Consider the following 69,589-nt stretch of genomic DNA (forward strand, 5'->3'; position numbering starts at 1 on the left):
ATGAAGGGCTCTCTGTAATGGAGCAGACACAACGAGATGATGAGCTGTGAGTGTGAACTGGGACACCCCAAGGCAGGGCCACTGCTCCTGCTCCAGCAGAAAGGTGTTCTCAGGCCAGCTGACACATCCCAGCAGAACCTTCCCAAGGTGATGGGGTCTCACATGGCTCCTGCCCGCTTCCCAGAGCCCAAATTAGCAGGCACTGCTGATGGATGATGGCAGCAGTGAGCTTTTACCCAGCAGCAGAACCCACAAAAAGGAGCTGAGGTTTGGTCTTCCCATGTTTCCAGCCTCTGGGAAGAGTCCACCTGCAGCTCCCTCCCTCTCCTCTCCATTTGCAGGTTGCTGCTTCAAAGACCCAGTGGCCAATGGACCCTGCAGCAACGATGCTGAGTCTGCTTGTGGTTCTGGTGGGAACATGGACCTTGGGGAGTAAGTGTGATTTTGGGGAGGGGAACCCAAGGGGAGATCCTGGCTAGTTGATGCCCCTCAGGGGAGTTTCCTCTGACCCACAGGACACCATATCAGAGCACCCTGTTCTTTGGAAGTGCTCACAGCAGGGTGAATGGAACCAGGTGGTGTTTATGGTCCCTTTCAAAAGAAATTCTATCATTCTATGATGCAGTTTGTAAGGAGATAAGAAAAAATTGGAACAAAGTGCAGGCAGATACTGCCCTACAGCAGCTGAGTACACAGCTTGTTAGCTGGAGCTGGAAGTCTTTGCTAGTATTAGCAAAACAAAAATTAAAAGTAATAAAAATGAACATGAAGGATATAAGTCTGATGCTGATACAAAAGCACCAAGTGTTTCCTTGATTCACGTGGACATTGTAGGAGGCAGAAGTAAGGAGAGGTTTCTGATCCAGTGGGAGAGAAGGAGAAAAGGAATGTCTTTTGGGATTAGACTGGTGGTGGCCACAAATTGATCTGGGCACATCAGGATCACAAGCATGAGTTTTTAATTTTGGCTCTTGTCCCTCAAAAGGTGTGCAAAACTTGTCTGAAAACCTGAATAATTGGGAAGTTTCAGAAAGAACATGAGAAAAAAATCACAATATAAATGTAATTCTTTAGTGGTGATGCTTGTTTCATGTTTTTTTTCTTGCTGCTCATCAAGTGGGTCTCGTCTCTTCCAGGAGCCCAGCAGAGCATCTCCTGGGAGGTGCAGCGCTATGATGGCTGGTACAACAACCTGCTGCACCACAGCCAGGGCTCCGTGGGTGAGTGCCAGGCATGGGAATGCTGGGATGGGGCAAGGTGAGCTGCCCCTCGGGCATCTGGCTTGCCTTGTGGCTTTGAGACAGGAACCTTTCTGAGCTGAGCCTGAGCCAGGCAGGTCAGCAGACAGTGCCAGCTCCCATCCATGGGCACAGACGCACCTGAGAGCCCTGCTAGAGCAGCAGGGAGGGGCCAGACTGCCCATGTCTGGGCATTGCCACGTTCTGCTGCTGCCCTGGCACAATCTGCAGGTCACACTGGTGTTGGATCAGTCCCAGAGCAAAGCTGGGCCTTTGTGAGATATCTCAGAATAGACTCAGCACTTTTCAGCAGGTATTTCTGTGATGGTCAGGGATCCCAGAGCTGCAAAAAACCATCTTTAGCCAAAATCAACGTGCAGTTCAACAAGGATTCAAAACAAGGCAGAAGAGTTCATGGTGCAGGCATGCTGAACCTTTTGATTTTCTGCCCTGCAGAGAGGTGATACCATGTACTGGTCAGTACTGGGAGAGGCATTTGGGATTTCCCTGTGCCATTGTTTCCTCGTGCCAACAGCCAGTCCATGGGCTCAGCTCTAGATGTCCCTGAGCCAGGGACCAGGACAGATCAGGCAGGATCTTATTTAAAACACTGAAGATTCTGAATCCTCATTTCTGGCAGGTTGGTCACTGCTCTGGTGACAAACTGCCACAGCTTCGAGTCCAAAGGGCTTTCCCACATGACACGTGTGTCACCAGCCTTTAGTAACATCAAAGCCTGACAGGAAAAACCAGCCCTGACAGAGCAGGTCTTCCTCTTCTAGAGCAGACAGATCAGACCTTAACTTTTGGAAACCAACATGGAAACTAAGCCACAAACTAAAGCAGGAGTTCAGGATTTCCCCCAGTTCTGGGGAGCTCCAGTGAATGGAGCCCACCACACTGGTGACAAGCCTTTTAAAACCAGTGAGAAATGACCTCCTGCCTCTGGGCTTTTCAGTTTTGGGACCAGCAGCATGTGCAAAATCAGGGTGTTTCTCTCTCATCTTCACACTTGTCTTGCTACCTCTCTGGCTGCTCCCTCTCCCATTCCCTATGGTGCTGGAAAACACCACACTTGTGTAGGATTACACAGTTGACACATGACAGCTCAACATTGCTCCAGTTACCCTCTGGAGCACCATCCCAGACCTCCAGGAGGCAGCAGGGATGCACACAGGCAAGAGAAGGACAACTGGAAGAGAGGAGGATCCCTCCTGGCTTTAAGAGTACTGATTCCCGTGTTGCAGGAAGTTTTGGGCGATGCCACCAAAGCTTGCATGTTCTTGGCCACTCTGAGAACCCGTGCCCTCCTCTCGCTTTCTTCTGGGACCTGAACACACATCCACATATCCTGCTGTGGCTGTGCCTCCCACCGGCTAGCACAGAACCCACGTGAAGCAAAATTCCATGTTTTTTGGTGCTGCAGGAGCCAGGCTGCTGCGTCTCCTGCCTGCCAACTACGCGGACGGCGTGTACCAGGCGCTGCAGGAGCCCCGCGTGCCCAGCGCTCGCCAGCTGAGCAACGCGGTGGCACGGGGACCCTCGGGGCTGCCCTCCCGCAGGAACACAACCGTGCTGGCTGTCTTCTTTGGTAAGACCTGGGGCCCTACACCAACTGCAAAAATGGAGCTTTGGGTAGAAAAAATGTTGGTTTCTCAAGCACCCAAGGCTGTGCATCGGAGCGCTGCTCACCCAGCCCTCGTGTGGATGTCAGACCCACAAACCTGGGGTATGAGGTTACCACAGCACTGTCTGGCTAGGAGAGCTCGTGTGGGTTTTTGGTGACCTTTGCCAGTTGACCCAGGTGCTGATATTTGTCAGTTGGGAACTTCCTCATTTCTTTTAGCAGTGGAGTTGCCCCACGGCGAAAACACCGGACAGATGCGATAAGAGCCGTGCTGGGCTAAACTGCTGCAAGTTGGAGCAGTTTTTTCAGTCTCCCAGGAGCTCAGTGAGGTCTTAGGTCTTCAGGCCTGGAGATGTCTGTCTCTGGGAAATCATGGAATCCCAGAATGTTTGGGTTGGAAGGGATCTCAATGGTCATCTTGCTCCGGCAGGTCAGGTTTCTTCCAGCCCTGTTCAACCTGGCCTGGGTCACCCTTGCTGCACGTGGTGGTCCCCTCAGCCTGTGCTGCCCTCCCTGGTGTCCTGCTCCAGGTGCTGGAGGCACTCCTGGCAGCTGCTGACCACGCTTTGGTGTCTGTCAGGTTTCCACGTGCTCTTGGACATCCTGGAGACAGAGAAACCCGGCTGCCCTGCTGAGTTCCTCAACATCCACATCCCCCCTGGAGACGCCGTGTTTGACCCTGCTGGCACTGGAGATGTGGTCCTGCCCTTCCAGCGCGCCCGCTGGGCAGCAGAGACAGGACAGAGCCCCAACAACCCCCGGGAACAGGTAGGTGTGGTTTCCTCTGCTCTTCGCCTTTCCTCCAAATTCTTCTTCACCCACCATCAAGGTCAGTAGCACCCAAGATAATTGGCAAAAATAAAATGAGAGCGCGCTACTATGTCCTTAAAAAGACACATCTCTCAAGCGTTTGGATCAACTATATGAACCCAAAGTCAATTTGCAGGTTTCACATTGAGCAATGCTAGTGATTGCCCAGGGTCAAAGCATTTCCTGCATGAAGAAAAGGTAATTAAGTCAGTTAATTACTGCATGTTCTTTTAGGCACCAAGTCCTGTGTTTAATAATGTATCACAAAGCTGAGCTGGCATTGACACAAAGTTGGGGCGCTTCCCTGATTTTCAGTCATTTTGGAAAATAAATCCAGCTTTTCCCCCAGTTTCTCTGGATTTTGCTGTTCTGCTTGTGTTCCCCAGATTTCTTTCATGCTTGAGATTGTCCCAGCCAAAATCACCAAAGTGGAATATCCCCCTGAACCTTTCATGTGACAAACCCTGAAGAGACCAGTTTAGCAAGTGATGCTTTTGTCAACATTTAAAAGCCTAAGAAATTGGAAACTCCAGCATGTTATCAGAATAAAAAGCATGTTTCCATGCAAACATTTGGCAGGGGAGATACTCAACATGCTGCCAGGACAGTGGGACTTCCTGCTGTGAGATCAGAGGGGACAGCTCTGGTGTTCCCAGTTTCCCCAGAGATGGGTTTAGTCCCCTTCCAGCCTACACAGGACTCACAGATGTCTGCTTCTGGGCATAGTCAAGATAACTGGGGAAAAAACAATCTCAAATGTACTTTTGAAAAGCTTGTACCTGGTCTTTTCCTCTACTTGGCACTAACTCCTGAAGTTTGCACAGAGATTATCTGTGTATTTATTTGCTTCCTGAGAGCCCTTGTTAAATAAAATAGGGTTAAAACAGACTGTTTTGCAAGAGCAAAAGAGGCAGACTGAGGCTTTCCAGACCTCTTTTCTACACCTTTCTATCAAAACCCTGGCCCCTGCTAATGTCTCTTCCCTGTGCCTGCCCTAGACCAACGAGGTGACAGGCTGGCTGGATGGCAGCTCCATCTACGGCCCCTCTCACTCCTGGAGCGATGCCCTGAGGAGCTTCCTGGGGGGACAGCTGGCATCAGGGCCCAACAGGAGCCTCCCGAGGCAGACAGACGGGAGGGTTCCCATGTGGAAGGCGCTGGATCCGTCCACGGGACAGGGCGGTCCCCGAGGGATCTATGGTAAGGGTGGCATTCCAATAGTTTTTCATCCCTGATTGGGAGCAGGGGGTCCCTGGAGCTGAGCCCAGAGTGGAGCCCAGGAAGGGGGAAAGGGCAGAAGACGCAGGGAGGCAGGATGTATGGATCAGGAGGGCTGTGGGAGAGCAGGCAGTTTCCCAAAGGGGTGGAAGATTTGAGCCCCAGCAAAGACACAGCAGAAACTCCAGGGGCCACATGCCCAGGTGGCAATGTCAGAAACCAGCTCTGATCCCAGCTGCACTCTGCTGCTCATACAAACCCACTCAGCTTGCTTGGAATTCCTCACCTGCCCAGCAGGTCCGTGCTGGGGGCTCGGTGCTGCTTCTCACTTGCCCAGGTTGCTGGTCTGCCTGGGGAGGAAGGAAGGGTGACAAGGGGACACTGGGCTGATCCACAGGGCTGGGTGCGCTCCTCCAGCCATGGGCAAAGCTAAACCCAGTGGTGACATCCCCCACTGACGGTCATGGTGGCTCTTGCAGACCTGGGGAGTGCCTGGGGGAATGAGAACCCCTTCCTGCAGGCTGAGAGCATCGCCTGGTTTCGCTACCACAACCATCTGGCCACAGCCCTGGCCCAGAAGCATCCTGCCTGGTCCGATGAGGATCTCTTCCAGCACGCTCGCAAGAGGGTCATCGCCACTTTCCAGGTGAGGGGCGGGACCCCCCCAGCTCTGCTGGGACCCCCAAGATCTTGCATGGTTCTGGCCCTGACCCAGCTTCCCTGTTCCCTAGAGCATTGTTCTGTATGAGTGGCTGCCGACCCTGCTGGGCACACGGGTCCCGGAGTACCAAGGTGAGGGGGAGGCAGGCAATGGAGTGTAGGAAGCAGGGGAGGGGGACTAGGGGAGCTGGTGGGTGGGGAGGGAGAGGGAGCTTGGCACCTTTTCCCTCCAGCCTGGCCACTGCCCCACAGGTTACCAGCAGCACCTGGACCCCAGCCTCTCTCCTGAATTTGTGGCAGCTGCGGGGCAGTTCCTGGCCACCATGGTGCCTCCAGGAGTTTACAAGAGGTAGGAGCAGCCTGGCAGGACTATGGGACTGCAGTGCCTGTGTGAGGGGAGGGATGCCCAAGCTGGGTTGGTGACTGGGAATGGTCTTTGTTGGGATGGTCTCTGTCCCTACCCCATGTCCTGCCCTCGGCTGAGACAGCCAAGCCCTGGCAGCTCCGGGCAGCCATGGCTCAGGGCTGTGGGCTCAATCCTTCTCTGTTGTTCCAGAGACAGCAGGTGCCGGTTCCAGAATGTGTCTGTCTCCGGTGCCTCGTTCCCAGCAGTGCGGCTCTGCAACAACTACTGGAGCAGAGAGGTACCGGGGCTCCTGAGGATGTGGCAGGCTGGCCAGGGGGCTTCATCCCTTGCTCTGTGTTATGGGGCACTCCACAGGGGTCTGTAAGGGAAATTAGGTGCAGAGCATGACAGCCAGACAAGGGGTGAGAGATCGTCCCCATCCAGCATCCCCAGCCTTCAGCTGTGTCAGGCTCAGACCTTGAGGCTGATCTGATGTGGAGAAAATGAGCGTGGAAGAGGTCCCCAATTCCCCTACACCATGAGCCTGCACCCCTGGGGGCACCAGTTCAGGGTTGTGGGGCTACTTTCTGTCCTCCCTTGTGCAAGAGGAATCACTTGCTCTTCCCATGCCTGTCAGAGCCCCGGGCTGCAGCAGGCAGAAGAGGTGGACAACCTCCTACTGGGGATGAGCTCACAGATAGCAGAGCGGGAGGACAACGTTGTGGTGGAAGATCTCCAAGGTCTGTACTGCAGCTGTGCCTTGGTGGGGGACCCCCGCTCCTGAGGCTGTGCTGGGGGCAAGGTGGGGAGGCAGGTCCCACTGCCTCCTTCATCAGCACCCAGCCACACACTTCAGCCTCTCTAGTGGAGGTACAGAGAGCCACAGGACACATGGAGCATGTCCACCCACAGATTATTGGTATGGGCCCCTGAAGTACTCCCGCACTGACCGCGTGGCCAGCTGGATTCAGCGAGGGCGAGACTTTGGCCTGCCGACCTATAACCAAGTCCGGCAGCATTTTGGGCTGAAACCGCTCCAAAACTGGTCAAACCTTGCCCCACACCTCGAGCCACAGGTAACAGGGAACTGGTCTGGGCAAGGAATGTATGCGGGCCAAAGGCTGATGGGACCTTCCAGGCAGGAACTGAATTCTGCAGGAAGAGGGAGATCAGTGCATGTCCTGCCCTGGCTGATTTTCATGCCTGCAGGGGTGTAACTGTGCAATTTCATGGCATGAATAAACCATCCTGCCCCAGTGCTACACTCCCGTGCCACCAGGCACTCTGCTCCTCCTAGAGCTGAGATGCCCTGGCAGTGATGCTCAGTTGCTCAAGTTCAAGCCATGAGCTCGAGGCTGTGTGAGGCTCAGCATCCTCCCAGCCCACAGATGTGTGTAGTGCCTGGGAAATGCACATTCCTTACACCTCCTAAGGCTTGCCAACACTTTGTGATGCCCTGGCAGAATTCCCTGTGCTCACAGATGTGTGGTGGGGGTTTCTCACCAGGTCCTGCAGAAGGTCGCTGCCCTGTATGGCAACAACGTGGCTGGGCTGGAGCTGCTCCCTGGAGGCATGCTGGAGGCTGAGGGCTCCCTCTTCTCTACCATCATCCTGGAACAGTTTCTGCGCCTCCGTGATGGAGACAGGTTTTGGTTTGAAAACACCAAGAATGGGTAATGGATTTGTCCCTGTCTGTGAGCTGCACTGCAAACCCCAGTAACACACGAAAACTGGAGCTGGAGGAAAAAGCACCCTCCAGCTTCCTCAGTTCCCTCCTGCTGCTGGTCAGTGGCACCTGGGGCAACCACTTGTCTCCATGTCGTTTTCCTCAGGCTGTTCACAGAGGAGGAAATCAGGGAGATCCGTAACACCACCTTTCACAGCGTCCTGACTTCCGTCACCTATGCCAAATCCACAGACCTCCAGCCCCACGTGTTCATTTGGAGAGAGGGTGAGTGCACCCTGCAATGGGAGGGCACAGGGAGGGAATGGCTCCTGCAAGGCAACAAGGAAAACAGAGCCATCCCAGTGACACAGCTGGTGAGTAAATGGCACAGGGAACACATCAGGTTTGGAGTTTCTTAGCCTCACACCTGCTATGACCCTAAACCAACAAAATGGGCACAAAATACAAGGGTTGCTTGTGAGCGAGACATTGATGCATGATGCAGATGTTGAAAGAAGACTATAGTGCAGGCAGGCATGATCCCAAGGGGAAAATGCATATTACTTTTGGCAAAATGCCTTTTCCTCTTGGAATCTTGCCACATCTTCCCATTTACTGTAAGCATTACATTTGGGCAATGTTCCAGACGTTGCAAGGTGCTTTTGTTCCCTTGGTGTGCCTTCCTTGTAATCACACCAGGAGGACTTCCTGGATCTGCAGCATCCAGATGAGTGTAGGCTCTGAGCCCTGGATTGCTGTGGCCCAGGGTGCCTCTTGGTCAGCCCATCTCAGCAGGAGAGGTGATGGTGCTGAACCTCCAGAGCACTTGAGTCTAGTTCTGTGCTTGGTTTGCTGTGGCAGGCAAAAGTTGAACCCAAACCCAAAGGCTGTCCCCAGGATCTGGAGTTTAAATCAAGCACCCCAATTCTGCACTTCTGGGTCACTCAGCCATGACCCCCATCAACATTTTAATGCAGAGGCTCCTGGGGGTGATGCAGGTGAGCTGGGTACAAGGTCAATGACACTCACAGCCTGTTTCCCCCTTGCAGGGGACCCATGCCCCCAGCCCCAGCAGCTGACAGCTCAACACCTGGCCAGCTGCACGCCCATGGTGGTGCTGGACTACTTTGCAGGCAGCGGCGCAGGCTTCGGGATCATCATCGTCGTCCTCTGCTGTCTGCCCCTGGGTTTGTCATTCTGTTTCCTCTTCCTGTCACCCTCCTCCTCTTCCACCTGTCCACCAGAGAAAGGGGCTGAGTGCCCAGGGACAAAGCACTTCCCAGCTGGAGCTGCTGAGTCCTGGTCTCTGCTGAGGTGCTTGAGCTGGCAGGGTCCTTGGCACCAGGAGGGAGCCGAAAGGGGAAAGGAGCTTGTGATCTCTCATGCCCCCTTCTCCCTTGTGTCCCCAGTGACTCTGTTTGTTGCCTGGGTTGTTGCTGTTTTCCGCAAGAGAGACTTCAAGAAGCTGCAGAGGAAGCAGGGCACCAGCGTGCGCAGGGAGGTGTCCGGCGAGGCCATACACGGTGAGGTGACACTGCCAGCCCTGCGGTGGCACCTGCTGCTGCTGCTGCAGCCAGGGCACACGCTGAGGCACGGCTGGGCCTGGCGCTTATACCCAGATGGGATGTAGGGAGGAACTGTTTGCCCAGAAGCACAGTCAAGCAGTGGAACAGGGAGCCCAGAGAGCTTGGTAGCTCATCCTATTCAAGAGATGACCAGACACAGTGTTGAGCAGACTGACCTGTGGCTGGTCAAGGTTGGGCAAGACACCCTTCCAACCTGAGTCCCTTCCAACCTGAGTCCCTTCCAACCTGAGTCATCCTGTGCCCCTCCAATTCCAATCCTCCCAGACCACACCTTGCCTGAGGGAAACCTGTGTAGAGCAATTGTACCAGCAGCTCCAGGACAGGGACAGTAGCTCCTCACTCTGCACACTGGAAAAATGCTGCCTCCCTGCTCCATGGTGGTACTCCTCCTGTGTTCATGTGCTTGAGCTCTGCAGTGAGGAGATCATCATTATTCCTTTAAGAAGAGACCTTCCTGGTCATGAAATCACTCCCAAACTGCCTCTCAGTGAAGGAGGTTCTGACATGAGTAGGAACCTTTCCAGACCAGCTGAGTCTTGTGTTCTCTCCCACCAGCCATGGAGTGGCATGGGCCCAAGACAGACAACTGTCCTGTCTACATTCAGTTCCAAGCTGACAAAGTGCTCAAAGTGCTGGATAGCAGAGGGTCTGTGCTCCGGAGCATCAACCTGAAAGCCCAGCAAAGAGTGGAGGTGATCCTCTCCAACAACAGAGGGAACAAAGCTCTGCTCCTGAAGAGCCCCAAGGAGTACGACCTGGTAAGTACCATGGTGCCTGGGTTATGGCACCTTCCCCTGCACCCTCCACAGTCCTCTGCACCACTCATCTGGGGGCACTGGGAGCATTGTAAGGCCTTGAAGGGAGCTTGTGGCCTCCTGAGAACCACCAGATCCAATAAATACCATGGAGCTGAGCCTCTGGTGATCACAGCCAGTCTGTGGGTCCTTTGCAGGTGCTGCTCTTCAATGAGGAGGCCGAGAGGAGCACCTTTGTTGGGAAGCTAGGAGACTACTTGAAGGAGAGCAGATTTGACCTGCATCTGTCTGAGATGAAGGAGCAGAGCCTAATGAAGCGGGCAGTCACCCAGGAGCAGAGAAAACAAATTCTAGAGACTTTCTTCAGGCACCTGTTTGCTCAGGTGTGTAGAGGTGTAGCAAGCCCTGATGTGTGTGGGAAGGTATTTCTGTATTGATTAAACAATGGACACTGGGGCTGGTGCTTTCTGGAAGAGCTGGTAAGCCACACACAAGGAAGCTGCCGATACTTCCAGGAAATACATTTTCCTTTGTAGAAGACAAAGGGAGATCTCCTGCAGTGATACAAGTGTCTATAGTGGCAAAGAGACTATTGGGTGATGTAACAGGTCTCCAGAGCGGTCAGTCACGTGGAGTGTGAGAAGTCACATTGTGTAGGGGAGAGACACAGGACTTTCTCCATGATATCTGCCAAGAGTTTTGTGCCAGGCAGCCACCAGTCTTTGTGCAATAGGTCAGAAAGGAAACACCAGCCTTCTGGTGTTTCACAGCTCTGCCATCACTCACAGCATTTCTTTTGGTGGGACACAACCTGCAGGTGCTGGAAATCAACAGATCTGATGCCGGGGAGCTCAGCTTTGAATCTTCACAGAAGGCAAAGGAGTCTCTCACCTGTGAGCTGAGCAGGGCTGAGTTTGCTGAAGCCCTGGGGCTCCAAGAGCACTCCATGTTCGTGGAGTCCATGTTCTCCCTGGCTGACAAGGATGGCAATGGCTACATCTCCTTTCGGGAGTTCCTGGACATCTTGGTGGTCTTCATGAAAGGTGGGAGCTGGAGCTGGTTAATGCCTCTGTCTGCTCCCTCGGACCTGTTTCTAGGCTCTGTCAGAGTAGAGGACATGATTCACACAGCAGGTCAACCTGTAGACACTGCTACAGGTTAAAATTTCCTTCACTCAGGACAGCTTCAGCTTGGGTTATGGGGCATGACAACGTAATTGTGTTTTCTGGAAGATGGTTCATGAGGGGAGCTGTCTTCCACCACCACAGACATGTCAGCCCTTTCTCCTGAAGGGACTGTGCATCCTGTACCTGGGAGGTCGTAGCAGCTGTGTCTCACATCTGATTCTCCCTAAATGACCACTGAACAGTGGATTCACAGGAGGAGGCGTTGAATGCCAGATTCAATCAAAACAACCCCCAGAAAAATCATTGCTCTGCAAAAGCACACTTTGACTTTGAAAAATAATGCACAAGAAAGAATGTGTGTCTACCCAATATTTCACCTTGTATTTGAGAAAGTCAAGTGGAAGGGTGAGGCTTCACTGCTGCAGGGTCCAGACACTCAAAACCAACACATGAAATAATCTTTGTTGATGAAAATAGGATCTTCTTCTTACTTTGCCTCTTCCTCTCCCCACCAGGGTCCCCAGAGGAGAAGTCCAAGGTGATGTTCAGGATGTATGACATTGATGAGAATGGATTCCTCTCCAAGGAGGAGTTTCTGAGGATGCTCAGGTACTCTCCCTCCTCTCTCCTAATGTTTTCACAATGTTTGTAGACATGTCTTCACAAGCAAGTCCCAGTTTCTGTGCTTCTGTGCACCATGGATTCCACACTTGCAACCAAGAGCCCATTTCTCCCGTGAAAGTGGTCTGGGACTCTGCTCTGTGTTATTTGAGGGACTCAGCTGGGGTTCCCATCTCGCCTCCAGGTCCTTCATTGAGATCTCCAACAACTGCCTGTCCAGAGAACAGGCAGAGCAGGTGACCGAGTCCATGTTCCGGGCCTCGGGGTTTCAGGACAGGAATGAGCTGACATGGGAGAATTTCCATTACATGCTGCGGGACCACGACAGCGAGCTTCGGCTCACCCAGCTCTGCGTCAGAGGTCAGTGGCACGAGCCCTGGGACAGCCCAGGTCCTGCAAGGCTGGAGGCAAAGGGCACCACCCAGTATGGAACTCTCAAATCCTGGCCTCTTGGGTTCTTTGCTGTCGGGATGACTTTGAGAGTCCCTTTTTCCCAGCTTGATGTTCGAAGAAAGAGCCGGGATTCTTCGGCTCTGGTTCACAAGGTTGTTTATTATCTATTATCTAAAATATTTTCTCTCAGACCTGCAGAGGTCTGCTCTGCAGGTCTGTCAAGGGCACTCTCCCCGCCCCTGGGCTGGTGTTGTCTTTTTATACTAAAAACTACGTGTACTTTATTTACAGTTATTTTCCAATACCTATCACCTATGTTAGACTGTCTACTTCTACTCTAAACCAATCTAAAATCGCCACCATCACCACCAAAAAAAATAGAAGTTAAAAAAAAAAACAAAACAAAGAACACCCAAATTTCTCCATCTTAAGACTCCAAACCCCCGTTCTAAAAATCCCAAAATTCTACTTTTCACCCTGTGACAACTACTATTATGCTACTTAAACTTTTATGACTTGTAATTCTTCATACAAAGTTAGTAATTTACTCCATAAATCAAAATCAAAGTCACAATACCTTTGGCTGCGTGCCAAAGTTTCAGAACCCCCTGCCAGAAACTCGTGCCATCCAAGACAATCAAAAAGATGTCCTGAGCTCCAGCTCTGGCCCATCAGTCTCCCCACCTCAGCTGCAGTAATGGGGCATCAGCTGTTGCTCCATGTGTGACATGTTTGGGTCACTTCAGAGTTTTTCCCTGCCCACAGGAGAGTCCTAAACTTTGTCTTGCATTTCCTGAACGGCTGTTTGTCCTTTTGTCTCCTCAAAGGTATCCCTGAGGTCTCCAAGCAAAATCTGCACAACTGTGTCTCCTTCATAAAAAAGAGCGAGCCAAAAGGGTAAGCTCCCTTCCTTAGTGTCACTCTTGCTATTCCTTCTCTTGCTGCCCTGGCTCACATCTATCCTCCACCCCAAGTTTTCCAACAAATGCTCCCACCAGGTGCTGGAGCTCCCAGTGCTGGGGAAGGGGTGGGAGGTGCATGCTGCAGTGGGGCTGCTGTCCTCCTCCCCAGGCACAGCCAGAAGGGAGGAATTGCCTCCTGCAGAGCCCTGTTGCATCCTCTGTGTGGAGGGGTGTCCTGCATTGCTCTTCAGATGGAGGGGTTATCTTGGAGTGAATCCAGACCATGTGCAATTGGAATTAATTCTGGTTCACAAGGTTGTTTATTATCTATTATCTAAAATATTTTCTCTCAGACCTGCAGAGGTCTGCTCTGCAGGTCTGTCAAGGGCACTCTCCCCGCCCCTGGGCTGGTGTTGTCTTTTTATACTAAAAACTACGTGTACTTTATTTACAGTTATTTTCCAATACCTATCACCTATGTTAGACTGTCTACTTCTACTCTAAACCAATCTAAAATCGCCACCATCACCACCAAAAAAAATAGAAGTTAAAAAAAAAAACAAAACAAAGAACACCCAAATTTCTCCATCTTAAGACTCCAAACCCCCGTTCTAAAAATCCCAAAATTCTACTTTTCACCCTGTGACAACTGCTATTATGCTACTTAAACTTTTATGACTTGTAATTCTTCATACAAAGTTAGTAATTTACTCCATAAATCAAAATCAAAGTCACAATACCTTTGGCTGCGTGCCAAAGTTTCAGAACCCCCTGCCAGAAACTCGTGCCATCCAAGACAATCAAAAAGATGTCCTGAGCTCCAGCTCTGGCCCATCAGTCTCCCCACCTCAGCTGCAGTAATGGGGCATCAGCTGTTGCTCCATGTGTGACATGTTTGGATCACTTCAGAGTTTTTCCCTGCCCACAGGAGAGTCCTAAACTTTGTCTTGCATTTCCTGAACGGCTGTTTGTCCTTTTGTCTCCTCAAAGGTATCCCTGAGGTCTCCAAGCAAAATCTGCACAACTGTGTCTCCTTCATAAAAAAGAGCGAGCCAAAAGGGTAAGCTCCCTTCCTTAGTGTCACTCTTGCTATTCCTTCTCTTGCTGCCCTGGCTCACATCTATCCTCCACCCCAAGTTTTCCAACAAATGCTCCCACCAGGTGCTGGAGCTCCCAGTGCTGGGGAAGGGGTGGGAGGTGCATGCTGCAGTGGGGCTGCTATCCTCCTCCCCAGGCACAGCCAGAAGGGAGGAATTGCCTCCTGCAGAGCCCTGTTGCATCCTCTGTGTGGAGGGGTGTCCTGCATTGCTCTTCAGATGGAGGGGTTATCTTGGAGTGAATCCAGACCATGTGCAATTGGAATTAATGCAAGGCAGGCTTGCAGAAAAGAGCTGGACATGTTCCCAGCTGAGCCTGAGATGGGAAGTGGAGAAAAGGGGAAAATTTCAGCAAGCACTTCCAGTAAAGAGAACTGTGGGTTAGACATAGCTCTATTTTCACAGAACCATCTCAGAGGAGAAGAAAGACCCAAATCTGGACACTGTGAGTCACTACATGGAGCGAAAAGGCCAAGAACTGAGGAAGAGACCAGGAAGAAAGTGAGTCCCCTCACCACCTGTGCCTCTGGGGCTCAGGCTTATCCTGTTTGCTGTTTCTCACACCTCCATGTCAGACTGGGTAGCCTTCCAGGCAAATGTCACTGCTCCAAGGAGGCACTTGTTGGCCAAGGAGCTACAGAAAGAATTCCATCTTGGCAGGACAGTGCCATGGCTGGGTCTGGGTCATGTGCCTCTACAAAAAAAAAACCAAAAACACCAAACAGATGAAGTGGCCAACTCCAGAGGTTGGCATAGTGGCTTTTAGAGAAGGGTCTTGTCTGACAGTTCCTGCCTGTGCTCCTCTGTGGTTCATCTAGACTGCCTACAAGAGCTGCAGGAGACAATTTGGTCCTTCCTGCTGTGGCAGCAGCAAGTATTTGTTCAAGGAAGCAGTTCAGCTGCTGCTACTGATGGCCAGAATATCTTGGTTTGCCTTAATTGCACCAATTAAGGAAGTTCCCCTTTTGCAGATAGTTTTTATGGTTGAATATTACTATGAAATTTACAGTTCTCATCTACAGTTTCATTTGTGAGTCACTGCCTCCACGTTTGCCACCAGCTTTTGAAGGCATTGTGGAGCAGGCTGACCTGAGATCACCCTCAGATGGTGTGTCCCGTAGGTCACCCCTGTCACTGATGTGCAAGAGTGCTTTAAAAGGAAACCCAAACCTGGGCGCTGAGCCATTCCTTGCCAGGAAAACCTCACAGTGACACCAGCACTCCTGTATTTGCCAGGGTGAACCAGTACCAGCTGCGCCTGTACACGGAAGCACAACGGAAGAAGTACGAGAGAAACAGAGTCCAGCAGAAGATCCAGGAGTTCAAACGTTTCGTTGAGAATTACCGGCGCCACATCGTCTGTGTCATCCTCTTCTCCGCTGTCACCGCCGGCGTCTTTGCCGAGAGAGCCTACTGTGAGTGCCCACCCTGCCCTGCTGCGGGCCGTGGTGGCTGCCTGGGGCACGATGGCGACTTGCCCGGCAAAACTTTGGGCAACAGTGTCAGTCCTCCCCTGGAGTGAGTCCCCAGTGGTTGGAATGGATCTCTGGAAGGATCTGGTGTAATGCCCTGCTCAGAGAAAACCCTTTTCCAAAGATGAATGAGGCTGCTGAAGGCCTTGTCTAGAGAAGGTGTGAAGAGTTCCAAGGCCGGTGATTCCACCGCCTTGCTTGGCCTGCGGTGGTTTTTGACCATCCTCCCTATGGAGAATTTCAAGAATTCAAACCTGAGTTTTCTACAGTGAAACTCATGCTCTTGCCTCACCTCCTTCCACTTTGCATCCCTGAGAAAGACCTCCTCTGTGCACCCATGAGATGGCTGCAGACAGCCAGCTTCCCTGACCCATCTCCTCCAGCCTGAACAAGCCCATTTCCCTCAGCCTTTCCCTTACACAGACATAGCTCTGTGATGTCCTCCAGCTCCCACCCATCCTGTTGGTCTCCACTGGACTCGTTCCATTTTATGGACTCCTCTTATATTGGATTAGCCATCTGAGGCCACAGTCCAAGGTGCAGATTTCCAGGTGGACATTCTCCTCCCTGGATCTCCAAGGACACCCTGTCATCCAGCAGTTCTGGGTCATTGTGCCCCTTTCCCCATGCAAACCCATCCCTGGTGTCCCGTTTTTGGTGGAGCCACACAGGTGGCTGTCTCCTTGCTGCAGGAAGGGTGACGGCCCTCAGCACTCACCCCCTCTGCTCTCCCTCCCCAGACTACGCCTTTGCATCCCCCAGCACTGGAATTGCACAGACCACCTTCGTGGGGATCATCATCTCCCGGGGATCAGCTGCCTCCATCTCCTTCATGTACTCCTACATCCTGCTTACCATGTGCCGCAACCTCATCACCGTCCTGCGGGAGACCTTCCTCAATCACTACATCCCCTTCGATGCCGCCGTCGACTTCCACCGCTGGATTGCCATGGCAGCCCTGATTTTCTCAGGTAGGCAGGCTGCTGGGGGATTGCCAGCCACCAGCAGAGGACCAGCCCATCACACCACGGCAGGACCAGGCAGAAGCTTAAGGACCTTGCAGAGACATAGATGCCCTCCACTACAGAAAGTCCTGGGTCCCTGGGGATATCAGCAGAGTCTGACACATCTCCATCGACATCAAGTGATTCTTCTTTCTCCGTGTTTTTGTCTCTTACAGTGCTCCACACTGCAGGTCACGTAGTGAATGTCTACATCTTCTCAGTCACACCTCTCAGTGTGCTGTCCTGCCTCTTCTCCAGTGTCTTTACAAATGATGGGTAGGTGGAATTTGAAGCAGAATCTAGACAAGTGTGTCCTGGGCATGGACAGAAATGAAAATGGAAACCATTAGTTCATTCTGGTCACTGCATGGTGCAATCTCTTGTCCTTCTCCAGGTCACAGCTCCCACAGAAGTATTACTGGTGGTTCTTCCAGACTATTCCAGGTGAGAACACCTAGCAGACAGACCTGCACACCTGTGTCCAGGATGGGCATCCCTCTGCCCAGTCCAGTCAGATCCCCTGTGGGGCTGCCCTGTTCTCCCCCACAGGGCCTCTCAACTCTTCCTCTCACAGGCATGACAGGAGTGCTGCTGCTCGTGGTCCTTGCTGTGATGTACGTGTTTGCCACACGCCACTTCCGGCGCGTCAGCTTTCAGGGCTTTTGGATCACTCACCACCTCTACATGCTGCTCTACATCCTGGTAAAGGATTTGGGCTGGAAGGGAGGGATGGTGCTGGTGCACTGCAAGCCTCTAGGTGAAGCCAGTGCAGCTGATGAGATGGAATGGCTTGGGGTAGTCCCAAAGGGAATGGTAGCCCCAGTCCTGGCTCCCCATTGCTGATGAGCTGCCCCCAAATCATCCCTGGGGTGATGACTCGCCTTGCTAAAGGGTTCTGCTCCCTGCCCAGGTCATCATCCATGGCAGCTACGCACTGATCCAGCAGCCCCGTTTCTACATCTACCTCATCATCCCAGCTCTCATCTACAGCGCGGACAAGCTGTACAGCCTGAGCAGGAAGAAGGTGGAGATCAGTGTGGTGAAAGCCGAGCTCCTGCCCTCAGGTACCACAACATCCCTGGCCACACAGCACCAGCCCAGCCCAGGCTCCCCGCAAGAGCATCAGGGGCTGCAGCGATGCAGGAACATCAACTCCTCAACATCTCCAGCTTAACGGAGCCCCCTCCCATCTCCCCCCAGGTGTGACCCACCTGCAGTTCCAGCGGCCACAGGACTTTGACTACAAGTCTGGGCAGTGGGTGCGCATCGCCTGCGTGGGCCTGGGCACCACGGAGTACCACCCCTTCACGCTGACCTCGGCCCCGCACGACGACACGCTGAGCCTGCACATCCGCGCCGTGGGGCCCTGGACCACCCGTCTGCGGGAGCTCTACTCTCCCAAGAACCTGGCCCTCCTCGGCACACTGCCCAAGGTGAGCCCTGCACAGGATGTCACACATGGGCACATCTGAGCCTAAGAGCACCTTGGCAAAGGGTTGTGCCAAGTCTGAGGCACTTCTCCAGCCCTGGGGGCTTCCAAGACCTGGGCAAGCAGAGACTTGTGCTAACAGCTAACTCCCTTCCAGCTCTACCTGGACGGGCCCTTTGGGGAGGGCCACCAGGAGTGGAACAAGTTTGAGGTGTCGGTGTTGGTGGGAGGAGGCATCGGGGTGACTCCCTTCGCATCCATTCTCAAGGACCTGGTGTTCAAGTCATCCATAAACTCCAAGCTGCTGTGTAAGAAGGTAAGAGTGTCTGAAAGACAAGCCCCCCTGAGAGGTTGGACTCAATGAACTCAGAGGTCTATTCCCACCTAATTGATTCTGTGATTCCGAAATGCCTCTCCTGCTGCTGGTGGTGTCTTTGGGGGTAAAATCCTCTGTGGAGTCCATAGACATTCATAAGGATGCTGGCCCCACTCTGGGCCTCATTCCGATGTGCCACAGATCTACTTCATCTGGGTGACGCGCACGCAGCGGCAGTTTGAGTGGCTGACAGACATCATCCGGGAGGTGGAAGAATCCGACAAGAACGGCTTGGTCTCTGTGCACATCTACATCACACAGCTGGCTGAGAAGTTCGATCTGCGCACCACAATGCTGGTGAGCCTGGACATCCGAGGGGGAGGATGCCAGCCATGCCATGCCAGGCTCTGCAGGGCCATGCTGGGCTGTGCTGGGCCATCTGACGTGCACCAATGTCTCTTTCAGTACATCTGTGAGCGGCACTTCCAGAAGGTGCTGAACAAGAGCCTGTTCACGGGGCTGCGCTCCATCACCCACTTTGGGCGCCCTCCCTTCGTACCCTTTTTCAGCTCGCTGCAGGAGGTGCACCCTGAGGTCAGTGTCTGGCTGGGGACAGCAGGAGTGCACCCACTGGCCATTGTGGAGGACTGGTCCCAGCCTGTGCCCAAGGGCCCGGAGACCTCAGTGGCACCTGCACCAAGAACAGAGCAGAAGGAGAATGAATCCTGTTTTCCCTCTGGAGTCAGGCTGAGCTGCAGGAGTCAGCAATGCCCCACACCAGCCAAACACCCCCTGCTATTGCAGGACCCCAGCTGCAACCACTGACCTGAGCGGGGGGGCTCCCATCCTTCCTCCATGGCCCTGGCAGCTCCATGGGAATGTGACAACCTCCCCAAAAGCCTCTGGAGGCTGAGACAGACTGCTCGGCCAGCATCCATGCCTAAAGCTGTCAGAGAGCAAGGGGGGCTGCACTGTGGGGAGAACTGTGCTGCAGTCTAACCCCTTTGGCTCCCTCCTTCCCCAGGTGCAAAAGATTGGAGTGTTCAGCTGTGGTCCGCCCGGGATGACAAAGAGCGTGGAGCAGGCTTGCCGGCAGATGAACAAGAAGGACCAGACCTACTTTGCACATCACTATGAGAATTTCTGACCCTACCCCACACTGTTCCAACTGTGGGTGCAGCTGCATTTTCTCACTCCAGCACCTAGCAGCAACACTTCCAGCAGCCAGGCTCCCAGGCTCCCACCCAGCTCCCTCCCCAGGTGAAAGCCATCCACAGCCGAGTGCAGGGATACTGAGACCTACACAGCAGAGACCTGTGTGCTAGTAAAGCCTTGCCATCCCAGCACTGCCCTACACGGCCCCAGTGTGAGCCCCTGAGCCCTGCTACCATCCACACATCCCTGCAGCCCCATGCCCAGGGCCATGCTGGTGTGCCCCAATCCAGAAAACCCACTTGGCGTGGTGTTGGAGTTAAACCCAGCTCTGGTTCCTTCATCACACAGGGCAGAGCTTCTGCTCTGCTGGGGGACTCAGGGAGTGTCTCTGACCAGCTTTGGGGAGCAGCTTGGTGCCTGCACAACCTGAATTCACAGCACTTTGTTCCAAGACCTATGTGGTGAACAGATGGGGTGAGGAGCCAGCAAGCTCCCTGCTATCCCTCTTCTTGAAACAACTCTTCTCACATACTCTTCAGTGCCTGCTTGTTAAATCTCTGAGCCTTCCCTGGGTTTGCATAAGGCCTTAGTTGTGTTTTCATTAGCTTCTTCCAGCTTCTTCCATCCTTTGATCAGGAATCAGCTGTACTTGTTTAAGTAATGCCTGACTTTGCATCACTGCTACTTTTGCAGGCTGTGGTTGAGCTCAAATAAAGCTGACTGAAGCCTTAAAACACTTTCTTGCCTCCTGTAATTGGGTCTTGGTCACCTGGGGACTTGCAATACTTGTGGCATAGTGCTGGCCTTTCTCCTGGCACAGAGCATTAACTCCAGCCCACTGGAAAATGGGCTAAGTTGGAGAGAGTTTCCCCTGCAGTGATGACATACATGGAGTCGGCGGTGGGGGATTTCAGGCACAGCCCCACTGCTTATCTCCACCAGCCCTATCACCCCCAGCAAGAGCTGCTGAAGGAGCAGATCAGACAAGGAGCCCAGCCAGCTGAGCTGTGGGAATAATTCCAGCCCTCGGGATGCTAAAGAGCCCCCTAGGACTACAGAGAGCAAATTTACATTTCCCAGCAAGAGTAATCTTGCAATGGCCACTGGTCTTCCAGCCATGCCAGTGGGGATCCCCAGAGGACAGGAGTCAGGATGGCCAGTGAATCCCCAGCCATGCCAACGGGGTTCTTCCCAGCATAGGAATGTGGTGAGCACGTATTTTGACCACTTCTTCCAGCTACAGAAAGTTCCCCTGGGTTATGTCTCATCCCTGTGAAATTCAGCATGGACTTGGGGCTTTCCATCTCTGCCAGGATTAACTTGGCCACACCTGGAATAAACATGAGGCTTCATTTGCAAGTGGTTGGGTCTTTTGAGGTTTCACAGTCCTGCCAACACTGAGCTCAACCTGCACCCTGGCGAGGCTTAGGTCTGCACAGTCCCCTGCAAGCCCCTCCAACCCACCACCCCACACTTCAAGGAACACATCTGGAAGGTCTCAAGCAGCCAGAATTTATTGAGGAAAATTCAGTACCAAGGAAGGAACTGATCTCTCAGTACTAAAATTAACATGACTGTAATCAAAGATTAGATTTTTTCCTACCACATTAGTACCTTGTTTGTGGCTCACAAACTCAGCAGGAAGGCTTGATATTCCCAAATAATTATGATTTGTTTGCAGTGGTAAAACCTTTGAGTGATGCTCACTCAAAGCAGTGGTAAAACCTTTGAGATGATGCTTCACCACATGTCCTGTCATGTCTCATCTGTGCTCCTTTCCATGTCAAAAGCAGCTGTGCCCCCCACAGCCCCTTCATGGGAGGCACATAAGAACAGGGCTCTCAGCACTCCCAGTTTCCCTGCCTGCAGTGGTCCCACGAGGAGCTGTTGGGGGGTGACACAGCAGACATGGTCCCAGCTGGCCTCCAAGTTTCCCAAAAACCCCATTTCTGAGCTTTGAGAAGAGCGTGAAGAGAATGACCTGAATGTGCCAGTGCTTCCCGTGGAGTGGGGAGGGCCAGGCTTTGTTCCACAGGCTGTACAGTCCCTGAGCACCCACGAGGGAAGGGGGGATATTCACATAGGGCTATTTTGCATCCAGAGATTGCCATGCAGGAAATGCTGCAGCCAGGGCAGTGTGAGACAGGAAGGGGGAGTGCCAGCAGCTCCACCTTTGCTGTGCCACATGCCAGTTCCTCCCTGGCATGGAGGAACTTGGCCAGGCTCTCCTGCACGTGTGGTCTGTGAAGAAGAGCCACCAACTGTGCAACCCATTATCTCTAATTCAGCATTTTGATTCAAACTATTGGTTGTCCATTTGTAGTAACCTGTTAATGCTGTAATGGTGTCTCCCACTACCATTCACCCTCATTACATTTAATTTTCTAGTTACAAGCAGCAGGGATGAGGGCTGGGCACTGGGACAGCTCAGGGGTTCTGATCCGTGGGGTCACACTTCAGCATGACTTTGACCCCCTCACCCCTCTTGGTGGTCTCAAAGGCCTCCAGAGCCTTCTCCAGGGGAAAACGGTGTGTAACCAAGGGCTTGACGTTGATCCGCTTGGATGCGAGAAGAGCGATGGCCACAGGCCACCTGCAAGGGAAGCAGAGAGCAGGGGATGAGAGCAGCCACTAGTTTGGAGTCCAGGAAAAGAGCATGGAGCAGCTTGGATCATCACAGTTACTTCCCTAGCTCAGGGAAGTTTTGCCTGCAAAGAACCTTCTGGTGTCTGGTAAGGCAGACGGGACAAGCCAACTGCTCTGGGCTGCTGAGCTCTGAGAAGACAGGCACTGCTACAGAGTTGAGAGGGTAAGTGAAATCACAGGAAGCAAGGGAAAATCACAGGAAACTACTACTTTGGAAGCCCTGAATGAAAACCAAAACTACCATGCTCCGCTCTCCTCTTGCCTGGCCTCTTGCCTGCACACTGACCATGGTGGAGCTCAAACTCATGGACTCAGTGCAGGGAGAAAAAAGGAAAAGCCTCAGACAGCTTCCAGCCTCTTCTCTGGCACAGAGTCCCTCATAGGGATTGTGTTGCCATTCTGTTTAGAATCATAGAAACACTGAGATTGAAAAAGGCCTCCAAGATCATCAGGTTCAACCATGAATGGGCCAAATTAGAGCAACAGGGATACAAAGGGATGCAGCAGCTGATCCAGTTCCCAAACTGCCTACTTAATAACAATTCTCATTTTAAGAAGGAGCATGATGACATCCCATAAATCCTCCCTGAAGAGCTACAGATTAAGAAAAGAGACTTTCTCCATCAGCAAGAAAGTAGAGCTCTGAAGAATGTTAACTTGGAGACACATCAGCCCCCCCAGCAGGAGACTCACGTGTTGCAGTAGCGGAATATCCCACGGATGTCCACTTCCCGCACGGCAGCGTTCACGATGGGCACCGTCACCATCTCGGGCCCCAGCCCCACCAGAACCAAGGTCCCACCAGAACGAGTGGCCTGGAGAGCAAACACACAAACAGGTTACATTTTGCAGAGCACAGCTGCAGGAGCCTGTGCAGGGTCTGTCAAAAATAAAGCCACCCTTCATGGCTGCAATGGATTTCCTGGGACACAGCAGAGAAGCCAGGGAGAGGCAGGATGCTGTCAGGAGTCTATAAAACACGTGTTAATCAAAGCAAAAAATGCAATCTTTTGAAAATCTCTGAAGGATTCCTATTCTGAAAACACCATTCTGAAAAATGGCCAGCATTTAGGACTACAAAAAGTACTTTGGGATTTCAGTGGGAGAGATTTAAAACTAAGAGCCTGATGCTCTACTGGAATTTCTCTTTTTGCAGTTTGACCCATTCCCCTCCTGTCCTTTCACTGTGAAACTCCACATTAACCTTCCCCCATCTTCCTGTTAGGATATTCATAGCAGCAAAACATCCCTTTCTTAATTGCTTCTTTCATTCCTTCTGGAATTAATTTTCTTGATTACTCTTCTTATTTGGACATAACTTCAATGGAAGCTGCTGTCCTACTCCCTGGGTTTGGTGACTAAGCACCCAAGCTTAATCAAATTAATTATCCCCACGCTGATGTTAACACTTCAATTGTCTCTCTCAGTTTATTGTCTAAGGAGCAGCTTCTCTCCCCAAACCAAGCTCACTTAAAGTAAGCACTGTGGGAGTGAAATAGCTCATTCACTGAACCATCCCAGAAAAAAAAACAGACCAACACCATCACTGGTCTGCCTTTGGAACAAGTGGTACTCACATAAATTCCAGCCTGGATACAGGCTTGCACTCCTGTGCACTCCACAGTTATCTCAGGCATGCAGCCAAGCACACTTTCCACTTTGGAGGCCACCTCCTGCGGGGTCTCATTCTTCACCTGAATGGTGAAATCTGCCCCCACCTCCTTGGCTGTTTGCAGGCGAGAGGCAGATAAGTCTGTGGAAAGAAAACCAAGCCAAGAATTGGAGCATTATGTGAAAGAGGGGGAAGAACCTGAACTTGGCATCTGCTCACTACATGTGTGCACAGGACAGTGCACAACCGGAAGAAGTGAGGATTCACCCCTTCTTGGCAGGCAGAGAATGATCATAAAATCCTGGAATAGTTTGGGTTGGAAGGGACTTCAAAGCTCCACTCCACTTTGAAGTTCCATTCCCTGCCATGGGCGGTTTCTCTTTGGTACTGCCAGAACACTGAGAGTGCATCAAGAGAGTAGACATGGCTATGGACAGCACAAGAAATCCTTCCAACAGGAGACAACAGGCTCAAAGGATCACTAATGTGGCCATTTCACTTCTAACAGAACCCAATGAGAACAGACCATGAGCTCTCCAAGGGCTTCCTCAAGGAACCCTCAGGAGGTGCCTTCAGCTGAGCAAACTGCAGAATGCATTCATTGTAAACACTTAGTGTGTCTGCACTGTCACAGACCTGGCCTGATCTTTATCCTCCCTGCAGCAGCTCTGGAGGCTGCTGAGCATCTCTCAGATAGTTTCTGTCACAGATGAATGAGCAGGCAAGCCCATAAAGAAAAAAGGGAGTGGACCTGGTAAGAAGGTGGACCTGAGACACCCCATTAACATGGAGCAACAAAGCTGGTGATGATAAACATCTGTGAGGGCATGGCTGTACTCCTGTACTCTGCTCTGAGGGATTCTGACAGGGCTGTAAGTATCACCTGAAGATCCACAGGGGGTTTGAACCAAGCTGTCCTGCTGGGGCATCCCACATCCCATGGAGGAAAGCCACCTATTCCTCTCCAGGGACCACTGGTAACCAGGCCACCTCTGGAGATAAGGACATGGACAGCTAAGGAGAAGAGTGGGATTTCCCAGGAAGGAATCACCTCTTTTCCCTACACTAAAGCAGTGTTCTACAGGGTCTGCATGCTGGCACTGGAAAAGATGTAAAAGCCAAGATTTCCTAGACCCAAAATTGAGTGGTGGTCTCCTCCCAGAGGTCCTGGGCTTGAAGGCTCAGAAAACGATGCCTGTGGTCGAGGCACACACAGCAAAGAGGAAAACACCCCTCTCATCAGGGTACAGTCTTCAGAGAAGTCAGAGATGGGGTGGGGTGAAAATATCAAGGGAAAGAGGAGGAGGATAAGGCCAGTTCTCCAACATGAGCTACTCTGACTCAGCTGCAGTCCTGGGAGTGAGCCAGAGGCTCTACCCTGCCCATCCCTCAGCAAAAATGATGGCACTCACTGGCAGGGCAGGGGATGGACAGGCACTCACTGGCAGGCCAGATGATGGACATGCCCCCACAGGCAGCTGGAAGGCTCAGGATACCAAGTGTGGGCACAACTACCAAGCTGAGCACCCAGGAGAGCAGTGGAGGGCGTTTCAAGAAGGGGTAACAAAGGGTAATAAATGCAGACAAAAGAGGAAAAGCAAAAGCCAAGGCTGAAAAGAAAGGGCAGCATCACCCTGGAAGCCCCAACATGGGCTCGTTCCTGGCTGCGGGTGTCACCTCTGTCCCTTCCAAGCTCTTTGGGATTTCATTTGGGACTTCACTGGGCTCCAGGCTGTGTGTGGGGTCATGCTTGACCCCAGCTGAGCTGCACTCAGAGACCTCCCATGCACCTATTGCATGACCAGGAGCTTTTTGAGGCACTTCAAGTGCTATAAAACACTTTTGCCCAGCATGGTTGGTGTCTCCCAATTCTCAGTGTATGGCAAGGAGACCACAGGGGCTCAACAGTACTGCCAAGTAATGACTAAACTCCCTGTGAAGTTTGGTCTCACGATACCAGTTCACAGCAGACACAGATTCTGGATTCTACCATTTTTAACATCTCTTGAGTCAATACTGTATTTTAAATGATAAATATATATTTTAAAATATTATATATGTATAATATATAAATATATAAAATATTAGAGACATTCTAGTCTATATTTTACATACTTTATACTTTCTCTCTAGCAGAAATAATCCACAGGCAGTGTCCTAGAGTAACAAGGCTGCCAGTGCATTTCAAAGTGGCCACAAAATCACTCCCAGACAGCAAAAAAATCCCACATCTTCCCTGCAGCTGGCCTCTGGTTTGCTGACCTGCTTGGGAAGGAAGCCCTGGCTCTAAGCAGCGCATGGAATGCAGGAGCAACACTGTCAGCCCTGGCCAGGGCTGCAGTAACATCCCAGTACACCTGAATCACCAGGAAGCACTTAGTGAAGCAGACAGATCTGCAGGTCACTGCATTGTTCAGAGCTCCAGACACTTGTGAGACTTGGGAAGGATCAAGTCCTTTGCACTTTAAACACACATAGCTCTTGGGAAACTGGTCAATTAAACAATTAATGGCTTGCATCTTGCCTCTAGTCAGAAGTTTGTTTTCACGTCCCAGCCCCTGGAGCTAATTAAAGTTTGGTTTGCTTCCAGTGAAGTTATCAAATTACCCTTAAGCTTCTCATGATGGTTTATGAGCCAACTTAACAAGCAAATAAATACTCTTGATTATTCTCAGATTTTCTTTGCTCATCTTCTTTCTCAAAGGAGTAGAGCTCTGTACAGTTACTCACCTCCCCTGACCTTGAATTCCAGGGTTTCTGGAGGCATCAACACCCAGAACTTCAGATTCAGATAGAACAAGGAGAATAATTTCCCTTAAGTAGGAATTATTAAGTACACCTTCAGTGACAGACAGTGCAGTGCAAGACAGCCCAACATAAACACCTAAATGGCCCCTTCACTGGGGAGGAAGGCTGATCTTTTACATGCATCTGAGGAGAAAAGCAGCTTTTCAGAGCAACAGCAAGGCAGGAAGACAGGAGAAGGTTGCCCATAAATATCAATCACGCCCACTCAGGAGTGGAGGGGAGAAAGACACAGACCTTTTGGAAGAGTAGATGAGGACCCATGAAACAAATTGATCTTCTCACCCAACTGGAGTCCATTAAATACATCAAACACTCTGGGCAAGCCAAAGACAGAAGTTGTAGGAGGTGAGTTCTCACAAAAAAGCTTTTCTAAATATTTCTAGATCTGTGAGAAACTTGTCAAAACAAACACAGATTTTTAAAGCCGTAAGTGCTGCACAGACAAAGCTCTTGACAGACACATGATAAAAACACAGGGCAATGAATTCAGGTAATCTGGTAGCAAAGTACAAGAGGGCCTCTGTGGGCAGACAGGCGCCTCACAGGTGTTGGCTCCTAAAGACAAAACAAAAAGCAGTTCCTTGAGACAGGCAGCAAAATCTCCAGCAGCACAAGCCAAACCAAATCCATTCCTCAGCTCATGTCGCGGTCAAATATTTGACTTGGGACAGCACCTTCATGGTTTGAGCACCTCAGCCAAACCCCGCTCATGTGGAAGAGACATCCAAAAGCCAGAATCAGCACCTAGGCTAGCACATAAAGATAAGAAAAGGGAAATTCCATGTATCCAGGCTTGCTGATCCTGCAAACCAAGCACCAGGCACCTCCTGTGGCACACGACAGCCAGCTCAGCTTGCCAAAGTCCCCATGAGGAGCAGCTCCTGGTACTAGGGGGAAGACACACCTATTCCTGGAAGAGGAATGAGGGGCAGGCTGAGCCAGCTGCCTCAGCCCCACCAACCCCCCTCACCAAGCCTTCCCCACCCAGGGAATGGGGCACCCCCAGCCCCTGCACCAGCCCAGCTGGGCACAAGGTTCTTCGTGCATGATTCAGGAGGCAGAGCTGTTTTTCCTGCTACAGCAAACATCATCCTCAAATGACAACACTTCACAAAATCTGAGGTGTGGACCGACCACATCCATCAAGCACACACACCTGCAGGGTGAGGCCAGCACAGCTAAAAATGCCCTGGACTCGAGAGCAAAGGGATTAAGGGAGGAGAAGACCTTGTGTTTTGTCCTGAGCTACTACTGAAGGATGTTTCTGTGAAGGCAAGAGGGCGGGACCTGAATTTTATCTCTTGACCCAAAGTGGGTCAAGTAACACAGTAATGGAAAGGTCAAAAATACACTTGGCTCAAAGTATGGGAGGTGAGTAACAGCTTTCTGGAAGGTCAAGAGCCTTCAGGGCTTTGACATAAAAACTGCAGCAGTCAGTGCTCAATGTCCAATGGCACCTCTAACTGCTCCTCCTGGCCTTCACCACTCAGAAAGACTGAAGACCCATAGTGGGAGCTGGAAGCACCATTTCCAGACCCTGCTCAACCCCCAGGTGGAAATTTCAGCCAGAGAACATCCTGAGGTTACTCCAGCTCTCCATCCTTCTGGGCAAGCTACAGAGAGAGAGGGCCTGAACCTTAGAGGAGAGCTAGAAGGAACTGGGCTAGGTTAGCATGGCAAAAAAAGGGGGGCATGGAATGGCTGTCTCAACAACCTGAAGGACAGCTGCAAAGGTGGTGAAGACTCAGTTCTTCCATAAAGGGGGAACCTCCGTAAATGACAGTTAGTGAGTGGACCCTAGAAAAAGCTTCATTAAGAGATGCTAACCTGGAAAGGGTATCTAGAAAGATGGGATCTCCTTCCTCAGAGGTTTTCCTGACACAGCTGGACAAAGACATTCCTGCAAGCAGCAGCTCAACTAGAAACGTCCAGAATACAGTCATGCAAGGAACGTAGAGACCCTGAAAAGGCCATTTCAGTCACTGTGGATAACCAGTGAATAATGAAACCCCCAGCAGGAGCAGATAGAAGGGCAGAGAAAGATAAGTGGAGAACACAGTGTGGCTGCACACACAAAACAGTGGGCAAACACTGTCTGGGCCATCATCTAGCATTACCAGAAGTAAAAATAACCTGCTAAGATGAAACCTCCCTGGAAGGGTGGTCAGGTACGGGAACAGGCTCTCCATAGACGTGGTAGAATCACCATCCCTGGAACTGTTCAAAAAACATGTGGATGAGGCACTTATATAAACATGGTTGGGCTTGGCAGTGCTGGGTTAGTGGTTGGACTTGATGATCTAATGATTTAATGATTAATGATTTTGTGATTCTGTATGGTGGGAAACAGGCACGCTCTGAAAGTGCTGAAAGGACTCACCTGTAACCACCACGACTGCTGCACCCATCATCTTAGCAACAATCACATTAACGAGGCCGATTGGTCCTGGGTACAAAGGGGAGAAAGAGAACGTGTACCACTGCCAGGCAGCATCAGCCCCACCTCTGAACATGCCCAGAGTGTTCCTGGCCAAAGGAGGCTTTGGCAGTCCCAAGGTCCCCCTGATCCCTCATCCCTTCCAGCAGAGCCCAGAAGCAGAGCCTGAGCCTGCCCATCCCCTCCCAGCAAGCAGGGAACCCAAGGACTGGCTGTGAGCACTCTACCAGATCCAGACACGAAGACTTTGCTTCCCAGAGTGACTCCTGCTCTTTTGCAGGCATGGATTCCCACCGAGAGGGGCTCGATAAGGGCTCCTTCCTCAAAGGTGACATTATCTGGAAGCCTGCAAGAATGGAACACAAGGAACAGTCACCAATGTAGTTCATGAGGGTGACGGGGAAAGCCATGACACTCAAAAACCAAACATGGGTGTAAAGCACAGTGGCAAAACACACTGCCACCTGTGGTCAGGGAAATATGCTGGAATACACTTCAAGAGATTCCATTGCTTCTTTCCCCGCTCTGAAGCAGCATCAAGTGCACCTGATGCATTTTTCAGTGAGGTTTGCCCAAGCACCACACCCAGGGACCCACAAACTTCCCCACATCAACTCTCCAGTATCTGCTGAGTCAACAAGGATTCCTTTGCCACTCATTCCCTTTAGAATAAACCCCCCAGTTGCAAACGTACCACCCCGAAGCTGCCCTATGGCTCACCCACCAGTGAGCTCCCAGAACCCTCACCAGGCTGAATCAGCTTTTAGAAAACATCCTGCTGCCAAAGGTGAGGCCACCAGGAAAGGCAGCCAGATCCAGGTCTCCCTTCCTGGTAACAACCAGGATCACCTTCCCTGATGCACCAAGTGTTTTAACAAGTGGACTGGTCCCACTGTGCATCCTCCCAGCAGTCAGGGACAACATGTGCAGTGGGTATCATACATGTTTTGGACAAAACCAGCCCTGTAACACAGCCAACATAAGTGACAGAAAAAAGCAGAGGAAGTGAAACCCTTCTGAACTGCTGAAAGAAATCAATCTCAGCCCCAAAACACTGCCCACAAGCAAGCCACCAGTGTGGGCTCTCACACTGCTCTGGAAGCTGTGCCTGCCAGGAAGGTCAGCAGGGACAGTGACAGCACTGGGAAGCTCAAGGTCAGATCTCAGCCAGGCCAATGTGAAGCCAAAGAAATGGAAATGATGGCTGTGGGAAGACAGCTATAAGATATCTACATATCCCTTATTTCCAAGAGCTTTAAAGGTCTGACTCCAAGAGTTCCATTGTCACAGAGTCTGGCATCATGTCTGCTACTGCTGGGTTTGGGCACTGCCCTGTCAATGGGGAGAGCATGATCTCACCTCCATCAAGTTACTCTGAGCACCCACCACAGAGTCTGTCCACCAGCAGGACACACAGTAACTGCCCAAACGTGTGAAAGCTCACTGAGCTCAGCCATCATCTGTTCTTAGCAAATCTGTGCTGGCAGAGTGACTGCGTGCCAGGCAACCCACTCGACATGAGCCAGCCACAGCACTGCTGATATGAAACTGGGAGCACCAGGTCCAGGCTCTGCATCCCAAAGCTTAAAAATAAAATAAAACAAAACAAAAATAGCCAAAGTAATATTTGATCAAATTGGAGGAGAAAAGCAAAAGCCTGGAAGAAGCCAGCTACAAACCATCCACTTCCTCTCAAGTTTAAACTTGTGATGTTGTCAGAAAACATTATTTTGATACACAGGAAATCGATGGCAGTGGGTCTGGACAGTGAGATGCTAATCCCATCCAGACCAGCACCTCATCCTGACAGCAGCTGCTTGGTATCTGCTTTGAAAGCTTCCTGCCTGAGGACTCCCAGGAGAAGAGCAGTCAAGTGCCTCCTTCCAACTGACACGATCCTGAACTTTTTGTGCAGACACCAAAGATCAATCCCAAGGATGTTCCTGCTTATGGAAGTACCAGCTCCATACACACTGAAAAAGAACAAGCTCCACAGGTAGAGCAGCCTCAGGGGGACACTACTTGGGCAATTTTAACTCCTTGTTAAAGGCACTTAGGTGGGTATAATGTCGTACCAGGTTTTTCAGGTCTTTGGAGTATTTGAGGCTCTGGCACAGGTTGCCCAGAGAAGCTGTGGCTGGCCCATCCCTGGAAGTGTTCAAGGTCAGGCTGAATGGGGCTTGCAGCAACCTGGCTTAGTGGAAGGTATCCCTGCCCATGGTAGGGGGTGGAGTGGGAAGAGCTTGAAGGTCCCTTCCCAACCGAACCCTTTTGGGATTCAATGATTTGCCAGAGTGTTTAAACACAGATTTGCTTCTAAGCAAATGTGCCACTGCTGCCACAATTAATAACATATTCAAGTTTGCTGAACTGGACATGAAAACTTGGTATGTTGTAATGCTGGTAGCTTCGTGGAGACACTCAGAAACACATGAAAAAACAGCTCAGCAGGGCTACTGCTTTCTGTTCCTGCTCTGCTCAAAGTGGGGTGACTGTTTCAAATGACAGAGTGAGATGTCAGCAGTCACCCTGGTGTTTCCTGAAAAGCAGCAGCAAAACTCAGCTCAAAGACCTTCAGGCACCGGCCTAGGAAGGCAAGGATATGAAAAAAGACAGGAGAAACCAAGAGCAGGGAGCAAATGGGAAAAGGAAAATAATTAAAGGGTAAACCAGTGGTGACATCCCAGGAGACATACAAGAAATGTTTATGTCTGGCACCTGAGGGGATCAACTGTCTGCCTGACAAACCCTTTGCAAAGTGGCTGCCATCCAAGCTTAGGCATGTTATTTATGGATCAGAAAGCAATAGAACCTGTTGGGATCACATAAAGAGTGTTCCAAAGGGCCAAGAGGTGATTGCTGCAGCTAATCTCCCCCCAGGGAGTGTATATTTCTCTGTGGAGGGAGCAGGGACTGACTTGTAGCAGTAGCTTGCACTGTGCTTGTAGTAGCGGCACAGGTTGCCGTCGTCGGGCGGTGTTGCGCAGAAGAAGATGGTCGGGGACAGGTTGTAGCGCCCAGATTTGCAGAATTCATCCATTTCCCTTGGGACACCCGGCTCGATGGCCACACGGTCACCTGCCAGGATGAAAGCAGATGGAGTGGGTCAGGGACAGGGTGGCACACAAGTAGGAGTAGCACCAAGAACCACAGAAACACTGGCAGCACACAGGCAGGAGGGACGTGAGGAAGGTCTTGCTGTCTTCACGGCAGCCCCATCACCAAGATCTTCCCAGGTACTTGGAAAGAGATGGTTTTGCACAGGCACAGATGGAAGCTCAGCCCCACATACACCTTCCTCCAGCTGCCTTGCAGCCAACCTCAGGAGATGAAGGGGCAGCCCCCAGGCAATCACACTGGGACCAGATATTTTGCTGAATCTGTAGAAGAGGAAATACTGGGGATGGAGCAGGTGAGCTTGGCTAGCCACCATGCTGCCAGCTGGAAATGGCTGTTCCTTGGGAATCATAGAATTTGTGTGGGAAGGGACCTTAAAACTCAGCTTGTTCCACTCCCTGCCATGGACAGGGACATCTTCCACTAAGCCAGGTTGCTCCAAGCCCTGTCCAATACGGCCTTGAACACTTCCAGGGATGGGACAGTCACAGCTGCTCTGGGCAACCTGTGCCAGGGCCTCACCAGCCTCACAGGGAAGGAAGCTTAAGGTGCAGAACACCCAGGAGCCTGGCAGGATTTATCTGGGAACAGAGACAGCTTGGTGCTACAGCGGAGTAGCCCAGGGTGCTGGAAGGACACATGCTGCAGGATAAAGAGCTATTATTTATGTGCAGTCACAAAGCAGGATGGACCAGAGAAAACAGTGTGAGCAAAGTACAATACACAAGGGACACAAAGCCTCACATTTATTTGGCAGAGGAATCTGAGCCAAACCTCTGAGCAAAGCTCTCCACCAACAGGCTTTCAGGCAGACACAGGGATAATCAGGATGGAAGTAAAGAGCCATCTAGGCCACTGCATCCCCTCTGAGCTGGCCAACAACAGGTGTCTGACAGGACAGAGGCAGGACAGGCACATGCAGAATACTCTCACATTATACACAGCTGTGAGGCCTCCCAAGTCGCAGGTGGCTTGTTTGTATTTAGTCAAACTCAACAACTTCTCCTTCCACCACGCAAACTACATGGTCTGCTACATCTCAGGTGAACGCTGCACCTCACTGTGCCTTGCTCTGGTGCTGGAGCAACCAGAGAATGGGCAATCTGTTCTGCCAGCCCTCCATGAGTCCTCACATCCTTGAGTTGTCTCTCTAGCTCTCAGCTCGAGTTCCTGACTTGGACATTTGTCAGAGATGCTGCTCCACATGTCGTTATCTCCTTGTCTTGCTCTGAACCCTTCTCACTTGTTTTACATCCTTTTGGAAAGGAGAAGGCCAGAACTGCATGCAGAGTTCCAGATGTGCACTGACATCCTCTGAGTCTCTGTCCCCTTCCCAACAGTAATTTGCATTTTCACTGCTGTGGAGCCAATGCTGCTATGCACAGTGTCAGAGCCAAAGGTCTCACCCCTCAGCAGTGATGGTCAGCACAGAAATGTAGATATGAAGCCGGTTTTGTTTGTTCTGTCGTGGATATCACTTTGTGTTTGCCTGCACTGAATCCCACTTGCATCTCCCTGGCACCTGTCTGATCTCTCTGTAACTTTTCCCAGCTCTCCTCCACATCCTCTCCACCTTGCCTAAGTTGCTGTCACCAGCAAACTTTACAAAATTCCCTGCTCAGTCCATTTGCTTGGATATTCATAAGCACAGCAAGCTGTGGAGGTCCCACCACAGGGCCTGCAGCAGTGTTTCCAGTGACCTCTGCACTGCAGGAGCCGTTTGCTCCTTCAAGAGCACACACAGAGAAGAAACACTCACAGCAGGTTGCTGGCAAGAGCTATAGATGTGGTTTCTGAAGCTTTATCAAGCCTCCTTAAAAGGCACCTTGTATCAATATACACTCTGCTCTGCATTAAAATAGGCCAGCCCAACACATCCCAGGATAAAGCTACCTAAGGAATATCACATTCCAGCGGCCAAGGTGGGTGACTAACTGCAGCACAGTGACACTTCTTGAAGGAGGTCACCCCGTGAGTTCAGAACTTCAGATAAATTTACGTGACAGAAAAAAAACACAGCCTGTTATCGACACATTCTCGGAACTGATTAGGAGGAAAACAAACAAATGGGTTTGGTTCCAGATACCTGGTTTCAGATGAGTCACCCCAGAGCCCACTTTTACGACAGTCCCGGAAGCTTCGTGTCCCAGCACCATGGGACTCTTGACAACAAAATCCCCGATTCGACCGTGCTGCCAGTAGTGAACGTCGGAGCCACAGATCCCAACGGAATGCATGCGCAGGAGGACCTCTGCCAGGAAAGGAGGGAAGGTTTCTTGTAGGAAAACCGACCTTCTTAGGCACTGGGAGAGCAGCCCATGGGCAAATGCCAAGCCAGTATCGGCACATCCAAATTTACTGGCATTCAGTCAACACATCAGAATTGTGTGTGCACACGTTAGGAGAGCGGCACGTTCATGAGCCACCTGCTGAAATACAAACTATGCAATGATTCACAAAGCAAGAAGGCTCAAAACAGGGTAAGACAAAAGCTGATGTCAACAAAAATACGGTCAACAAAGTAATGCAATTTAAGAGGGACGTTATTGTTGCTGGAGCAGGAATAAAATAGCAAGTCCATTTAATTTTCCCTTCTCCCAAAGCTATGATTTCAGCCCCAGAGAGTTAGTGAATCGAATTTCTATCAGCCCATATGCCCATTCTATTAATGTTTAGTCCTGCATACGATCATCTGGAATGTCCCAAGAGCCATTTACTGCGACACACACAAACTGATGGAACAGGAAACAAAAAAAGCCAGATAAAGAGGTTTATCTGTGACTGCTCCAGCTCTTCAGCTGGAAAAGCAGCATTATCTGTTTCAGCCACACAATTGTTTTTACATAATTTTATACTTCCTCAGAAATATTTTATATTATCAAGGAGCAACAAAAAAGAATGAGAAAACAAAGAGAGAAGTAAAGGAAGCAGCCAGAATCAGTCATCTACAGACCTACCATTAGGACCTGGTTCTGGGATTGGACGGTTTTCCTATGGACAAAAGGAAAAAAAAAAGCATTTAGCTGCCTGTTCATATCCCTGGAAATATCTGTGGAAACTTAGCTCTGGTTAGCTCAGGTAAACCCATAAGCAGACAAGGTTTTTGGTTCTGTCTTCTCCATAAGACACGGCTGTGCCACACGGAGCCTGCTCCTAAGCTCCCCTCATTTCCATGCTCAGCGGGGTAACACAGGTAGCTGTAGGAGCAAGCACACTGCCAGCTTGTAAATCCACTCCCCAAATTATTTTGTAGTAAATTCCCTTTCCCAGCCCAGACAAGAGACACATACTAAATTTCCCTGCACTGGAGCAGCCCCAAATTTCAGCTGAATCCTTCATACATCCCACTGGCTGACAAAAAAAATCACCTTTTGTAACCAGGAAGATTGTGAACCACCAGTTCTATAAAGCCTTACTATTGCAGGGCTTATATTATTATTTTAAATAATACCAAACTTTTTTTTTTTTTTTTAACACTACATAATGATAGAATAACAGAATCACAGAATGGTTTGGGTTGGAAAGGACCTTAAAGCTCATCTCACTCTACACCCTGCAGTGGGCAGGGATACCTTCTACTAGACCAGGTTGCTCCAAACCACATCCTTGAACACTTCCTGGGATGGGCAGCCACTGCTTCTCTGTGCAACCTGAGCCAGGCCTCACCAACCTGTGCCAGTAATACATAATTTATATATAATATTAATACATAATATAGACATAATGATTTATACCTATTAATGTCTACATTCACGTTCTCTTGTAATTGCCATGGCACCTCTTTATGGGATGAATGACAAAACCAAAGTCAGAAAAGTGTCCCATATCACCCTTCCACCCAAAAGATCTGCAGGACTTTTGTCTTCACCCAGCTCCCTCAGCTGCCTCAAAAGCCAAAGAAATTATTTTGCTGGGTTTTACAACATCAGGACAATACAGTACCCACCCTGAGGATTATGTCTCTAAGAACAGCCCCCCAGAGTAGTGCCAACAGTAAACCCTTAAAAATTCATTTGCTGCTCAAACTGTGAGGGGCACTGTTCTGCATTTTAACTGTTTAAATCCCAGCATATTCCTCAACTCCTGTTTTGTACTTCAGCATTCTAAACACCATGGAAAGACCAACTCTGGAAACATGTTCTCATATGACTAAACTGACTGAAATTTTCCAAGTTCAGACTCGTATCTGCAATTTTTCTCTGTAGGGGGTTTGTTTTGTTACACTGAGGACACAGCCCAGAGCATTATTTCTGAAAGAGGTCAATCTAGATGTAACCTCTTTTCTAGAAATGCAATAAGCACAGGATCTGGTGACACACCAGAGGTACAGCCCACCTCAGACCGAGCAGGAAGTCCACAGTGAGAGATAAAGACAACTTCTAGCTGAAAATGTGTGTGTGAAAAAAAAAAAAAACCCCAAAACCACTATTTTTTTTTCTTGGCAATAACTGTGCCCAGAAAACCTAGACACCTTGGTGGGCAGTGAATTCTCCAGCCTGATTTGGAGAAAATAGGAGTGACCAAAGTAGAGAGCGCCAAAGACACAAATTCTCCTCGTTGTGTGTTGTTCACTGAGAAGTTCAGAAAATGGTGACTGGTAAAGTAAACACAGCAAATATTTTCTGTGAAAGGAGACATGGAAAGAGAAGCCATGGTACAAGTATAAAACCAATAAATCCTCAATGGGCAGCAAAGAGGAGCCTGTGCAACTACTTAAGGACAAGCAAACACATTTTCACACAGCAGAAGGATCACAGCAACTCTGCCCATAGGAAACATGTCCAAAAACCAAGAAAGGTGTGAGAATTACAGGAAGATGGCGTCACCCAGCTTTGGGTATCAATAACAGATAACAAGTTCAGAGTTCACTGCTGAGACTACTCCTACCACCAGTGGGTCAATACAGTGAGCACCATCCACACGGAGGGAAGAAACTTCAGGGAAGCCCGGGAGGATCACACAAGGTGCTGCCAGTGAGGCAGGAGGGCACTGGTGACCAGCTCTAAGGTCTCCAGCAGTACAAATATCCAAGGAAAACTCACACATCTGGGTGTAAGCCAGCTTAGAGACCAGCCACACAGATGTGATGGAGCCAGTGTCCACCTTCACAAGTCTCAGACACCTTTCTTAAATCACAGGGGTTTGGAAATGTGTTCTTGAGCTAGAGGAACCACCTCAGTCCTCAACCCATTTAGATTTCTTTTGGTAGTCAGGCTACATGTGACTGCAGGGAAAGCACAATTGTGTCAAAGGCGCCTGGGAGCCACCAGGAGCCACCTACACGGCACCACTCGGGCTTTGGCACGTGTGGCTTCGGCTGGGTGGGACTGGCAAGAATCAACCACTTCCCTGGTAATCATCCCCTGAACAAGGCGTGTGTCCAAAGTCTGTGTTCCCGGGAGCGCTCCTGCCAGGACTCTGTGTACAGAAAGCTGCCTGCCAATGTCTGCCCGTGGAAATCTTCCTTCCCCCCTTTGGCACTCACCAAACACGGCCCTGCAGCAGCGCCATAGTGATTCAGCACCCACAAAGAGCCGAGCATTAGCAGCCAGAGAGGCAGAATGATATTAAAGTACTAAAAAAGGACAAAATAAAGGCTCCCCCCTGTCTGGGAGGGTCCTCCAGCACCTGCTCCCCCTGAACCCTCTGTGCTGCTGCTCCCTGGGCTCTGACAGCGCAAAGAACCAACAACCACCGTCCACCTGCTCCCTGGGAGGGCCCGTCCCAGCTGGGAGAAGGGCTAATTGTGGGGGAGGCTGGGGAGAGGATTTTTGGAGATTCTGGGTTTCAGGGATAAAAGATTCTCCACCCAGAGTTGGCAAAGATCTCAAGATTATCCCCTCCTGTGTCCCCGCAGCACAGTCCGCAGCTGAAACCTTTCCAAGATCGGAAAACCAGAAAATATACACGATAGGACACGCAAAGTTGCCGGAACCAGCTAAAAATAAATCCTTGCATCCTTCTAGCAGAAGGAATGAGCATGCTTCTAGCATGCTTGAATGAGTGTATCTACGAATTTACTTCTCTTGCAAAAAGGCTGCACCTCCCAGGCACATGAGGGCAGGTGCACTTTTTTTAATTTTTTTTTTTTTCCCCTGTCCGGGTCATTCCCCGTAACGCCGTGAAGATCCCGAAGCGGCCAGGGGCTTCCCCGCAGAGGGGATGGCAGGGCCCAGCCATGGGACACCCCCGAATTTGGGTCCCCGCGCCCCCCAGGCCACCCGCCTGCCACGGCCGCTGGCAGCTGGGGGCCGGTTCAGGCTCTCCCGGAGCCGGGAGGAGCCGGGGCTGCCGTCCGGACACCGCCGGGCTCACCCCAGGCCCGCGGGGCCGCTCCCGCCCCGCCGCCCCCGCCCGGCCCCGGCTCCTCGCGGCTGTACCAGGCGCAGGTCCCCGGCTCGGTGAACCACCACGGCCACGTTCTGCCCCGGCACCGCCATGCCTCAGCTCGGCGCGGCCCCGGGTCCAAGGATCGCTGCTGGGGGGGCCGGCCGTGCTCCGGCCCCCGCCCGCCCGCGGGCCCGGCGCCGCCCCCCGGCACCGAGCGGGCACGGCCGGCTGCGGGCACGGCTCCAGCCCCGACCCCAGCGCCAGGCCGCGCTCCAGCTCCTGTTCCAGCTCCCGGCCCATCTCCGCACCCAGGGGCTCCAGCTCCAGGCCCAGCTCCGATTCCAGGCCTCAGCCCCTGCTCCGGCTCCAGCCCCAGCTGCAGCCCCAGTTCCAAGCCCCAGCTGCAACCGCAGCTCCAGGCTCTAACCCAGCTCCAGTTTCAGGCCCTGGGTCCAGCCCCAGCTGCAGCCCCAGCTCCGGGCTCTAACCCCAGCTCCAGGCTCTAACCCCAGCTCCAGGCTCTAACCCCAGCCCAGCTCCAGCCCCAGCTGCAGCCCCAGCTCCGGGCTCTAACCCCAGCCCCAGCTCCAGGGGCTCTAACCCCAGCTCCAGGCTCTAACCCCAGCCCAGCTCCAGCCCCAGCCCCAGCTCCAAGCTCTAACTCCAGCTCCAGGCTCTAACCCCAGCCCAGCCCCAGCTCCAGGCTCTAACCCCAGCCCCAGTTTCAGGCCCTGGGTCCAGCCCCAGCTCCATCTCCAGTGCCTGCTCCAGCCGTGGCTCCCAGGCCAGTTCCAGCCTCACCCCCCGGCTCCAGGCCCCAGCTCCAACTCCAATTCCAGCCCCAGCTCCAGCCCCATCTCCAGTCCCGACCCCAATTCCAGCCCAAACCACTGCTTCCAGGCCCAGTGCAGCCTCAGCGCCAGCTCCAGGCAATGCTGATGACAACACTGCACCCTGCACTTTGACTAAAATTTAATAAAATGTGACCTGTGAGCTTGCCTGGATGTGACACAACTGGAATGTGGTTATTTCAGCTGCAGAAATAGCTTATTGGGGGTAAAAAATGAGGACTTCAGGGATTCTGGGTTTTGGGGAAAATAGGTTTTCTGCTCAAATGGAGTTGACAAACACCTCAAATAGATTATCCCCTCCAGTGTCATGGAATCATGGAATATCCTGGGTTTAAGGTACCCACAAGGACCATTGAGTCCAAGTCCTGTCCCTGCAGGACGCCCCAACAATGCCACCCTGTGCCTGAGTGCATTGTCCAAACTTTCCCTGAGCTGTGGCAGCCCTGGGGCCGTGCCCGTTCCCTGGGGAGCCTGGGCAGCGCCCACCACCCTCTGAGGAAGAACCCTTTCCTCATATCAAACCTAACCCTCCTCTGACACAGCTCCAGCTGTTCCCTCAAGTCCTGTCATGGGTCACCAGAGGGAAGAGCATTCTAAGAACATTCTGTAGCTGAAAGTTTTCCAAGTTTTCCTTGGAATCAGAAAATATACAGGATTTATCATGTAAAATTGCCAGAACCAGCTAAAAATGGCCTGTGTTTCTAATATTATTTTGTCCTCCTCCTTGCATGAATAGATATATTTATGAATTTAGCTTCCCTAAAAATGTTTCACCTCCCAGGCACATGAAGTCTGGTGCTATTTTTTTTCCCTTTCAGGGTCATTCCCTGGAACATTTATTGGAGTCAGCATCCTTGCAGTGGTTACTCTGAGGGTAGGGAAGCAAGTTCTTGGGAAGCTGTGACAAAACACCTTACTCATTGTTTACACACCAATATAATTCCTGACACCTCCGTGGAAGAAGGAATATTTGCACTTTATGGAAAGGTTGGCAATGGCTGTTTCTTCCTGGATATGCTTGTTTTCTCAAGGCACCTGCTTGTTCCTTTCCTTTTTAGGGTGTATTTGCCTCCAGACTTGCCTTGCCACTCAAATTATCTGTGTGGGATTCACTGTGAAACCCTCCAGCTCCACCAGCAGAGCACAGCCTGATGCCTGGGCTCCCTAAATCTGAAAAACTGCTGGAGACATGGACTGAGAACTTCACTGGGAACTCAGGGCTCTTGCTGTGATACACTCCTTTGGGTTCTCACGTCAGCTCCTTGCCTGCCTTTGGGCAAAAAGTGACTTTTTGTTGGGGCAGGAAAGCTGGTTCCTTCAGCTCTTCTGCTCCTCCTGCCATGACTGTCAGCACTTTGCCCTCAGTTTTCTTCCCTTCTCTTCTCCTCTTCCTTTCTGAATCAGATTCCCTTCACACTTCCATGTTTTCTCTGCCAGAATTTGCTGCCTGTGCCTGCTGAACCTGCTCTTCCTTCAGGACCACAAGGACTTCACCAACCACTACAAATCCTCCAAGATCCTCCTTTAAAAGATGTTTTGAAGACCTTGCAATGGTCAATTTCTCTTTGTTTGCCTTCAGCATTGCCTGACAAGCCCTTTTGACTGCCACCCAAAGACAAAACACCTTTAGGACATAGTCCTAATTAATTTCTCTTTCACCTCTGTGTGTGGGTGTCCAGCTTTCACTGGCAAGGCTGCCATTCGTGTTCCTGCAGGCACACAAGAGCAGTGCTGTGGGATTATGTCATAGCCATGGTGTGAGCTCTCACAACAATCCTCATTACCAGAGCCATTTCACTGCTCATTAACTCAACCAAATGTTTGCCCATTTGTTCTGTGATCAGGATCGTTGTGGTCTTGCTGGGTAGGGATGTGGGTGCTTTGTTGACATGAAAATAACTCAGTTCGCTTGCAGCAGCCAAACTCAGTGTGTATTTTCCTTGTGTGCAAATTATGAAACACCTCAGAACTAACTCAGCGAGGAGAGGTGGGGCATGACCTCGGGAAGATGAATCCCCATGTCTTGGAGGAGAGGATGAACTCCCCAAAATAAAGAGCAGCGTTGCAGGTCACACACCCACAGATCCCCGTGGAGGGGGAGGACAATTCCTGGAACCCAGGGCTCCCTGCAGTGATCCCTCAGCAGTCCCACAGCTGGGGCAGCCTCGGGGTGATGCTGTCCTGGGGACCCTGTGTGGGGTGGCAAATAGCTGCTGTAAGTTCAGATGTCAGGGTGAGCCTCTGCCTGGTCCCAAGTGCAACCAGAGGGCTGGATTCTCTGCAGCCCAGGCTCAATCTCTCCATCTGCATGAACTCTCCATCTCCATGCACAGGTCAGGCAGGACTCACATTGGAGGCAGATGCTCCTATTCTCCTTCCCTTAGTTACCTTACAAAGGGTTCTGGTGTTTGCCTAGGAAGTGTTGTCACCCCCAACAGGATCGCTCTGGAGCTTCTTCCACATCCCAGCACCACAATTCTATTTCTGATCAGCTACGTCAATGTGTTTTCTCCAGAACTGACGCAGAAAATTCTAAGGTGCCTGTCCAAGATCTACCATCACCTTTGACAGGGTTGGAAAAATAAGTCAATTAGTTATTACAGTACTAACTGTGATAACTGTACCTCAGCTGTAAAACCAGCATCCTGTGGCAGTCTTATCTCCTCTCTGAACCAAAGGGACCTTGAGTGGTAGGGCTGTGTAAGGTAGTGACCTACCACCCAGCCTAGATTAGGATGAGGTTCAGTAATCCTATGGAATAGCGCCAAGCATTTATTAGATTCTGAAATAATAATTAAGTAATCCAATGGGAGAAGAAGGCCCTGAAAGCCGTTGTGGCTCCTGGTTGTAAGTTTTTGCATTATTGTTCTATTCTGGGTCAAGATTTTCATCCACCTTCTCATGTACGTGCCACTGCTCCCTCCACCTCTTCTATAAATGCCGTGACTCCATCAGCTGGGTATTTACTAAACATGGAACTGTTTGCACACTCAGATTTGTGATTTCCACAGAAGTCATCCTCAGCCCTGACTTCCTTGTCCACCCCTGCTCCCAGCTCTGCGTGCTGATGAGACATGACACCACATACCATCCCATCAATTATTGTTTAACACAACTGTCCCCCGGGAAACACCACTCAGGAAATCATTTGACATGTCCTGTTGAGACAAACATTTAGGGACCGAGTGCCAGATTTTTAAGAGCATGGAGGAGTGTGTGTTCCCCCTTCCTGGCAGAGGTGGCTGTTCCCTGCAGGACAACCACCCTGTCCCCAAGCCTGAGGTGGCTGACAGTCCCCCTGCACTGCCCCCAGGATTACAGAGCTCACCATCAAACTCTTCTGCAAATGAGCTCTGTCTGAATGGCAGAGGTGGATCTGGGAAAGGTGCTGGTAGTTGACACTACCAGTTGACATGGAGTCATGTGTCCACCTAATTTTTTTGTGTGCTTTCCTGGTAAATCCTGTAGCTGTGTGAGTCATGCTGGAGACTGGCAGGCTATGCCAGGGCAGGGTGCAGGCTGCAAGAGTCATCCAGGAGTTTGGTGGGGTTCAGGGTCAGGGTCATAACCCACAGAATCTCTGCTTTGCTTTGTGACTAACTCCTGCTCTGTGTTCCTACAAATAGCCCTTCTCTCTTCTCCCAGGTATCTATGGTTTTAAAACTCTTTACAATCAGCAAGATCTTCTTGGTAACCTATTTTGAAGCCTCCCATGCTGCTTCCTTCCTTGCTCTGGCATTGCCACCCCAAGAGCAGACAAATCCCACCCTTCCATGTCCTTGCACCAGCATCGTTCTCTTAGTGGTGTTGCTGTGCCCCCACCTGCCTGCTCTGATCCCTGTTCTCTTTGAAGTACAGTTTTACTGACGTTACAGACACTTTTCATTCAAGAGGCTGCCAGAATTCCTCTGGCAACTTCATCTCCAGCCTCCATGGGAGCCAAGCACTGTCCCAGTTCCCCAGCTCATGGGCTGCACGTTGTGGACTATCACCAGAAGCATTTGGACAACGCTCTCAGATGCATGGGGAGATTCTTGGGTTGTCCCATGCAGGGCAAGGAGTTGGACTGGATCCCTTCTAACTCAGGATATTCCATGATTTCGTGATTCAGTGATCTACTTGTTGGTTCAAATCAGAAGAACAAGGCATTCAGCCCAAGCTTTGCTCCTAAAGGCCTCAGTCACATAAGCACCAGTGCTGGTGTAAAGCCTGTATTTGCTCTTGCCTAGATAAATATTTTCAAAGTAATCTAAACCAGCTGACCCATTTCCCCCACGAAGAGTTTACACATCTTTTTACAGTGATCAGAAATATCACTGCAGCAGGAGATCCTAGAAAAGGAATAAAAGAGTGGGATGCAAGTGACAGAGAGAAGAGATACATAAATCAGTCCAAAATCCATGGAGTGGGAGGCAAGGAATGTGTACCTAGGAGCACTCTCTGGATGTGAGCGTGTGTGTCCCTCTAGCCCCAGAAGTTCCACTGAACACGTTGGGTTTGCCCATGTTTACCCAAAGGCTCTGCTTTGAGCAGCAGTGGGATTTCTGTGGGCAAGTCAGGGCACCTCAAGGCACATCCCTCTAAGTACAGAACAAAGACTGTTGAACGCTTTCCCGACACCAGCTGGCATTTCTGAGGAGTGCCAACCCTTGAGATCTGCTCCTGCGCACAACTCGGGCCCCACGGGGCTGCTGGGCTGACATGGAGCTGCTTCACCCCAGCCAAGCCCTCTCTTCTTCCTGGGATGGTTTTGTGGAGCAGCTTCTCCAAGGGAAGGTGTCCATCCCTGCTCCTTTATCTCAGGGAGCAGATGTCTCCTCTCCTTGCATCTCTCTTTCATCACAGCCTCTGGGGATGCTGCTCCTCACTACTCCTAGCAGTGCTCCACCATTTGGCTTTTCTTCTGGGGCTGCCCCACAATGCTGCCTTGCATCCTGCCTCATTCATGCAGGGCTGTGCTTGGAGGAAGAGACATGAAATTAAATGGAAGGAGTTACAAAAACACTATTTTCCACAGCCCACTGCACAAAGCATTCCACGTGGTGGCTCAGGGATGATTTTACCCGGACAGCTCCTCCCAGCTCTCCCCTTTCTCATCCTGACGTTGGCTCTGATCACTCCCTCTCCATCCTTGGACCTGCAAGCTCTGACATTCATGCCTAAAACTTTGCCCAGAAAGGAAAAGCCCATAGTTCTGATTATTTCCACTGAGAAAAACATGAGAAAACAATTTGTTTCTTCATTTCTCACCCCAAAGCACCTTCTGTGAGTGTCCCCAGCGTTTGCTTTCACTTTCTGTCCCAAGGACCTTCCGTGCACGGCAGCTTTGCTCTGATCCCTTCCACAAACACACGCTGCTGGGACATCACCTTTTTCTTCACCACAGCATATTTTTTTTAGAAAACCAAGGTGTACTTACTGGCTTGGGATTTGTGTGCCTGTTTGTAAAAATCTTTTTTAAGAATACAAACAGATTAAGAAGAAGTTGTTATCTTCCTGTTTTGTTTTATATAATGCTTTTTTTTAAGGGCAGGCATGAAGAGAACACCAAGAAGGGTTTGAACACTCTGGAAAGGTTTAAACCTTATGGAAAACCTTGTCTGCATTCAGTGTCATATATTTAACCACTAAAACAGTAGATATTTTTTACTCTAGCTAAAAAGTTTTCTTTTTAAGGAAAAATATCTGTTCATCTTCATTTATTGAGTGATAAATGACTACTGACTGTGGCCTGAGAGACAGACAATCAGATATTTCTGCAAATCAGGTTTAGCAGTTACCCGTCTCCCATGCAGTGTCCCCTAAATTGCAAGAAACAGAGAAAGTTTTGAGTTGGAGGCAATTCTGGAGATCTCTAAGGATGAAGAGATCTCTCACCACTGCTCCATTCCCTGTCCAGCCACTCTGCCACTCTCAATGTAAATTTTTTTCCCTTGTGTCCCACTGGAATTCCTCCCATTTCCCAACAAACTTGCTCCCCAGACACAGGCCCTCTCCATCAGAAGTGAAAAATAATAATTTTATACTGTGAAATGCTAAGAGATGACTTTTAGCCTTCATTAAATGCTCACATACTTTTTAAGGTTCCACCACCACTTTTTTTTTGACATATATTGGATGTAAGCTTTCCATGTCTGTTTAATAAAGCCAAATCCATCACAGAAGCTCAGAATATCATCCCAAGAGATACCCTGGAATTTTTGTATCTATGGCATGGACAAATTTTTCAGAATTGGCTTTTTTTTTTTTTTTTTTTTTTTTTTTTTTTTTTAGGAAAGAAACCAAGAAAACAAGCACAGTGGTCCTTTGGATTTCCAGGTAAACCTTTCCTTGGTAAATATTAAGGAAGTAGGTCCATGTCAAAATGCCCTGTTCAAATCCAGTTACTGCATTTCAGGAGGACACTGGCACAGTCAGGCTGATCCTCATGAGAAAAATTTCTCTCCAGCTCCCAAAAATTGCCTCTAATGAGGCAACTAACTAAAAATGTCAGCTTCCAAGGAAAAGCACACAGCCCACACTGAAGTGCTACACCAGGAACCTGAAATAGGGGTATTTAATTAATCAAATTTTACCCTGTTTGGTCCTCATCAGCATTTTAATATACTTGGGGCACAAAGGCAAGGCTGGAATAGGATCACAGAATTATGGAATCACTTAGGCTGGGAAATGCCTCTGAGATGGTCCAGCCTAACTGTTCCCCCAGCACTGCTGTGCTCAGCACTAAACCATATCCCCAAGTGCCACATCCACACAACTCTTGAACATTTCCAGGGATGATGACTCCACTGCTGCCCTGGGCACCCTGTTCCTGTGCTTCACCATCCTTCCAATGAAGAAATTTCCCCTAATATCCAGTCTAAGCCTCCCCTGGTGTGACCTGAGGCCATTTCCTCTCCTCCTGTCCCTGTTCCCTGGGAGCTCAGGCTGATCCCCTCCTGTCAGGGGGCTGTGCAGAGCCAGAAGGTCCCTCCTGAGCCTCCTTTTCTCCAGGCTGAGCCCCCCCAGCTCCCTCAGCTGCTCCTGGTGCTCCAAACCCCTCCCCATATTTCCTCATTACATCCAGGTGGGATTTGGGAAGCAGAGGTAGAGCTGCAGCTCTGTCAGGAGGGCTGGAGAAGCTACAGGAGGTTTTTGTGACCTGGGAGGTGTTATCAGGGGTTTCTCGCCCCATCAGGTGACACTGAAGGCTCAGACTGTCTGCCCTGGTAGAACTTGTTCCCAAGGAAACCTGCTGGGATCAGTCAGCTGGCATCCACCTGCCCCAGCAGGCACCTCTGGAAATGCCACACAGGGTCACCCCCCTGCAGGGTCACCCACCAGTGCAGGGACCTCCTGGGCACTGGCAGACATGAGCCAACCCCTGGCAGATATTTGGAGCTGGCAGCCATAAAGCTTCTTGCTGAGGGAAGGATGATCCAGCTCAGGCTGACACCAGGGATGCTGTGGACAGAGAGCAGCTCCAGCCTTTCCCAGACATTTGCAAGGATCAGGCTCCTCTGCCAAAACCTTGCTCATGATCCTTAGGGGTGACAGATCCCTGGGAAACTCCAGCACATTCTGATTCCAGCTGGGGGTGGGCAGGTCTTGCTGTTTTTGTCACCAGAGAGGGAAGAGCCCTTGTAGCTGTCCCCTGAGGGGACTGTGTTGTCACACACAGAGCCCTGAGCAACCAACCCTGCCCTCAGCACGATGCCAAGGACAGCGAGGGGACAAGGGAACACATCAGTGCTGGGACCAGTCAGGAATTGCTGCCACTGCCAGCAGTTGGCTTTAACCCATTGCTCCACTGGCTTTAACACAAGCTGCCACTCTCCCTTTGCTGCTGGAACTGCTGTCCTGGGTAAGCAGCATAGACACTTGGAACCCAGGGAAGGTTCAGGAGGTCAGAGTCACCTCTGGCACCCAGAGGAGCATGAAGGAATGTGTCAGCCACAATTAAGCCCAGCAGGTGAAGCCAAATGGACAAAGCCTGGGGATGATGCCCGATGGATGAAGCTCAGCAGGTGAATCCCATCTGGAGAAGCTCAGTGGATGAAGCCCAGCAGGTGAATTCCACCTGGAGAAGCTCAGTGGATGAAGCCCAGCAGGTGAATTCCACCTGGAGAAGCTCAGTGGATGAAGCCCAGCAGGTGAGGCAGGCTCTGCTATGCCTAGGGAGCATGGGAAATGGAGGGAATGGGAGAGCTCTGGGTTCCCATAGTAGACAAACACATCAGAGACTCCAACCCATCAGCATCCCAGGGAAAAGCTGGGATTTCTCCTGTGCTGAGCACCCCAGACCAAGAGAGCAGGACATTTTGGGTGTATTTGGAGATCCTCCCAGGTTCTTATCAGGAGCTGGTGTTGCCCTGTCCCAGAGGTTGCTGCAGCTGGTTCTTGGTCTCCTGCCTGCGCTGGGCTGAGACCTGCAGCCTGAACTGAATTTTGATACAATAAAATTTCTTTAAATCAGAATAAGTGACAGAGACAGATTCCACCAAGAACAGATTGAAAGTTAAAATTCTGGCAGAGTGGAGGAGAGGAATTTGAACCCCTTCAGAAAATGTTTGAAACAACTTCTTCTGGTTTTGATGTTGTCGCTTTCTCATTCTCCTGACAAGAGAATTTTAAACAAGAAATGGTGACACTTTTAAGATGATGTGAATACCTGTTGGAGATGTCCGGTCCTGAAATGTTTATAAGTGACTAAGCTTTGAATTTGCTTTTGATGCTAGTTCAACTTTTCCATAAATTACCATGATGTCTCAACCATGCAGACTAGAACCCTTTTAGATATGTGAATATGCGCAACACCAGTTTATAAGCTTTAAAGAATAGGAGACATATTGAATTTAGCATTAAACAGCAAGATGCAAGAAGGCACCAAGTGTCCTCTTCTCCCTTCAGGCATGCCGGCTTGTCCCGTGCCAGTCTCCCAGTGCCATCTGCCGTCTGTGCCGGCACACCGAGGGCTGGCAGTGCTGCTCCTGCCCAGGGAGGAGCTCGCTCACTCATCTCAGGCTCACTGGCCAAGGGAGCTGCGCAGGTTGCCCGGAGCCCCGCGGGGGTGGCTCCCACTCCCCGTGTGGAGAGAGAGCCGAGTGTGTCATGGCTGTGTCATCCCAGAAGGCATCACACTTCTTCTTTTTGAGTTAAATGAGTAATACCAGGAGCTATGCATAGGAGAGGCACTCAGAACAGCGACAGCTCAGCCTCAGGGGGATTCCCAGGCTCAGCTGGACAAGCCAGGACCGGCCTGAGTGGTGATGTCCCACCTCAGCCCGCTTGGAATATGAAGCAACACCCCCCCATCCCATCCCATCCCATCCCATCCCAGCTCAAATTCAGTGTATTTTTGATAACAACTCTGTAGCTGACCAGAAAACCAGAAAGTATTTTCCTTTATGAACTTAATATAGAGGTTCTTTGCATAAAGCATGTCCTCTGTGCCCATCCCGAGGAGGAGGAGAAGGTGCAGGACAGAATGCACAGAATGCACGCGTGTTTGCTCCGCTGTCCCGAGCTGGAATCGCTGCCAGCCCTGCCGGAGGAGTGCTGCGGTTTGCTGTGCTCAGGTCTCGGATGCCACCTTCTGGCTTTCCTGCTAAACTCTCCATGTCGTGACAGCGCCGACCGGGAGCGCATTTCTCATCCCACATCCCAAATAACAGCGCCGTTAAAGCCTGCCTGGCTCGGAGCAGCTTTTGTTCTTTGTGGAGCTGACCCAAAACCACGGGCTTTTTAAACGCGATGGAGTTACCTGCTGTAATTAATGACCCTCAGGATCCCATCGCCGCAACACCTTGAGTCCCATAGCCTCTCTGGGATGTCCCCCATCCCTTTGGGGGTGGGAACTGTCCCCCCTCACCTTTCCCTAACAGTTATTTTTGGGGTGTATTTTGTTACATGATCCCTGTGGTATCCGTTGTTTATCACCTGTGTCTTTCCACAGGTGTTAGGATGCCAATTCCAAGTCTCTACAGACTTGTTGCTGGGTTGGGGGATAATTCAACAAGAGATGTTTGGCAGGGGGAGAGCAGAGGCATTTTTGGAGCTGTGAGTGTGGCGATATCCAAGCAGAACTCCTGAGAGGGGGCACTGTGCCACAAGGAATCGTGAGGCAGCCAGAACACTGTCTCCTCCCGGCTTGCTGTCCATCATTCCCAACCTCTTCCCTCCCTCCTGGTGATATTTCAGGCCTGGCTGAGCCTGCTTGTACACCTGCCAGCCCAGCCTGCCTCTTCCAGAGGTGCTACCGAGTTCATCCAACACTGTACATCTCAGACAGTCATTTTATCTGCCCCACAGATGTGTGGTGCTCCCTGACCACAGAGACTGCTCCTCACCATCTCAGGGGTGGACAAGCCTGGGGAATCCCAGCAACCTTGCATGAGATGCAGCTTCTTGCCACAGATCAAATCCACAGCTTTGGGCTCTTCCTGACATTGAGGGGCTGGAGCGTGTCCAGGGAAAGGAATGGAGCTGGGGAAGGGGCTGGAGCACCAGGAGCAGCTGAGGAAGCTGGGGGAGTTCAGCCTGGAGAAAAGGAGGCTCAGGGGGGACTTTCTGGCTCTGCACAACTCCCTGACAGGAGGGGACAGCTGGGGGAAAGTGGACTCTGCTTCCAGGGAACAGGGACAGGATGAGAGGAAAAGGCCCCAAGTTGTTCCAGGGGAGGTTTAGGCTGAGTGTTGAGGAAAATTTGTTCCCTGAAGGGGTGATCAGGCATTGTAAGGGACTGCCCAGGGAGGAGTGGAGTCACCATCCCTGGAAACGTTGAAAGATGTGTTGATTGGGAATGTTGGCTTAGTGGTGGCAGTGCTGGGGAATGGATATACTCAATGGTCTTAGAGGGCTTTTCCAGCCTTAAAACTTCTGTGATTCTATGATTCATAGAAATCAGCAGGGAGCAGTAGCTGCTAAATCCTGCTGCAGGATGGAGCTGGGGCTCTGAGACATTTCCCCACAGCTGTGGCCGTTGTTCTCTGCCTGATGGACAAACAACAGGCAGGTCATCGGTGATGTCCAGAATGATCTCCAGCCATGACAGGCTTCGGCCTGAGACAGGACAGGAAAGGGGACAGTGGCAGCAGGGCTGGCACAGACCAGCAGATGGGAATTGCAGGGATTTGATCCTTTACAAAAGCCTTTGAGTTGTTCATCACATTTTCCAGAGAAATGGGTGAAAGGCACTGACATGACTGAGCTGCATCTGGGGACCCTTAACCATCAGCAGAGGTGTGTGGGACACGAGGGAGCATCAGCGCTGTGGGATGCCCCTGCCTCAGAGACAGGAGCTCCTGTGACCAGCACATGGCTGGTGAGTGCTGGTGTGAGATGACCTGAACCCCTTCCTCCCTCTCTGGTTGCAGCAGGGACAGAGTTTTGGATCTGCCTCCCTGGCTGTCTGATCACCTCCAACGGGAGCAGCTTATCCAGCACAGCCATGCTGAGAGGCCCTTTTGCACCACAACAGCTGGATTTTCTATTCCCAAAGTGTTCCTTGCCTCAGTGCCCAGACCACACACTGTGGCAGAGCACAGCATGCTCAGGAGAAGAGAGTCCAAAAGCTCCACGATTTATCTTTTGTCCCACCTTCAAAACAAGGAAAATATGAGTTTCCAGTAAAGGGTAAAACAAAAGCATGACAAAAGCAGCCTTTTCCCCCTATATTTTTTCCAGCCTCAGTGTCATCTTCTCTATTCCCTGGCAGGTTTGTCCTTTGGCTATTGGCCAACACGCTCAGGCAGCACAAGGACAAAAGGAGCCACGGACCTGCATCCTTTCCCTGGTGATGCCAACAGCTCACACCCCACCCAGAGCTTCCCTGCACCTCGAGCTTCGTCCTGTCTGGTGATGTGGATGTTTTGGGGACACCCCGTGTCCCCAGACCACCTCCCAGGGCGTGTTTTTGAGCAGGACCCATGGGGAGCAGGCGGGGCAGGGCACACGCGTGTCCGCACGGGGAAGGGACGCGCGGGGACCCTCGGAGCAGACGTGACCTACTTTAGCTGCGAGGCGAGCGAGTCCCGCTGTAAAAGCTTCCTAGAGCCGGGCGTAAATTATTCATGGCCTGGCCATGTTAATGCATGTGCTAAAGGCTTAAAAAAAAGAAAAAGAAAAGAAAAAAACCCACGAACAGGATAAAGTCTGCTGTATAATTTAAAGCCCTGCACGCTGCCGTCTCCGTGCCCCGCTGCTCTGCGCGGTGTTTCCGCTCAGGTGAGCAGAGCTGCGAGATGCGGGCAGAGCCGGCAGGGAAGGAAGGGCCGGCCCGCTGGAGCTGGGACTGGGGCGGGAGCCGGGATGCGGGCAAGAGCCCGGGCGGGGGGAATATCCCATGGGAAGGGGCTGGCAGGCCTGCTGTGGAGCGGGCAGCCCGCAGCCCCACAGCGAGTCACTTCCCGGAGCAGCAGCACTGCTCCAGTCCATTCCCAGGCACGGGCGGCTATTTTTAGACCTGCCTTTTTTTCTTTTTTTTTTTTTTTCCCTTGCTTTCGTTCGGCGCTGCCCTCGAAGGCCTGGGGAGAGAGGAAAACACTGATCCCTGGGGCGGGAAGCTGCGTGGGAGGGCTCTGGAGAGCCCCAGCGCAGGGGTCAGCGAGCCGGGCCATGGGGACTGGTGAGGCGCAGCAGGGAGAGCCCCCGGCTCCTGCCTGCCTGGAGATTCCCACCGGGACGAGCAGGCCCCGGCTCCTGCCTGGATGGAGATTCCCACCGGCACAAACAGCCCCTGGCTCCTGCCTGCCCGGAGATTCCCACCGGGACGAGCAGCCCCTGGCGCGGGCCTGCCATTCCCACCGCCGCCTCAGCAGGTACAGCCAAGGCAGAGGAAGGCCGGAGCGGGCAGGCGCACGGGGAATGCTCCAGCCATGGAGAACGTTTGCCTTCTATGGAGATCTCCTTCTGAGCTGCTGGCACGGAGGAGAGGCCTCAGCCTCCACAGGCGCTGGGAGGGGGAACAAAAACAGCCAGAAGAGCTCAGGGCTGCCCTCGCAGAGGCCTCCGCAGAGCTTCACACCACCAACCCCCCACAGCACATGCCCATCCAGGCGAGGGCTTGCCCTTCTCCCAGCAGGATCGGGAAGATCCCAGCTCCTGGTCCTCAGCTGCATCCCAAACCAGCCCGCATCCTTCCAGCCTGGGAAACGGGAGCAGGCCAGGCCTGAAGCAACCCTCACCATTCCCACAAGAAAACACCCAAGACCACAGAAAAAGTCACAGCAGCCTCTGGGTATATATATTTTTTTTTGGTTGCATTTCATATATTATCCAGTTTCACATTCTCATAGGATCAGCAATTATAGAGCAACTTATTCTCAAATCTTTTAATACAAGCGAGACAGCCATGGTCAGATAATACTTCAAGCACTTCAATACCAAGCAATAAGATGCTAAAACAAAAATTGCACAATTTCTTGTTTACTATGCCTGACTGAATCATTGGTACAGAAGACAACCCTTCTTTTTCAAGCTTTTAACTAAACATTAACTTATCTTACAGGATTACAATTTCTCTTTAATAATAATAATAATTAATTGCACACAAACACACAAGAAATTCTTTATGATGCATAAATATTTCCTTATTACACATGGTACAAAAATACTCGTACTTTTTTTTTTTTGTTCGGTATTCCCATAAGGATGGCTGATTATTTGGCAAGACTGGATGCTCTCCAATCAGAAGAATGTGGGAAAAAAAAAAAAAAAGAGGTTAGATATTTTACAGCTGTTCTATATATAGAAGTTTGAAGAAGGAAAAAAATAATATAATAACCCTGACTTTAAAACAAGCAGAATGGATGAGAACAAAAACCCAGTGCATCATACTTTAAAAAAAAAAAGGAAAAAAAAAAAAAAAAAAAGCATTTTTGAAATTTTTCTGGTCATCCTAGGGAGGGAAGGGTGGAGGTGGGAGAAGGGGTGAGACAAGGACAGTTAGTATTTCTCAAAGCCAAGTCTTCACCAAAGCAAGAAGAAAACCTTGATGGATCAATCCGTTGGGCCAAGACCTGTTGCTAACGGTTACACAAACGCTAGAACAAACAAACTTACACTCACACAGACACAAGTTAAGTGTTTTAATTCATGCCAGAAAACATGCAAAACCCATTTTGCCTTTCGATTCCTTCAGCCGAGCTGCCCCCGGAGCAGGGAGAGCCTGGGGAAGCCCAGGACCTGGCCCCCGGCTGGGTTTCAGTGCAGCCGGATGGCAAAGCTCAGGCAGGGAGGAGGTCCTGGGAATGGCCTGAGGGAGGGATGGAGAGAGGGGTGGAGGCAGCGCACAGCCCATGGCTGGGCCACGATGGCTTCACAGTCCAGGGAAAGGGGTGCTGGCAGCGCCGGGGGCAGCGCGGCGGGGCCAGGCACCTTGTCCTCTGGCCACGTACCAAATCCAGAGGAGCCGGAGCGATCGTCCCTGGCACTTCCCTCTGCGGAGAGGCAGGGAGGAGGAAATCGTCCCTGGCACTTCCCTCTGCGGAGAGGCAGGGAGGAGGAACACGAGCCGAGGAGAGACGCTGCGGGAGAGGAGCGCGGTGAGCTGGAGCCGTGTCCTGAGGGTCCCCCACGGCCTCTGCCCCAGCCCAGGGCTTGGCTTGGCTTGGGGGTCTCCCTGCTCCCGTCCAGGAGACCCAACCACATCCTTGGGTGGGCGTGTGGGGCTGAGCCCAAGCTCCCATCCCTCCTCCCCCCAAGAGTGCAAGGAGCCCAAGGAAGAGCAAGACAAAGACCTGACTCCCAGAGTAATTAATTACTTACTAATGAACTAACAAAACTGACGAGACTTCCATCCTTGCTGGGTAGCTTCAGAGGGAGGATACCAGCGCATCTGGAAAAGAAAGCCACGGCAGAGGTCCATGATCCAGGATTACCTCAGCCAGAGTACAAACCTTCAGCTCCTTCAAGCCATGTGCAAGGTCCCCGGAGCAAAGGTGTCTCCAGCATGGGATAGGAGGCTCCAGGGTGAGCTCCAAATACTACTCAAACAGCTCCACTCTCAGCCAGCCAAAGGAGGCATCTCTAGACCACGCACTAAAACCAGACAACCTCTACAGGACATGTACGGGGGAAGAAGTGTCTCATCCACTACAGCAGATGCCCATGGAGTTTTCCAAGCCCCAACTCTGCTACCAGGAGTGGCTCCAGGCAAACCACACCATGGGAAGAACTTGGAAGAGCTGCAAACCAGCAAGACTTGGAGGCTTCCCCAGCAGGTGCTTGCTGCCACATCTATTTCTCAGACCTGCTCTTTGCCAAGGAAAGGGCTGGATAGCTAACAAGCAAACAAGGGACAGTAGCTGAACAGACACTTTCCAGCCCCTTAGGAGACACAGGGAGCTGGCAACGCCCAGCCTGAGACATCCAGATGATCCCATCTGGTCAGCAGGGCCAGTGTGTCTGGCTGGGCTGCATCAGCAGCTCCCTGCCTGACCGCAGCAGGAGACAAGCCCATGCCACTTCACTGAGCACGGATCCAGCAGCAGCAATTGGAACTTGGTCCTGCTGCTGGAGCACAGCAACCACCCCCCACTCCTCCCTCCTCAGCTGCCAGGAGAGAAGCACAGCCTCAGCACGTTCAGGGCTCTGGGAACCAGCACAGTGATGGACTTGGTTCTAAGATGGGGAGAAAAGTGGCAGAAAACCACCTGAAGCCTCATGTGTCCCATTCATCCTGGCACAGATGTCCCCTCCCAAACAAGCCTGGCTGGATGCTCCTCTCCCAAGGATGTGCAGAGATGTGCAGCAAACTGCCACAACCCCAGCACTGCTGCCTGCAGCAGCCGAGTTCTCCCGCAGAGGCACTGGGGCTGCAGTGCCAGGAAGTGCAGCCACACGAGCTATGGGCCTTGAGTCCCTCTCAGGAGATGGCTCCAAAATGAGCCCTGCCAGGCAGCAGAAGCTCTGTCCTCACAGGTGCCTCTCATCAGCTCAGAACAAGGCCAGTTTGGACAAGACTTGAACAACCTGCTCTAGTGGAAGATATCCCTGCATGGGGATGGAATGGGATTGGTTTAAGGTTCCTTCCAACTTGAACCATTCCATGGTTCCATAATCTGCTAGACTCTTGCCTGACACCTTCACAAGGCAAGTGCGTGCCACTAAATTAGCTCCCAGCTGGCCCCACACCTCACTTCATGGCACAGCATCCAGTCAGTCCAGCCATGGGAATCAAGGGCATGGAGGTTAGCAAGACCCTCCTCCCCAGGGAGGGGTCCCACCTAGTGCCAGCACCAAAGTGCCACACTGAGTGTCTTTTCACGTCTCCTTTAGCCTGGGAGAGGGACCTTTCCTGCCCAGCCAGGGCCACCACTCTGTGCACAGACACCACCCAGGAAGGCCTGGCATGGGCAGCAGCACCACTGACAGCTTGCAGGGCCCCCACAGCAGCTGCCAGAGCAAGGACAGGGGTTTCTTGTCCCCTGTCACCAGGAGGTGCTTGCTCAGCAGAGCCACATCTCCTCTGCAGCTGTCCTGTCCTCCCTGGCCAGCGTCTCCCACTCCACAGCCCTCCCCTCGACAGCTGGAAGCAGTTTCCTCCTGCCCAGCAGTAACAGGAAACTCCCCCTTCCTTCACAAGGCTGTGAGTGCTTAACCCTGAGAGCTGCCTCCACCCCACGCAGCCCAGCCAGGCCATACAGGAGCCAGTACAGCCCAGCCTGGTGGCCCTCCATCCCAGCCTCAGAGCCACCTTCTGGCCCACCTGCAGAGCCTCAGCACCTCCACTGTGAAAAGAAGTCCGATTTTTCTCCTAAAACATGCACTGTTCGTAGCTCTGGTGCTAATAAACCATCACTGCAATGGACCACCCCTCCCTGCCTTCCTCCTGCAGCTCTACAATGCTCACACACCAAACCCACCCAGCCTGACCCAGCGTGGCCCCACAGGCCACCAGCCCAGCCCTGCATTCAGAGGGGCTCAGCCTGGAGCCCCGCAGGAGCTGCTACAGACGTGACAATCCTGGGTGCAACCCAAGGCCCTGACATGCTGGCAGGGTGAGGGAATGACCTGCCAGGCCTTTCAGCCTACGGAAGGATAAAGGGCTTGATGGGATGAGGCAGGAACTCAGTAGGAGGGAGGTTCCCAAAGCCAGCAGAAAACACTGGAAGCAGCAGATCGCCAAGAGGACACTCTCTAGGCACCTGCCAAGGCAGTTTTCTCTTCACACCCCTCAAAATACTACATCTGTCAAGGAGGAAGCTGAGAACTAATGGGGATGTTCAGCACTGGGTGAGGAAAGCAGGACAAGAGAGGCTTTTACTGGAAGAGACATTGTTGTTTCTGGAGAGGCATTAGCTCACAATTGGAAAGGAGTCTGGTCACACCACCAACACATCTCCTGCTCACAGGGATGAGGCAGCCACTGCTGGCCAACTGCTGCAGCCTCATGCTGCTGCCTTCAACATCTCTCCCAGAAACAGCTGGAGAGGAGAAACATGTGCCTCTGCCTGCCACCTCCCAGAGGCCAGGAACCTCTCCCTTTCTGCAGCACAACACCAGCAGCTGCCTAAAAGTCACAATGAAATTATAAACGGGGCAGAGAAACAGCTTATCAGAGCTTCACTCTCCTTGTCAAAACCTCCTTTGTCTCTCCCAGTTGCCCTCGGAATTTAAGTATCCAATTCTCCACCATCCTCAGGGAGAGCAAATCCTTCAGAAGAGGGGAAGCAAGGACCAAGTACACAGGTCCCTCCTCAGAGCACCTTTGACTTGGAGGACCTGTCTTTCCTCCTCAGTTACCTCTTGGTCTGCAGCCAGCCCCAGCACCTTAGAGCTCTGACCTATCTCTAGCTGGAATGATCCCAGGGACCACTCCTGGTGCAGGCAGACACAAAGCACTCCCTGTGCTCCTGGGAGCTGGTAGGATCCAGCTAACACATCCAAGAGCTGCATCTTGCTGCCAAGCTGCTCAAGTGCAGAGCAGCACCGCAGGTCACCGGCTGTGAGCCCTGGGCAGCCCCCACTGAGCAGCGAGAGCTGCCCTGCTCCCTCGGGAAACACAGCCCATGGAATGTGACCCAGGCAGGCAAGGACACACAGCACAGGCACCACTTCACCTGTGTGGGGGCACGATGAGGTGTGGGACCAGAGCAGCTCAGCCCACCACCAGGAAAACCAGATGCAGTGGGATCGAGCCCGTGCATCTCCCCAAGCAGCTCTGGGGAGGGAGAGCTGGAGGCACAGCACACCATCCCACACCAGGGCAAGGAACGTGTGGGACTGGACAGGCACTGATCCATCCTCTCAGGAACATTCTAACAGGCATGCATCTATCCATCAGTCCAACGCCTTGCACCCCTATGGCTCAGGGAGACACACCCCTCTCTGAGACTGCAGCAAACAAGCATTTCCCTTTTTACAGCAAGTTGTGTTATTTTCTTTTGGATTGAGCCAGCCAGGGAGAGCCACTGTTGGCCACAAGTCTCTTCTGATGGCCCATCAGTCCCACCACTTAGCCAGGACAGCTGCTCAGGGGCATCCTCTGCTTGGAGGATGCTCAGAGCATCTCCTGCCTGCTTTTCCCCTGGCTAGGAGGGAACTGCTGGCTTGGGGCTGCTTGGCCAGCTATGCCACCTCTAAATTACTGGAGTTTAGAAAGTTACCACAAGCATGAACATCTTGAACAAGAGGCTTCACATCTCTGGGAAGCATGGAGCTTGCCCAGAGAGAAATAATCCTGGGAAGTCCCTACACAACAGCACCAACAGGCAACAAGTTATTAGGGACAAAAAATTTATCCTGTCTCCAGTCTAGGGTGGGTCTGTCAGCTTAGCTGCAAGGGAAAGGGGGTTTGGAACCAACCTCTGCTTTCATCAATGGGATCAGCCTCAACCCAGCACCAGGAAGTCCCAAGGTCCTTCCAGGCTCTTGCACAACCACACAGCCATGATCCAGGACTGCTCCCTCCACCCACCACTCACTCTGACAGGTCCCAGAGCCAGAGACCCACCTCTGCCATCTCCTCAAGGTCTCCAGTGGATGCTTCAAGGGAACCTTGGGCAGCCCCCTCCCAAAAAGACTGGCATCTCTATGCCCTCAGGCTTTGACCTGGCTGACTGCCTTGGAAACACCTGCCAGGGACTCCAGGCACCCAACACATCAGCTGTGTCCCCAGAAACACCATGTTTTTATGAGCCAATCCCGCATCCAACCTGCTTCCCATGGCAAGTCCTGCTGAGAGCAGAGTCCTGCCCTCATGGGTGCTGCCACAGGTGGAAGCATCTCTGCAAAAGAGTTCTAGAAGCATGAATAGCCCTGGCATCCCCTCCTGCCCACTCATAGCCTGGTTTAGAGGCACCCCAAAACCAGTGGTTCCACCTCAGAGACACAATGCAGCCCAACTCCATCCTACCAGCAATGGGTGGACCTGCCCACCAGGACCAAGCAGAACAAGACAAGCTGTACCATTGTCTCTATGCCTGTGTCAAGCTCTTTCCATTGTCCCAGGAGGGAAAATTATAACTCTGCACATCTTTGCACCTCACAGTTTTCTAAGGGCAAAGGCAGACCTGGGCCCTCATCTTTGGTGGCTTCTTTTCTTATCATCTCTTCCACAGAGAGAGGAAAAGGTCTGCTCAGAACCACTGCTGGAGAACTGAACCAGGGCTCATTTTCTTCAGTCAAACACCAACCATCCCCCTGCCAACCAGTCCCAGACCCTTCCCTCTTCCCAAGCTCCCAGCCTCCTACACCACACAGCCCTCTCTCCCAAGGCTGCTGATTCCCTCCATTACAGCTCACACAACCTGTGTCCTGCCTGTGATTTCAGGCTGCAGGAGAGAAGTCAAGCTCCAGGTAGGAACTGGCTCCATTTCCATTACCAGAGAGGAAAGCAGTGAGATTAGACCCACGATTAGGGCAGGGTCTGTCCCGGTATGCGATTCTGGAACAAAGTGACCGGCAAGTGCTGTTGTCTAAGGTGCCCACTAAAATTTAGTCGTGTGCTATCAACTACCACGTCACTCACCTCCCCCACCGTGTGCAGGAGTGAGGTCAAGGTGTATTTCTGGTTGCCCTCGAAGGGTCAAGGTTGGGGAGAAACCAGGTTTCTTTCAGGCCGAGTGGCAGGGTGGTCTCTGCCCCAGCTCAACCGGGCTGCTCCCCTCCCACGGGCAGGGCCTGGCCGAGCCTGGCTCAGCTGGGAGGAGCTGATGTAAGATGGTGCCATGCTGTGTGCGCCATGTCATGTGCTGCCAAGTTGGAGATGTGGGTTAGAAAGAAGGCCTGGCATCTCATTCCCCAGGCTCTGGTGGGTGGGTAGCGTGAGGCCCATGCACTGGGTTGCCAAGGAGATACGGGCTACAGAGATGGGCAGAAGCTTGCAAATCCCACAGTGCACCTTGGAGGAGAGATGGTTACCTTACCAGTCTTTCCAGACGTGGATGCCATCATGCTTAACACTTCTAGGAATGGAGCTGTAGTACAGCCACTCCACTAGCTGCAATAAGGCATCACTAGGGCGTCCCATCTCCAGGGACAGCTCTGAGCTTCGGGGCTAGCCTGCGCTGGCATCATGGCTGGAGTTCACTAGGGACATCAAAGGAGGGATTTGAGAGAGGGTGGGAGGGAGGGAAGGCAGATGGGGCAATCTTAAAGTCAGCAGAGTCCCCGGCAGGGCAGGGTCAGGCTACAGTCACAGCTGCAGCAGCCTGGTGCCTGCCCGGAGCATCGCCAAGGCATGGACGGGCCAGGAGCAGCAGCCATCGGCTGGGAGTGGCTTACCAAGGGTTCCCGAGGCCAGGCCAGCCTCTCACCACCTCCTGCCCCTCATCCCTCCTGCCAGCCCTCTGGGCAGCTCTTCAGGAGGCCAGGCCACCTCCTCTCCCCGATGCTGAACTCAGCTCTGCAAGAAGACGAGCCCTTCAGGTTTAAATCTCTTTTGACAAGATCTTGGTTTAGCTACATCCTCCAGTTTCTTGCCTGCCTCAAGGCTGATCACTGTGGAGCTGCTACAGCTCTGGCCATCCCCATGGATGCCCTCCAGCCAACACCAGTCCACCAGGAGGAAGAACTGTGACTGTTCTGGGGAATAACCCATAAGCCCACCACATGAGTGAGCCAGCCCCTCCCAGTGAGGGCAGAAGGCTCAGCACACGGGGACTAAGGGCACAGATTTCAGCCCAGTTTGTGAGCAAAAGTCATCTCCCTGTTGTGCTCCACCCTCAGCTCTGCAAGGGACAGGGCTCCAGCCCAGAGCTGCCAGCAGGAGTAATGTTTAACCCCACTAAATTTTATTGGTAACATATCCTGTGCCAGGACATGCCCCTGCAGGGTCAGCACTGGCTCAGCACAGCCAGGAGCAGCTGGGACTGCCCAGCAGCCTCCCTGGAAAAGAGCTGGGTCCAGGCACTGCCTGGAGGGGCTGCACTGGCTCCCTAAGGGTTGAGCCCATCACCACCCATGGACCCCTTGGGCAGGGAGCTCTACCTACACAAGGAGCTCCTCAGGGTCTTCTGATGAGGCCAGACAACCTCTTTGGAAACCAGTAGCTCACTAGCTGGAGGGCAGGAACTGAGACCCCAAAGGGAAAAGATGTAGCTGGAGGACTCCTTAATACCCTCCACTCTACAAGAGCAGAGTTTTCTCCTCAACTTTGCACCATAAAGTGTGGGTGTCTAACCCTCACACTCAGGGTCCCTATACAGTCACCAGTGACCACCCTGGAAGAAACTGCAGTAAAAGTTTCACCTCAGACAGGCCAGAGGGGTTGATTTTTCCTGGTCCTCCCTTCCAGGGACAATTCAACCTTGACCACCACCCTACACACACAAGGGGCAGGAAGACACTGCTCTCCTGGGCCACTGAGGAGCACAGCACAGCCTTGTAGTTGTGGCCACCACCACCAACTTCTGGAAAACACCAGCAAGCACAACCTTCCTAGTGAAGAAGCAGCTTGGCTCTGGAGGTCCTTGGAAGAACATTCTAGTGCTCTTCCTGGTCCTGTCCTGAACCCCTATGAACTTCTCCCTACCCCTCTGGAGCTTCAGCCCAACAACAGCTCACCTGTAGAAGGGCAGAAGCAGGAGAGATGTGCAGGTGTGAGAGGGGCAGGACAGAGGACAGGAGTCTGCATCCACTCCACATGGCATTTGGGAAGCAAGCTTGGCTTGAAGCTGGGCAGTTACCATCACAAAGCTTGCAGGAAGCAACAGGACATCCAAGGGCCAACACAGCTCACTGCCAGCCAGGATGGCAGTGTGAGAGGACACAGCTCCTCCTGCTCTCCATTTAAGCAGGGAAGAGTAGGAGTCAGCATCCTGCCTGGCAGGGCAGGGAGCAGAGGTTAAGCCCCAACGCTCAGTCCACTGCCCCATCTCCCATGGCACCACTACGGGAGCAGACACAGAAGCAGGCAGAGCACAGCTGGCTGGGCACACTGAGCAGGGCAGGGACAGGGGTTCCAGCTTCTCCTGGACAAGTGCTTCAAACCAAGCACCTTAGCTTGGAATTAGGACCCTGCTACTCTGTTTTGACCTTCCCTTTGCGTGTTCATGGTTTCAGGGTTTATGTGGTCTCTGTACATTAAAGCATCCGTGTCAGAGCATACAGGCATCCCTACATCCTCAACTGTCAGCAAGCAAACCTGGGGACACCAGGCAGCTGGCTGCACCACCATCTGTGCTTCCAGAGGCTCCTGCAGGGAATGACTCTCCTCACTAGCCTGTACCGAGGGTGGCTAACACCCTGCTCCATCACAATTCCTCACTCTGGCAAGGCTCTAGTCACTTATCTCCTGCAGGACACCCTCCTCCAGCTTTGGAAGTGTTTGAGTCATTAGGCTGAGCCCCTCAATTTAGCACAGAACTAAGCCCGTTGCTTTTGCTGTGACTTGGGATGACATTTCATAGGCATGTTACGTGCAGGAAGTGTTTCCTCCCAGCAGTCCCTCAGTGTAGTTATCTGGCCATGGGGAGCAACAGGACCAGCCAGAAATCGAGCCCTGACTTCCTCCCACTGGCCTGCCCCTTGTAGGAAAGCAGGCTGGACGTGCAGGGTCAGAAACCACCAGCAGCTCTGCCTGCTCTGGGCTGCACAGAGCCCTCCTCGGGCTGCCCTGCAGCCGGAGCAGCTCTGCCCAGGAGCCAAGGTGCAGAGGCCAGGGTCGAACTGGCCAAGCGGAGCCCGCGGGAATGGGAGCACCGTGGCGGGGAGACAGGAGGGCCCAGCCCCGCACGGGAGGTGGGGAGCGACTCACCTGAGCGTGAAGAGCGGCGGCCGCGGCAGCTGCGGCCGGGTAGGTGAAGGCGGCGTGGGGGATGGCAGGGGTCAGCTCCGTGGTGTACAGGGGGTAGGGAGCCCACGCTTCCGGAGACGCTGGGATGAGAGCCGCTCCAGTCAGGTCATCTAGACAGGACGGGGAGACAAGGGGACAGCGTTCCAGTACTGGTCCCAACAGCCTGCTTTGGGGACAGGCTCCGGATTCCCCACCCCAGGCTAAAGCTCTGCGCTGCAGTCTTGATCAGGTATAAAATCTGTGTGCACAGCTGCTGCTCCAGCCTCCCAGCCTCGACAGAAGAACCCAGGAATGTGTCACATTACAGCCCTACGTGGGCTTTGGACACTGGTCCACACAGGCAGCAGAAGGGCGGTGCCACAGGATGCAGGACAGGGGGCTCAGAGCCACATTACAGGTCACCCCATAAGCCTCAGCAGGGCTACTCAGCCCACCAGGCTACACAGAGGATGATGGCACAGGACTCATCCCTTATGCTCACATTCAGGGATGCTTTAAAAGATTTATAGTATCACTTGAGCTACCAAATCCAACTTTCATGTCTCAACAGTTCTATGTTGCCCAGCTGCCTGTTATTCTCCTGTGGCTCCAACATCCTACTGTGGCTCCAACATCCTACTGGCCTCCCTGCCCCTGGCAGATTTCAGGCAGAGCAGAGGTGAGGCTGGGCTCCTTTCCACTGTGGCAGCATTCACAGAGTTGTGCATCTCTCTTGGAGGCCATGACCTCCAAGCCCCTCCCAGCATACTCACAGGGGTCCCGTGCAATGAAATGTGCACCCAAGGCAGGGTGGATGTTGGTGGGGTTCGGTGTGGCCATCAGCTTGCTCTTGGCCATCTTTGTGTTGGCTTTAGCGAACTCTAACCGCAAGGTCTGGGGGTTCTCGGGGTCGAAGCGGATGCCCTGTCACAAGAGAGAGCACAGGGGTTTCTCAGAGGTGAAGCTCCAGCCCAAGCACAGGCTGTGGTTATTCATGGAGCAAAGGCCAACTGAGGAACCAAGGCCACCACACTGCAGTCACATGCCCAGATTTTCGTCACCTCACTGCAACACTCAAGTTCCCACATGCTTTTGTTTTAACATTTATCTGGCCAGGACCAACGTTAGACCCAGGACCACTGTTTCCAACAGGAGGGACAGAGTTCTGCTCCTTATGTGCAGTTCACCAACCACTACAGCAGGGATGGCTACCAGCACGGCTCAGGAAAGGTCTGTCTGCTGAAGCTGGGGTAACTGTCTACACTGGAGCTGGAATAACCCCCATCTGTGTGGGAGCTCCCATCTACACCTTCTTCCAGCTTGAGCAGAGGCACTAGAAGGTGTCAAAAAGTCCAAAGCAAGGTGTACAGCACAGCAGAACCATGCCTTGCTGACCAGATCCCACCAACACTCCTGCAGGATGGGGATCATTTTGGGTGTCCTTTCCATGCTGACCATCCTCAAGATATTTTACTGAGTCACAGCAGGTCCCCACACCCTCAGAGAGGTCTTCCAGTGGTCAAAAACTACATAGAGACAGCTTGCATCCATTTGCCCAGGTTGATGTCAGCCTTGAACAGCTCTCCTGCCTCCCTGGTGGGATGCTGCAGGACCATTTCACTTCCACACTCCAGAGCACAGCTGGTAGAGGACCCTGGCCTGTCTCTGCCCTCAGCTTTGGTCCAGCAAGGCACGTGGTCCCCAGCCCCTTCAGCCCCCAGCATTTTGGGTACTCACATTCAAGGCGTTCTTGGCTGCTTCAGCGCCAGCCCGGCTGTCGAAGGTCACAAAACCCACTGGCTAAAAGAAACAACACCCATTTCAGTCTGGAAGATTCTTCCAGCTCCTCAGGCTGCCTTGCCACCCCAGACAACCAGCAGAAGAGAGCATCCTAAGCTGCACAGGGGCTTCAAGCAGGGCTTGGGTCATTGGCTCAAGATTCCTGCTCTGCATCTGCTCCACCACAAATGCTTTGGCATTCCTACATGTGGGGACGCCGCTCACTCTGACAAGCCCCCAGCATGGCTACCCCTGTCTTGATCAGCATGGGAGAGGGGAAGGCAGCACAAGGTTTGGGGCTGAAGCCTCAGGGCTCACCCAGGGCAGCAGGAGAAGACATGGAGACATTCAGAACACGCTGGGTCAGTAGAACCCTGCTATGTAGCGGGTGCTGGCCCACACAGTGCACTACACAGTGAAATGGGATCTTCCCCCTCTCCCCTCCTGGCATGTCCAGTTTGATAGCAAAAGCCAAAAACACACAGGCTGGAAGGAGGTACCTGCTTTGAAGTCAGCTTGATCAGTGACCCCTCATAACCCTGCAGGAGAGAAGAAGGCAAGTCAGTGTCAGGCTCCTGAGGAGGCCATGCTACAACCAAGACACAACACGACAGCTCCAGGAGCTCCTGCAGGACCAAGCCCTCCACAGGGCAGGGCCACAGTAGAAACAGGGACAATAACACTTCTTTTCCACCAGTAGAGAAGACTGGGGGGAGAGCAGGTATTTTAGCTCTTCCATCCTGGCCCTTTGGGAAGGAATCCCATTTTCTAGCTCTTCATCCAGCTACAAAGATGAGCACCCTGCCCTGGCTAGTGCCTAGAGAAAGCAGAGCACCCTCCCTGTGCTAGAGGAGTGCAGACAAGGGAACCCCACTTGCCCTGAGACAGCCTAGGTGGTTATTAGAGAAGGAGGGGGAGTTTGGGGGATGAGGACACATCCTCAAGGAAGGGCTGGTCCAGCTGAGCAGCAGGGCTGACCAAGCAGGTTTCATCAAGCTTAGAGACAGCACGATTCCAATGGCAGGCTCCAGCTGGAGGTTCCCAGTTGAGCACAAGTCATGGCATCCTGTGCTGGCTTCAGGCTCCCATGTCATCCCTACCTCCCCTGACAGACCTTTGGTGCCAGGTCATCCACAAAACAGCATCTGTCCCTCCAAAAACCAGATCTGAAGATGTTCTTACCTTGAATGGTCGGAAGAGAAGGTAGAGCTCTCTGGGTTTGATATCCACAGGAAGGCCACTGACAAACAGCGTCCGTACCTAGGGGAGAGGCCAAAGAGCTGTACTGAAAGGAGATGTTTGGTGCCCAAGCAGGAGCACAGAGCACAGCTCAGAAGTGCACTAAGAACAGGACACCTCACATCAAAGGTCCACTAACTCTTCCCTGCATTAGGGGAGTGTTGTCCAGGATAAAACACACCCAGCCCTTTGACCTCCACCTCAGAGGATTGATGCCTTTACAAAAATTCAGTCCCTGGCATCATGGCCAGGGTTGATGAAGGCATGGACACCAGCCCCACAGCCTGACAGAACCTTGATGGCTAAACTGGCAAAGACCACACACTGCCACAAGAACTAAGTTTGACGCATCCCAGCTCTCTCCACATCTTTCTAGGTCTCCTATTTCCACATCACATACTAGATCTCCTCTCCTCAACCTTCCCTGGCACTTTAATTCCACCACCAATTCAAAGACAGCCCTCAATTTTGAGAAACATCTCACTGCCCCACTAGGAACTCTTGACTTCTGCAACAGCCCCAGAATATCACTGCAGGAAGATTTTTGGGCCCATCCCAGCTCCTTCCCCAGCACACTCAGACCCTTCAGAAGCTGCTCCCAAACCCATTCTCAGAGCAGTTATTCTGCTGTGCCCAGCCAAGAGCAGCTGTGCTGGGCCAAGCCCCTGTAGCCATCTGCTCTTCCTAGGCCGTTCAAGTCATGGACCAAGTCCAAACACACTCATGTCAAAGCAAAAAACACAGTGCCAGGGGAGGATTTCAATAGATAATCCATTAAAATTATAGATAATAGTTCACCTGAATAACCAGGAAAAGAAAGTGCTGAAGGCTCATGGCCTGGGAGACCTCTGCTCAACAGACTCATCAAGAGCACCTTGTCTCTGCACACTGGCTGGCAGACCATTTCCATAGGAAGCAGCACGATGAAGCTGCAGAGGCTTCTTGTAAATCAGCACAGAGCTGGAAAGGGAAGCTATGCACAACCAAAGTAATGAAGACACTTGTCATTATGAACAAGGAGCAGGAGCCCCAAGCCAGAGCTCATCTCCTGGCCTGCTTCCAGCACAGAGTGACCCCATTATGTTTGCAGGACAGAAGGGCTCTGCTCCCTGGTTTGTTTTGCTCAGCCATTTCCCCTTCTCCAGACAGAGTGAGCTGTATCCAAAACCACTTTTACCAACATATGCTTGCACTGCTCCTGGGCTGGAGGCAGACCTGGAAACACAGGAGCCCCTGCCTCTGTAATTCTTTGGGGGCAGCCAGATAGAGACTCCACAACACAGGGAAGTTTCTCTTACTTACATGAAAACTCACCTCCTTGAGCTCCTGTGCCCAGGACAGTCCTGCCAAGAAAGATGCCATTCCCAGGGTAAAGCCCTCAGGATAAACAGTGATTGTGAAAGGCTTGGGGTGCTCCTGTTCTCCTGTGCATGCTGAGACTAAGGGCTGCCACTGTCCTGCACTAGACTAGTGTGAGGAGCCCTTCTCTGGCCCAGCACAGCTCAGGAGCAGAACCAGAGCACCCTTCCCATCCCCTCCCTTGACCCTTCAATATGGATGGCTCTACCACACACTCTTGCTCTGCCCTGCCTTGGGAAGCAGGATGCCATGTGGAGCACTCCAGGAACACTTTCCAGCTCAGGCTCAGTCTGACAGGTTCCTCAACTACCCCACCCCACATCTGGTGCTTTAAGGCACGTCTCTCCAAGGCCACCCCATGCCTGGACAGAGGGGACAATGCCACTGTTTCTTGGCTTGCTGGCTGCCTCCAAGACCTCAGCGCTTGCACTTCAGCATGAGCTCCACAGAGCACTCGCAGTGTGCTCCCAAAAGACCCACGGCCATCTCTTGCAGGGGAGGACTGCAGAGTGTGGTGGCACACATGTGCCTCAGCCATGTGAAAGCATTGTCCCTTTTCAATATTTCAGGATCCAAGTGCGCTCAGCCCCCAGAATGGATTTTTCTTCCGAGCAGACAGAAATCCACATCCCTGTTGGGTCTCTAAATGGCCCCGTGACGCATCACTTGGTAAGTCCTTGCGACAGGCGTGACAGGATGGAAGATGCCTGGTGGCTCAGGGAAGGGGAGCCAGAGCTGGAGCCCTCACATCAGCCTGAACACAGCGAGGCAGGTGCCCAGGAAAGCTCTTTGTCAGAGGTAACATGCTCCCAGTGCCAGACCCATAAGGACAGGAGCAAGAAATCTCCTCTCACTGCCCAGAAGTTTCCTTTTGGCCTCCAAGTCCTGTTTGTCACCATCCACAGCATTGACAAGGCATTGGAAAGCCAAGCCACAGCCCCCAGCAAGGGCCACCATTGCCCCAAAGTTTGGGCAATTCCAAATGCCACCAGCCAACCTCTCCAAAGAGGGTCTCAAGACAAACTAAGAAGTCCCTGCTCAGAAGAGCTTGTTGGAAGCAACAAGACCAAGCAGTTGGTTTTACCAGATCTCTGCAATTCAGCACATCCATAAGTGATCTAGAGAAGGGTAAGGAAAGAGGGAGACCAAGTTATTCAGTGAAGGGAGGGTGAGGCTGGTGAGAGACCTGAGCAATATTTTTAAGGGACAGAGTGAGCTAAGCCAGAGGGAGCTCACTTTCACACCACGCATAAAGCAAAGGAGATTTAGGTTACCCCACAGGGAAAAGCAGGAGGCAGCTCACCAGTCTGAGCCTCCCGTGCACTCTGGGCAACCTGGTCCAGCCTCTTCCCCTGCTCCCATAAGAGATGAAGCTGTAGATGAGGGCAACAGGATCCAGAGAAGCATCTTCCAGTGGATTAACCAAAGTGGGACTCTCCAGTCAGCCCAAGTCCTGCAGGCTTTGAGAGCCCAGTAGTACCACCCTGTCAGTACCTAGGGCTGACAAATCCAGGCATCCAGCCCTCATACTCAACATGCCATGACAGGATAACTTCTGCTAAAACATGCCCTACTTCAAGTCCATGCCACCCAACACCAAATCCAGCCTCCCCACAGTGCATCTGGAAAAGGCACAGGACAAAAACCACCAAACCAAACCACAATCAAAAATGTCCATCCAGGGCTGGATCAGGAACTGCCTGGGCCAAACTACATGTGCAGACATCCAGCAGGAGCAGATCTCCAGGAATACCATGTTCTTCTGCTCATTCTTAGGCTCTGATGCCAGTGAGAGCAGTCACATCCCGCCCAGGACTGATCTGAACCAGACACATGGGCATGGGCGGCAGCAGGACAGGGAACAGCTCTCACCCAGGATGGCCCAGCAGAGTCACACTGCTGCAGGCCCTGCAGAAAACATTCTCCCTTCCCCATCCCTGCCCCTCTGGGGATGTCCCCAGTCCAAACACCTGATAAAGATGGAGGAGAGCCACGGAAAACAGGATTCATGCCAGGAGGGACAAGACCATCTAGGCCATCTCTTAGAGAGGGAGGATCCCAGCATAGCTTCCCACGCAGGGGGAGGAGGGACACGGACAAACCATTTAGCAGCGAGTTCTCAGTGTCAGTCCTTGCACAGCTGCATCTCCCCAGAGAGACACACACACCTTGGGCCAGCCCAGCCAGGAGCTTCACACCAAGGCTGTAAAGGAGGCGAGCAGCAGCACCTGCCTTGTGCTGCCACAGCCTCAGAGGTGCCAGGAGACAAGCACAGCTCCCACAGCTGTTTGGAGTAAGAGCTCTCAAAAGAGAGCTCTGAGCTGTTCTGCAGCCCAAAAAGGGTTATGTCAGAAGGGTCTGATGCAAGGGCACAGGTACCTATGCCCTGAGGCTGCAGTGACTGGGGTTGTTTTGTTAGAAGACTTGTCTGAATCCCCCCCAGAGCCAGCAAGGCCAACCCTCCCCTTTGGAGAGATCAGCCCTTTAACTACATCACCCACAGCACAGCTCGGGCTACTCCAGCCCCCAAAACAGGCCTGGTCTCAGATCCATACTTCCAGCACCTGCAGCACAGCAGTGGCTCAGAGACACCTGAGCACAGGTACAGCAGGAATGTACACTAATGCCTCGCCCGCATTGTGCCGTTGGACATTCCCCCTCTCCAGGAAGCCACTCCAGTCTCATGGCAGTTTTTCATAGAAACGAGCCATTTCCCACTAGTTCCCACCAATATGTCCACTGAGCCTTCTTCCTATGCCACCAGCCCCACGCTGAGGACAGGGACAAGCTCT

The 69,589-nt window shown here is 52.0% G+C and overlaps 3 protein-coding genes across 6 annotated transcripts in view; 1 reads left to right on the forward strand and 2 right to left on the reverse strand.

The window, feature by feature from the left end:
• The first annotated feature begins 215 nt into the window (after positions 1-215).
• Positions 216-19,414, forward strand: LOC121354438 (dual oxidase 2-like). Its single transcript, XM_041469075.1, is given in 35 exon segments — positions 216-245; positions 247-346; positions 349-432; positions 1,137-1,220; positions 2,665-2,829; positions 3,446-3,633; positions 4,674-4,875; positions 5,373-5,539; positions 5,625-5,685; positions 5,806-5,902; positions 6,110-6,197; positions 6,537-6,639; positions 6,812-6,975; positions 7,406-7,572; positions 7,732-7,850; positions 8,615-8,752; positions 8,975-9,088; positions 9,707-9,909; positions 10,104-10,289; positions 10,724-10,949; positions 11,549-11,642; positions 11,839-12,014; positions 12,875-12,944; positions 14,452-14,547; positions 15,283-15,461; positions 16,259-16,489; positions 16,699-16,798; positions 16,917-16,966; positions 17,097-17,224; positions 17,433-17,586; positions 17,723-17,955; positions 18,109-18,267; positions 18,469-18,624; positions 18,733-18,861; positions 19,292-19,414. Coding segments are annotated over 35 exon segments (4,764 nt in total).
• A 1,506-nt stretch (positions 19,415-20,920) lies between these two features.
• SORD (sorbitol dehydrogenase) lies at positions 20,921-38,665 on the reverse strand. The gene is made up of 9 exons (XM_041469308.1): positions 38,423-38,665; positions 35,000-35,033; positions 34,129-34,293; positions 31,844-32,003; positions 29,153-29,271; positions 28,869-28,934; positions 23,646-23,821; positions 22,762-22,883; positions 20,921-22,015 (listed from the first exon to the last, which is right to left on the reverse strand). Exons 1-9 carry the CDS (start codon positions 38,480-38,482, stop codon positions 21,850-21,852), a joined length of 1,068 nt encoding a protein of 355 aa, XP_041325242.1. The 5' UTR covers positions 38,483-38,665; the 3' UTR covers positions 20,921-21,849.
• Positions 38,666-52,423: 13,758 nt separating this feature from the next.
• RBPMS2 (RNA binding protein, mRNA processing factor 2) overlaps positions 52,424-69,589 on the reverse strand; it is a 24,876-nt gene continuing 7,710 nt past the window's right edge. The window contains exons 2-10 of one of the 4 annotated variants that reach the window (XR_005955284.1): positions 65,382-65,459; positions 64,700-64,738; positions 64,158-64,220; positions 63,194-63,344; positions 62,403-62,551; positions 59,930-60,050; positions 59,572-59,734; positions 53,969-54,038; positions 52,424-53,727 (exon numbers count right to left, since the gene is read on the reverse strand). Coding sequence is in view for 1 of the 4 variants with exons in the window: in XM_041469136.1 (XP_041325070.1) it covers positions 53,976-54,038; positions 62,403-62,551; positions 63,194-63,344; positions 64,158-64,220; positions 64,700-64,738; positions 65,382-65,459 (543 nt within the window). In the remaining 3 variants the exon portion in view is untranslated. Of the gene's footprint in view, positions 53,728-53,968; positions 54,039-59,566; positions 59,735-59,929; positions 60,051-62,402; positions 62,552-63,193; positions 63,345-64,157; positions 64,221-64,699; positions 64,739-65,381; positions 65,460-69,589 lie in introns of all 4 variants that reach the window. The other 3 variants (XR_005955285.1, XR_005955286.1, XM_041469136.1) reach the window with 3 other exon arrangements.

This window comes from Pyrgilauda ruficollis, unplaced genomic scaffold (genome assembly GCF_017590135.1).
Source record: "Pyrgilauda ruficollis isolate IOZ18807 unplaced genomic scaffold, ASM1759013v1 scaffold23, whole genome shotgun sequence".
In the NCBI taxonomy this organism is placed as follows: Eukaryota; Metazoa; Chordata; class Aves; order Passeriformes; family Passeridae; genus Pyrgilauda; species Pyrgilauda ruficollis.

Excerpts from the sequence above, each read along its gene's own strand:
- SORD (XM_041469308.1), bottom strand. The coding sequence starts at position 38,482 with ATGGCGGTGCCGGGGCAGAACGTGGCCGTGGTGGTTCACCGAGCCGGG. Across the intron at positions 28,935-29,152 it reads AGTCTTCGTGTCTGGATCTG|GACCAATCGGCCTCGTTAAT; the intron begins GTAGAGTGCTCA and ends CTTTGTACCCAG. Across the intron at positions 23,822-28,868 it reads AGCAGTCGTGGTGGTTACAG|ACTTATCTGCCTCTCGCCTG; the intron begins GTGAGTCCTTTC and ends TTCTTTCCACAG.